The 72,089-nt window shown below is 40.0% G+C and overlaps 1 protein-coding gene across 1 annotated transcript; it reads right to left on the reverse strand.

Moving 5' to 3' along the window:
- Positions 1-34,530: 34,530 nt before the first annotated feature.
- On the reverse strand, positions 34,531-41,172 carry irx4a (iroquois homeobox 4a). Its single transcript, XM_080472223.1, has 5 exons — positions 40,738-41,172; positions 39,614-39,865; positions 38,566-38,672; positions 36,608-36,918; positions 34,531-35,868 (listed from the first exon to the last, which is right to left on the reverse strand). Exons 1-5 carry the CDS (start codon positions 40,780-40,782, stop codon positions 35,159-35,161), a joined length of 1,425 nt encoding a protein of 474 aa, XP_080328349.1. The 5' UTR covers positions 40,783-41,172; the 3' UTR covers positions 34,531-35,158.
- Positions 41,173-72,089: the final 30,917 nt, after the last annotated feature.

The raw sequence follows: 72,089 nt of genomic DNA on the forward strand, positions 1-72,089 counted from the left end.
CAGTACAATAAAGTACACAAGTACAACAAGCTCCCAATAACACTAATGTACATGTTGGCGTGGCCACATTGCACTGAAAAATATCAGTGATTCATCTTTTGTACTAGTAGTGGCCCAAATGTTTCAAAATAAATGCTAAAAGGTCTTAAAGTGGAGTTATGACCTTTACTTGTAGTGTTAAACAGAAGTGTGATTAAATACACTCAGAAGTATGATTATCTGCTTGTTTTAGTCCAAATACAGCACAAACAGCTTAGTAATTTGGCACAGGGTGAAAATAAAGGTCTTCTTCTGTTTGCCGAGTGAACACAAGGAGACACCTGTTCCTGCTCTCTGCTGACACTTTGCTTGAACTTTCCACACCTCCTCCCTCCTCCGCTGAGTGGACCTGTGGTATGCTTTCAGTGGGACATGGGGACATTTTGACTGAGCAGCATCTTTTATAATCCATATCCAGTTTCTCAATTTCCCACTGAATGCAGCTCTTGTGTGATCAGAGGCTCGTACACAGCTGAGGGTGCTACTGTTTCAAAGCAGTTGGAAATGATCTGTCATCGGGGGGCAGAGATGAAGATAATGGCTGGGTATTATGGGCTGTAATTGAAAGCTTTAGGAACATACATCATACACACTCAACACATGCACACGCCGGGTATGTTTAATTATGATACCTGAAGGCCGACAGCTGAACACATTTTCTGTTTCATTCAAATCAGAAAGGCAAATTGAAAAACTTAAGTTTGTAGCCATAAATAATTCTCCGGGTCGACCACCTGTCTCAGGTTGGCTGGCTGTGGATCTTCTGAAAAAGATAACTTGGTTTTAGTTTTGTAGGTGGACAGATGGTAGCAAGTAGGAAACTGTGTTACCTTATGTACCCAACCTGATTTACACTCTGTTTTTTATCTACCAGACTCCCGAGCAAACAGGCCAGAGAGGTTATGCTACAGGAAATGAAGTCCATATCATGTTACTATTTCTATTTGATAAAGCTGCTTGTAAAATATGCACGGCTGGACTCCGTGGGACTTGCTTTTATTGACTATTCATTTTTCCTTGCTTGTCATTGATGTATGTGGGCAAAAGAGTAAGTAATGCAGATGTAACCTATAGCATATATACTCCTATTTAAATATACATTGGGTGAGAAGTCGAGAAAAAAAAGAAAACTGCCCCAGTGATTTTTCCACCATCCTTATCTGCATTTGCAGGTTGCCCAGATCCATCAATGTTTATGAAGCTGAGGCCAGTGTAATTCTAGCACATTTATCCACCTAGAACACACACGTGCATGTAGACATGCACATGGACTCATACAAACACAAGCACACACACTTAGTGGAACATTTCCATTATATCATGAATACCTTCTGCCTGGTTCACATCAGTTTTAGTCAAGCTTTTCTTAAAACCCCACCAAGACAAAAATCTTGAATTATATTCAGCTGGAAAAATTTCCAAATATTTTATAGCAGATAAGGAGAAGATACGGCGGAGGGAGGCTCCTGGCTGGGCATCACGAGAAGATAACTAGGTTTTATTAATGACCTGACAGTGGAACGGGCTAAAGTAATTAGGCCCTTCCCTCTCTTCTCCTCGTCTGCCCTCCTTTCCTTCTTTTTCTCCCTCGGTAGATGGGCAAGCAAATTTTGGTGATAGTTTGATAACCAAAGGGACACCAGCATCCAGTGAACAATGTAAAAAAAAAAAAAAAAAAAGACCAGAATGAATGAGCACAGGAAAAAAGAGGGATGCCACTGATGTTATCAAAGTTCATTCGATTTACTGCAGGGAAAGCAAGGCGCCTATCGGTTACGCTCACCTGTGAATGGTTAATTGTCCAGCACATGCATATGGGCAAGTCATTAATAACATTTGACTAATGGTTTAGTGTCTCTCTCTCTCTCTCTCTCTGAGGGCTTTATTTTCAGCCTAACAAACATAAATCTTTTGGATGTTTTTTTAAAATAAGAACACAAGACTATGTGAGGGATTTCTCCGAGTACTCGACTTTGTGAATCTAATTTTCCCATAAATGTGAATGTGAGTGTGTGATTGGCCTGTGGTGAACTAGTGGCCTAGTGGCTCCATCCATCCATCCATCCATCCATCCATCCATCCATCCATCCATCCATGGAGCCGATCCCAGCTAACTATGGTTGAGAGCAGGTACACTCTGAACAGGTCACCAATCTGTCACAGAGCAAACTCACAGTGACAGATAGCCACATGCACTCACAATCACACATAAGGGAAATGTAGGGTCAACAATTCACAAACATGCAAACTGTACACAGAAAGGCCTGTCCGGTATTTGAACCCAGACCTTCTCACTGTGAGGAGAGAGAGCACTAACCGCTGTTCCACCGTGCAGAAGGCTCCAGCTACCCATCACCCTAAATTATATGAAGTGATAAAGAAGGTGGATGGATGGAAGTAAGTGGAATATCTCTCTTGGCTCTCTGGTGTATACTGTAGTAAAAACAAATGCCTGTGGCTCCATATTTTATTTACACTTCATCCTTTGTGAATTAGGGGTATTTTCTGTGGAGCCTGAAAGGTATCGGTGGGTAGACTTTATAACCTTTGGACAGAGATGAAAAGTTGGGTTTTGCAAAATACCTGCATCCGCACCACTCTAAAACCTATGCCCTCTTCTGTAAGTGTGCATGACAGGCACTCCCGACAAAATCACTGAGCAAAAGAAAATATCGTAAAACACGTGGGCTACAATGTGATACATTGCCCTCCCGCAGTTGCTGAATACATTTTCATCTGAGCTAATAAATATGGCATACGATAAAAATCACCAGACGAAGAATACGTCATATAATTATCTCCTCAAGACACACTCCCGGAAAGCAGCTATCCCTTTTAAAGCCTCATTTGTCTTTTGATCCATTAGCAGAAACATCTGCAGTATCTGTCTATCTCTCACAGCAGCTGTGGGACGGAGGGGAAAGAGTCTGCGATACATTAAGACTGCCAGTTGGTCTGTTAAGTGTTTAAATGTGATGCTATCCATCCCCTGGGTGCTCAGCCATGCCCTGAGACTCACTGTGTGTGTGTGTGTGTGTGTGTGTGTGTGTGTGTGTGTGTGTGTGTGTGTGTGTGTGTGTGTGTGTGTGTGTGTGTGTGTGTGTGTGTGTGTGTGTGTGTGTGTGTGTGTGTGTGTGCGTGTGAAAAGGATCTAAAATCAGGATGTACAACTGTTTGCCGAATATCGTGTGTGTGGGCCCGTCAGTGACTAAATATGCAAACGTACTGGTGTGTGTGAGTTTACCCAAACTTGTCTTGAACCAGTACATATGTATGTAACTTTGTATGGTGTGTGAATTTGTGTGTGTGTGTGTGTGTGTGTGTGTATGTGTGTGTGATTGAGAGTGAGCAAGAGGAAGAGGGACAAGGCAATCAGCCAGAGCCACAACAGAAAGAAACAGTGAGTGAGTTCAGATAGATCCGATGTCCACTTATCGCAGATCAGGATAAGAAGATTATCTCAAAATCAAAGGTTGCCACTATCTGAACTGGGATAAGTGGGACGGACAGGCACTCTCTCCCCCCAAGTCTGTTACAGCCTTCAGCTTAATTTGTGTCTGGATAATTTCCTCTTCATCCTTTGCTCCTGTCTTACGTTTCCTCTCACTTCCTTCTCTTTTCATCCTCTCTCTATTCTGACACTTTTCAACAATAATCACATTCAGAAACCTGAACACTTTTGAGGTGAATGAAACATTTCTTCCCTATAGGAGCTTTGTGAAGGCATCAGGTTAAAGATGGTCCGTCTGTGATCTTTGGGGAAGAAATTAAGACTGTATCACTCTGAATAGTATAAATCTTTGGAGTGGACTTTTTCTTTACAATTCTTAAGAAATAATCATGATAAAATAGATTTAGTGGAGGTTAAACTCAACAGTTATTTACAGAATAACAGATATTTTAGAACATAATGTGTTAAAAATGAAAAAAAAAATAAAGTTTTAAGCTTTTACCATAAGTGTAACTCTTGCAGTGGTTGCGAACTATATAAACATATGAGATATTTAAATTAAAAGATGAAGCAGCACAAGAAGTACTTTTTAATACTCAAAAATCAATCACAATGACGCCATATGAAAAACACCAGGAAGTCCATCATTTCAACAAACAGTGCTACTTTGTGCAGTTTGAGAGTTGTGATTCCAGCTTTATGAGGGAAAGTTGATATAAAGGATTTAAAATGGTTGCAGATAATAATATAACCCATTTAATATGGACAAAAACAGCATTATGTTGAGGTATCGCCTATTATAAATTAGACATCAGCTACAACAATAGCTACAACTACCTGGCAACCCCCTGTTAACAGTCAACATTTTGATTCTCTTTTTTAACACTTGTCTAAAACTAGCCAGTGAGATGCTTCAGCAGAACACAATCAGCACAAACGTCCATATCTATGTTCCTGTAATTAAGTCACTGTGTGACGATGTGTAAAATAAATAGTCAACACAATCAAGCAAAAGCAACATTTCTTCCTTGTGCATGCTCGCGTGCTGTAAGCGTAAAATCCATGAAGCCATAATTGCCTCAATTTGCAGTCTTGTGCTTGGAACACGACAGACTAGATGTTCCTCAGCCAGTACAATGATGGACCTGTGATTTAAGATGTAGTACAGCAGTTAGGCTGGTGTGTATGTGTTAGACAGACAAGATGTTCTACAGCCTTTACAATGACAGATCTGCAGTCGGAGCTTCACAACTTGTGTGCGCGCGTGTGTGTGTGTGTGTGTGTGTGTGTGTGTGTGTGTGTGTGTGTGTGTGTGTGTGTGTTTCTGAGTATGATGGATCAGCCCTGGGTTGACATGATGTCCAACAGAAGTGTAGTACAAGCTCCAAGAAGCCATGTTGCTTCTGGTCTACATGCTCTGTGCATTTGCTCGACTAACAAGGTTTTTCTCTTGTGGTAAGCAAATGGCATATTGCCTTTTTTCTCCTGCCCCAATTCCTCTACTGGGTACTTCTCTTTTTAATTTTAAGGCTGACGATGGTTTTAATGTATGATTTTTAATTTGCCTTCTGACAATTTTGTGTGTAAATTATTATCTAACTTGCATACAGTTGTAAATTTACTAATCAACATGAAAATGACCGTTATATACCTATGTTTCCTGATTTCTTTATTAGCACTAATCCTGTTTGTGCATGCAAATTTCTGTTAAAAGACTGTATGGACAATATATGTAGTGTGTGTGGGATTATGTTTTAAACTAATCTGAGAGGAATTTGCTGAGATGAAGCAGGTTATGCTCCCTGTGCTGACCTATGACAGCTGCCTGCCAACTCAAATCAAATCCCCATGGAAAAGCTCACTCTCACTACTTTCTCAATTTACTTGGACGGCGGGGTCCCCGCAGAACATAACTACAGTGCAAACAACATACACACACTCCAACACACACGCTTACGCGCACACAAAAGGCCATTATAAAATGCCAATTTATATTTCATATGTCCCTGTTTGAATCTGTTTGCGCTACACAGCTACAAATGGAGGTGACGTGGTTAAAGTATTTATGCTATGCAACCCAACAGTCTATCTATTAGTAATACGGGCGAGTGAAGGGAAACATATTCTTTGTCTTATACCCCATTTGTTGTCAGGATGAATTCACTCATTCAGCAAGATGCCATACGGGATATCAAGTGGGGGGTGGGGGTGGGGGGGGGGCGCTCTCTGGCTCTGTATGTGTGTGTGTTTGTGGATTTTCTATGTGCGAGCGTTGGAAATGTGGAGGGATGCAAAGACTATGCTGTGTTCACATGCTTTCAACATATGTTTTACAGAGGCCCCTTGTAAGACCTTTTCACGTCCTCCCATTCAGTCCTTCATCTTAGCAGTGGAGTCCAAACAGGGTCACAGTGGCAACAGGAAAGCAAAGAAGCACAGATGTCTTTGTTTGCTTCACCTTCCTCCAGCTCATCCTGGGGGATCCAACTTGCTTACAAGCCAACTGAGAGATCTAATCTCTCCAGCGGGTCCGGGGCCAACGGTGGAGTCTCGTCCAAGTTGACTGTGTCTGGAAGACCTTCAACAGTGGGTGCTCAGCGGGCATCCTAATCAGGTGCCTGAACAACCTCGACTGGCTCCTCTCAGTGAGGAGAAGTAACTGTACTTTTATTTCCTCTGGAAGAGCCACATTTTTTCAAGATATGATGAGACTTATTTTTATGTATTCATATTGAGGATTGAATAACATCAAACATCAAACATATAAAATGGATGCAAACAGTTACAACCCCAGTTCCAAAAGGTTGGGACGAGGTGTAAATGATAAAAAAAAAAATCTAAAATATAATAAAATAAACAAAAAAACTAACAAAACAGGATTTAATGATATGCAATTCTTATGTCTAAAAACATATATGCTTTTAAATATAAGTTAAATATGAAGTCAAATATAAAAATAGAGAAAACATATATGTTAAGTTTATATTAAAAGTTTTCTATATTTACACACACACACACACACACACACACACACACACACACACACACACACACACACACACACACACACACACACACACACACACACACACACACACACACACACACAGAAATCGACATATGGAAGATGCAAGTCAATGATTTACATTTTTACAAAAGTTTCATGCAAAAAGCCAATAAAATATACAATAATTTTAACTTTTTTCAACTTTTAAAATCAGATTTGCGGAGGGCTGCACAAACCTCTCAATAAATGACTTTTTGCCTTTTATGTCGTTTAACGTCTTTGGGCCTATATCTAAATACAGAAGTATATATGAGTTAATAACCATACACCAAATTCATACGGCTGTCTCTATGTAAATGTTCATTATTTATGCATGCATTTTGGTGTGTTAATCATTGTACTTTAAAAAAACAAAACAATGGTGGCATAAATAACATGTTTGCAGTGGAGCTTTTGTGACCTGGGAGGCAAAGACTAAACATCAGCAATCAAGTCACATCAAGGCCTACAAATGAATTAAATTGAACATATTTTGGTACTATTGTCAAAATCATAAGGGAACTCTCTCAACAGGAATGACAAAGCACAACAAATATCTTTGAGTAATTGTCAAATGATAACATCCCCACGAATAGCTTTTAGGTGTGATGCAGATCAACTCTGTTCTTTGAGTTTTACCCAAGGTATCCTGGTAACATCAGATCTATTTGTTGAATCACAAACTAACATAACCGCAGTGGTGGTAGTAGTCAGGCTAACATCATGTAAACAAGGAGAACTGGATGCCAGATTAGACTAAATGACAGTTAAAGCCAAGCAGTGCTGGTAGCGATATGCCAACTAGTAGACAGGAAAACAAAAGACAAGATGCTTACAATAGTGTGACAATGAACCGTGCCAGAGAGAAAGGTAAGAATTAATAGCTACAAAATGAAATCTTGCTGAGGATGCATGTTTACCTCTGGTTAAATGCATATTAAATGACTTGGTATAACTTCTCAATAAATACAAATAATATTCCAAAGTCAGGCTGAGGGGCACAAGGACACAGTGTATTCAAAACACACTGGAACATAAGTTAAGAGCCTTTCAGAATTTATAGAACATGGAACTGACATTATTTTGCATGTACGCAAAGACGGGAATTTGCATGAGGTATGAATTACTCATGAGTGCACAACACAAGTTTTTCAGTACTTCAGGCACCAATCAAAATTAATTATTTCTATTGTTAATTTTTTATTGTCTCAACACACGACTGAGAAAGTGCATTAGTCACTTAGCATCCATTAAATTTTTCATGACAAGCTGCTTGGGAGAACAAAATATAGTCACCAAAGAGAAAACAACAAAATGGAACCACGTGACGCGGCCGCATACGGATGTCACACAAAGGGAAGCAAATGTAGCCCTTGTCACAGACGAGTCCAACATTTTATTTGAGGTTTTGGGATTCAAACCGATCTCAGTTCATAAAGATTTATTTTACTGGACAGCAAGACGGGTGTACAAAAACTGTAAGCAATGTATTTCAGATTTGAGCTCAGTTGTTTTTAGTTGTTTTTTTTTACATATATCAAGGTAAAAATGTACAAGGACAAAAAAGTGAAGACAAAAATATTTTGTAATTCTGTCAGATTTTTTTTCAACTTTTTATAATTTGTTTAACTTTTTTGGCCTTGGGGAGGAGGACGTAGTACAAAACACATTAAGATAGTTTAAATGACATGGATGAGTTAAAGACTGCAGATTAAAAAAATAAAATAAATAAATCAAGAAGAAACAAACAAGAAATCGGAAAAAAAAGTTGGAAAAAAAATCACAAAAAGGACAGACGAGGGCATAAAAGTTAAGGGACTGACACAGTTTGATGATGATGCATGTATATTTTTCACTTGGTGTACAACAGTGAAGCCAGAAATCCTACAAGATCCTAAAAGATCAAAGAGCAAGGCATCACAACCATTTTTATTGATCAGAGTAATTAACTAAATCTAAAAACATGGATGACGATTTGCCCCAAAACTTTCTCCTGGAATATATCTCTGAATTTTCTTATTTCAGAAGAATGTGCACATCCCTCTTCTGTTGAATCATCACTTCATCACATCAAATGATCCTCTCATCAGGCATTAAGAGTGAAAATCATGCTGTTAAAGCTCACATGATGCACTTATTTAGTTTCACACTAAGTAGCAAAGTTTGCTGATGTTGATTTTAATAGATGATGGCATCTATATATATATATACATATATATATATATATATATATATATATATATATATATATATATATATGTATATATATAAAAAACACATAATCGGAGACGCGGATTTAAAGCTTGGAAATTGGAAATCTCGTGGGGAAATCCTTATTTATTGGCCTGTAACTGATTTACAGATTAATCAATTCGAAAAACATGTAAATAAAATCAACAGGCATGCTGGCAACATAAACATGAAAATGCTTCTTTTTTAAAAAATCTTTATGGCAAATAAATAAAGCGAGGAAATGTTGGCCGAAAAATTACATTTGGTTGTAAAGAAAAAGTTCCAGCTTGCAGATTTCCAGAAATTCAATTTCAATAATGCCACACAAAAGAAAGCAAAATATACAATGTTTTTATTTGTTGACAAATTTGGCTGCCAAAATAAAGTTTTTTTTAAAAAAAAACTGGAAGACACATGAAATGTGATACGGTGTTGTAGTGGTTAGCACTCTGTCCTCAGAGAGAATATCCTCCGTTCGAGGGCTTGGAGTTTGCATGTTCTCTTTCTGCGTGAATAGATTCATGCACAGGGAGAGTCCGAAACATGTATTTAAGATTAATGTTTGTGTGTTTGTCCTGTGATGTATGTCCATACTCAGATGGAATTTGTTCCCTTGGTGGTTGACGCAGTATGAATGTTGAATGACTTCCTCCTTTCATTATGCCATTATTACTGCAACCAGTTGAGGTTGTAACCGGAGCAACTTATCCATGATTACTATCAGCATTACCACCTTTTTATTTCACTATTGCATATAAAATATTAATTTATCGCAAAGTGTATATTTCCTCCCAGTTTTTTTTCCTTCAGCGGTCTCATGAGGCCTGTGGCTATATAGCCTAAAGCCTTTTTCGATTTTATTAGACCTTTCTTAATCTTTTCCACAACATTACCATGCTAACAATGTGTGACAGGCCCCATGCATATTAAAGACGTTCATTTTAGTGTCAAACCATGACGCTGATTTGTCTGAAAATATGCTCAATTAGCGATCAGTCCTTTACCTCCGTGCAATTAGAATTCTTTATGGAGGCTGGTGGAGGCGGGGGGCGGGAGGGGGGTTAAGTTTTAACAGTTTGGTACCAGAGGAAGCGGAGGTTTTTAATCTGATCAATAATACAGGCATTAATGAGGCACAACCTACCCCCAGCTGGGAAGATTTCATCCAAAATTCATTAATTCCCTGTTTTATTAATCTGGAACCACAAGCTGAGATGTTCAAAGCTGCAGGACAGCCAGGACCTGTGGTGTAGGGAAAGAGGGCAAATAAGTGAGAGGGGAAGACAGAGGACTTATGTATGCATGTTTGGCAACACTTCATCAGGACCCCCAACCATCACTATATCCAAAGTTATTGGGAAAGTCACTTCACTCGGGCGAACTGCAAAGGACCACTTCGCCTTTGACTGTGTTTGCCATACAGGGTGGCAATGACGCATGTGTTTACTATTTAATGTGTCTGTCAGCAGAGTATAAGAACATATAGTGTTGCTTTAAAATATCTAAATATAAATATCAGTGGTAAATATGACCTATTTCCTTTTCGTGAGTTGTGTATATTTATTTTTATTTATTTATTTTTATTTTTACTTTTATTGTTTTGCCTTCATGTGCAGAGGAAAACAACTCACCCATGCACACATGGACATACCCACAGCTTTGATGTATATTTCCATTCGTTTATTGGGCCCGGGCGCCGGATGCTGGGAAGGTCGCGGGACGTCATGTTTTTAAACTGACAGGGTTTTTTAAGGTACTTGTCAGTCTGGGACGACTGAGCAGAAAAGCTGCTACCCTGCAATCCACGCTGTGTGGAAAGAGAGAGGGGGGGGGGGGGGGGGGGGGGGGGGGTAGAGGAGGAGATAGGAAAGGCACACCGGAGGAGAAAGAATACGGTAAACCAAGGCGGGGAAGATGGAGAGAAGAGGAACAGGAAAAAAATAAGTATCACTGGGAAGTGAGAGGAAGGAGGCAAAGAAAGGTGCCATTGAATAAAAGAGCAACGTTATTGAAAAAGAAGGTGGACGTGATGCAGTGTTGCAAGCGGAATAAAAGAAAAGGTTTTAAAGTGACATTACAGATGCACATAGCCTGCAAAACAGGTGAATACTTGATGCAACACTTATAAATTAGGTGTGTTATTCAGTAAACTGAACAATTAACCAAAGTTATCTTCTCTGAACAGAAATCATGATCTTAACACGCATTTTTATAAACGGTAAAATGACATCTTTGTTTACAGAGCGGAAAAGCATTATAAATCTGTTTATTTGAATCTGGCAAGGTTATGCTTTACCGTGCTCTCTGCACAGCTCTTCTTAAAGTACATCCTCTCCTGAGCTCCTGGACCTCCCATGGCTGCTCTTGCCTCTATTTGCATTCATTTTCATGATTGCTCCATGCCTGTCTCTCTACCCCTCCGCATCACCCTCCTATTACCTGCCTGTCCACTTGGTTTTGCGTCAGTCTACAGACAGAATTCACCCATATTCGCCTCCTTTTCAAAACCACGGGCATGGTTGAGGGGAGCTGTAGTTGAAATCGTTCAAGTGTGCTCATTCACTTTTTTTAGGAGCTTGTCATTTCACAATTCTACCTTTTTCAACGCTGCTGTCGGATAGACGAGGATTAATAGGCATCACCTCAGTGCTCTTCAAATCAGATTTTTTTTCTCTCTCTGCCTTTGAAATTATTAATAAAAATTCAATTTTTCTGCTGAATATATGTATTTTAAAACACCCTCTTCCTAACTGACAGCACATCTGTGACGTGCAACAATCAACGCAATGAAAGATGTTTTCTAAGATCTGCACAGGTGAGATACACACAAAAAGGCGTTTTTTTTTTTTTTTTTTTTCATTTACATCAATATAACCTTAAACTTAATGACATTAAACAGTTCAACCAGTGGCCTTATAGCATCAAAGACAGAAAATCATCTCAAACGTATTCAATCAAATTGTTGTTGGTGATGCTCCTGAAGACTGAAACGTGTTATATTTACCACAAGATGAGAGTTGTTAGCAGTATAGTGTCATATTTAATCTTAATAAGAAGGCTCTATAGTCAGGCTACAGATCCTGATGTAAAACTCTGTGTAAATAATGAGATAATGTGATATACAAAGTTCATTTGTACTCAATACTAAAATTCATGATCTTAAAATATTGGAACCCACAATGAAGTACATTTAAAAAAAATAAAATAAAATAAAATAAAACAGAAGTTTCTGTTTGTTTCACTTCTTTTAACACTATTCCTTCAAGAATACAAGATTGCTTGTCTCCTCTATACGACTCTTAATACATAAAAGGTTAAGCATTTCCACAGCCAGGGTTATTTCCCCAACCCCAGTCTTTCAAAGACAACATTTAAATTTTTCAAACCCTCATGTCCTTACCAATTTAACTCCAGCTGATCATTCTACAAAAGCACATGGTGTGATGAAAAATGCATCGTGGCCAACATTATAATGCCTGGGATGGAGAATCAGATAGAAAACATATTATGAGAATAACTTACAAACCTGTGGTCTCAAATAACATGTTTCAGTATCAACTGAGTCAAAAGACATGTCTTGGTCGTTTCAAATATTTTCTTCAAACAAACGGTATTTATTCACATCATATCTGCTTTATTCACTTTAGGGTTGCAGAGAGCTGGAACCAGTGATGGTGGGTGAACAGCAGGGTAAACATTCAAAATATCACCACTCCATCAGAGAATTTAGAGTCACCAACTAACCTTGCAGGCTTGTGTTTGGGTTGTGCCGGGGATACTGGTGCTCATGCAGAAAATCTTAGTTTGATTGCGCCTCACTCCTCCACCATGGCCTGAACTGTTTTGAAACCCAGCGACCAAATGGCCTGACTGTGTGGGGTTTGCATGTTCTCTCTTTGCTATAGCAAGGGGTTTTCCTCAAACAGTCCAAAAACCAAAGCCTGTTGGTGTGATTGTGAGTCTGTGTTATTGCCCGTCTGTCCAGGGGATTCATCGCCTTCATCCACAGCCAGCGAGAGAGCTAGACTCTGATCAAGCAGAATAGAAGATGGATAGAAGTCAGTTGAATCGAGTAAGTGAGTCATTGTTTTATATTCATTTGGAGGAATGACACATCCTGTTGAAGGGGCCATCTAATGAAGAAGTAGAACAAAATTTGTAAATATATATTATCAAATTGTTAGTTGTTCATTTTGAGGTATATCTTAAATTCCCATTAAAATAAAACAATTTTGACCAGCTCTGTGATTTGTTGCGCTCATGTGGCTTTATCCTGTGTGTGCTCACCATTGACTTTCATGAACTGCTTGAGGAATAACTCAATATCTCTGAATCGCTTTCTATCAGACACTTATACATACAAAGGTATACACACCCACACACACACACACACACACACACACACACACACACACACACACACACACACACACACACCCACACACACACGGTGGTACCTATGTATCTCTGTCTCTTTTGCTCACTCTGTCTCTTCTTATCTCCGGCCTTTCTAACAAATAACAGGACAACAAGCAGAAAAGTCTGCTGGACATACAAACATATGCACGCACACGCCTCCTCCCAGCCACCCCTGCCGCAGCATCTATGCACCACAAACAAGCGTGCGGTTGTTATCGCTCTTTGCCATGCTTGCTGAGGGAAGTTTAAGCTGATTCGGTGACAACCCAAACTGAGCCACCCCGGCATTTCCTTACAGCAAGGCCCCTAATCTGCTAGACTAGGGGAGAGACAGAGAGTGGTCTGCTCTCTAATTCAACAGAGAAGCGAGGCTTGAAACAGCACAATTAAAAAGATACTGTTGTGTTTACACTTGCTGGCCTGTGTAACTGCTGAATGGGGGACATAAACAGCTTAGCTGCAGCCAGTGTAAGTGGCCTGCGTAGGCCTCCTCCTGCTCAATGCGAGAGGAGCTACAGTATTCTATCACACCGCATTTGACAGGAATTTGAAATCTGCTGCTTTATGCGCTGCCCACAATAAACCTTGTGTTGTTTGAAAAGCCGGCATTAGACAGCAGAAAACTGGCATCGCCGAAGGGAAATAATTTGATCTTGTCTAATCTGGCTGAGGGGGGAAATATTGTAATCCCTTCCGCGCTCGGTGACTGCATATGTGCATGTGCTCTGCTGTGTGTTTGCGCAACTTTGACTATGTATGCTTATGTGGGATTGTGCATTTCCATTTGTTTCCTTCCAACATAGAGGTTTCTGAAAGCATAATTCTGTTATTTGGTCCTTTGTGTGGAAATGTTGATATTGCCTTTTTTGTTGTTTAGGTTCCCATAGGTGTTTCTCACATAGAGACTGATTTGGAGCTTGAAATCCATTGTGTAGATACACACATCTTCTGCTCAGCCCGTGCGGGCAGTTCGGGGCGTCAGTGCAGAAGCTTCGGCTTTCATGAGGAGTGCAGATGTAAATCCTCACATTCTCTGCGATATGACTTTGGCATCCTGTTGTCTCTATCTTTGATCACCTATCTTCTGGGAAGCGATGAGCTCCGAGAGCCAGAAATCTCAAACAACAGGCACATTAGGCCACTTGTATTTCTACCCGCCCAGAAACAATGGACCTGTGTCAGGGCGATTGTTTCCCCAAGTGACTCGCAGGGTAGGCTTTGAAAAACAAAAACTTTCTGTTGCATACAAGCTTTCCTCATCTTCCGGCACAATTGTTTCTCTTTGATAACAGGCTTGAACAAAACCCAGCGCTAATCTCACATGCTTTCATTCATTACATTTCTGGATGATAAAAATGGACAATTTTCTTCTGTTGTTCAACCAACCTCTTTGTTTGTTGGCAACAAAATGTGTTTATGTTACATTTACTGTTGTGTATTAGAGAAAACGCCGCTGCATAGCCATTAATAGGTAAAAGGTATTGTGAGAAAGGGGCCTTTGCTCACTTTGTCCTTGTTGCTGGAGGGATCAGGGTAATGATGGGTAGGGCACGCTCACCCAGGGCCAGGAGACAATGCACACAGTAGATTGTCTTGTGTATGACGACAAACTAAGAGGCTCATTATTATCTGCAGAGTGATAAACCACATGGATGGCCCAGATATATTGCTTTTACATCTGCTGCATGCTTTGGGCTCAATCTGAACACATTGGACTGAAAAGGACCTTTGACTGAAAATTAGATTAGTAGTCACAAGCAAAATATAACCATCTTGTGCAGCTTGAGTTAATTTAATACTGTTAAATCAGAATTTTCCTGCTACATACCTTTGTCGGATTGTTTATAATCAGTCAGAAGTTTAAAGCACATATAAGTTTTCCTCAATTCAATTTTAAAAGCTGTGAAACAGGGCCTTTATGGTGATTTGCACTCTTGCATCACAGCAGTAGGAACATTTTTCTGAGGAGTTTGCATGTTCTTCATATGTGTGGATGCTGCCATTTTTTTCTGGGCACGTCAGTTCTCGCTTATTAGTTGAACTGGTGTATTTGAATTGAAAGTTGATGTGAATGAGCGTGTGTTGTTGCCTGTACAAGGTTTGATTGCCTTGGATGGATGGAGAAAGCCCTAAATATGTATATATTTTCGAAAGCAAAAATCTCCAAGAGTGAAATATATTTGCTCTTCTGGCTATCCAACTAATCCTGCTTCTCGAAATTCCCCCCTGCTGATCCGAAGAGTTGTGTGACTTATTTACCTGTCCGGCCTCTCTATGTACAGCGTTGTCAACAAGATGTTCGCACTCAAAGGGGGAAAATAACTGCAAATATAAACATGCTGAGGTACATCTTGAGCTGGAACAAACCTGCTTTTCTGACAGCTTGACAGTCACCTGAGGGTGAAACAGATTCCGAAATCACTGTCCAACCAGCTACACATTGTCTTGCTTTCCCTGACTTAAACACACACACACACACACACACACACACACACACACACACACACACACACACACACACACACACACACACACACACACACACACACACACACACACACACACACACACACACACACACACACACACACACACACACACACACACACACACACACACACACACACACACACACACACACAAACTGACACACACTCATGCCCACACAGCTGTCCGCAGAGGGGCCAAGCAGGAAAAGAGGCCGTCTCTGGCTGGGCAGCTGTACGGTCAAGCAGAAATACCTCGATGTTTCCCCTCCAGCAAACTGGTAGTATCAGTGGTGACAGACAGTCTGACAGTCGGTCTCTCTCTGTTCCTCACACACACACACACACACAGGCACATGCACACACACACACACACACACACACACACACACACACACAGAAGCACTATGATTGACACAGAGATGGACAAACAAGACTGACAGACAAAGAGACAGCTTTTGTACATTGAATGCAGGAGGAGGTAAAGACACAGACAGAGTGATGCCCATTCCCCTTTGACACATTAAACCCTTCATTTTGTCTGTTAAGGCACATATTTTGACGAAGAACTGCCTGCCCTTTCCAACTTTAAAAGTGACTTTTTGCATCAAGAATTCTCTTAACATAAAAACATCTAAGTTTTTTTTCTTTAATATAATAGATTTAAACGTGACACAGCATTTCAATAAAGCAGGTGACAATTTTGACATCAGCCTGTAAGCTCATGTTTGATTTACATTCAAGTTGTGCAATTTCAATTTCAGGCTGAAGTTCGGTTTTCTAACCACAGAGGTCGCTGTTGCTTTATATACTAACTAACATGTTGCCTCCTTGTAAACCCTTGTTCATCTCGTTAAAGGTATCTAAGGTATTTGGGTTTCACATTGTGGCTTTTACAAACATGAATGAGAGAGCGAACTGTGAGGCAGCTTATAAACTTAAAGAGTAACCTCAAACTAACCCCAAGCACTTAATAATGAGTCTGTGTGGTTAGAAATGCAACAAAGAGCACACCTCAAGCTTTTAAGTGGCCATTACCATCTTTACCAAATAATCGCCAAGCAACTCTTGGTTTATGTAGTGGTTACACATCTCTTCCAGAAACTTACAATTTGAGACGAAACAGTCTAAAAATAGTGATTTATAGTATCAAATGCAAGGCTTCACGTCTATTTATGCTTTTCCTAAAGCCTGTTCCCTGTACCTTTTAACCACAGTTATGTGTCTAATACTAATTCAACAAGCCTAAAACCCACATACAACCAATATAACTGCCACTGTGACTGTCAAACCACATTTTTCCTCAAAAAAGAGGAAGTGGGGCCAGATTTTTGGACTCTACATCAAAGCCAGGCTTAATCAGTGCTGTGAGATTCCAAATTATGCCAAAGATGAGAAATACACACACACACACACACACACACACACACACACACACAAACATATATACATCCATGTGTGCATGTCAGGTCAAATATCTGACCTGATGGCATGCTGTTTGTGACACACACGCAGACCCACACCTATCTGCACAATAAAAATCTAATAAATGTATCACCGGCAACTTTCCTTCTTGTCTTCATGAGGACGAGTACGTTCTCTTAAACGGGTTTCCTTCCTTACAACTGTATTCAATAGAAATACACTGGCACACACATGAAAGCTCACTCACCACTGAGTTCCCCAAACTTAAACATCAATACGGAAGTAACCGGTCTGTGCCTGTGAGCCGGGCCCAACCTGGACATGCTGTGTAAAAGTATACAAAGTGTGCAAGTGTCCATGGGACATGCTAAGCAAGTTCAACACACATCTATACACGGTGACAACCATGCCCAACATTTAACACATGAACTGCAGGTGCCAAATATTCAGGCTCGGCTGGCTTGTTCTGGGGGTTTGCGCTGCCACACACACACACACACACACACACACACACACACACACACACACACACACACACACACACACACACACACACACACACACACACACACACACACACACACACACACACACACACACACACACACACACACACACACACACACACAAGCGCACACACTTTTGGATACACTTGTGCACACAGTGTCTCAAAGAGGAACTCACCAGAGACTTTGTGGCTTGGCATTTGGCCCATCAACATTCTATTTCCCCGCTGCCTCTCTCTCCTGAAGTCTCATTTCCATCACCTGACAAACACAAAGGCAGGATCCTCCCTGCCCACTGAATCTGTCGAAATAATAAAATAAATCTCCGCTGTGGTGTACATCAGTTAATTATCTGTTTCACTGAGTGGCAGAATGTCTCTTCCTTACTTTCTACCTGCATGTTTCCTCTATTTCCCCACTCACTCACTCACACACACACGGAGGCAGGGGGATGGCAGAATGCCACTGTGGCTTTCACAGTGAACTTGTTTAGTCGAAATAACGAGCCGGAGGATTATGAAAGGCTGTAATTAGGTGTTGCTGAACAATTGTGCAACAGAATGAGTGACTGCATGGCATACTCCTGACTTACCTTGTTAAAAAGTCCTTAGGGTGACTTGGCATGTCATTCAGGCTGTAATGCCTTACACCTAGCAGTGGAGTTTTAAGTCATTTTGGCATGTAATTATCAAAGGAACACTTTGTGATAGATGGCAGAGTCAACGACAGAAAGATCAAGGGAGCGTCAGGAAGAGGAGAGAGTGAGACACTCAGTCCAAACCTCATCATAATTAGAGGATTTCTCTGACTTTGATCCAACGGATAAGAGTTTTCTCATGAATCTATTTTAAAGTTGATGTATTAGACCTATACCTGAGACACATCTGTGCTTCTGTCAAACAAGTAATTCTAATTAGCTGTCAAAGGGAAAACTGAAAGCTAACCTTCAGCGATAACAAATGACAGAGAGCCGGTGTCAGAGTGTGAGTGAAAGAAACACAAATAAAGCTTCCAACAGTGGCAATCCTTTTCTCTGCTAGAGTGCCCAGCAGCCTATTTAAGCTCTGTTAAACAAAGTTCAACGGCAAAAAGTGCAACAGAATTAATGAACAGTGACCACAGTTTTCTTTCTGTTGAAGCTTAATAATGACTCATGTTTTTCCATAAATATAGTTCTATATACCTTTATTCAAAGAGCAGGCTTGGTCAAGAAATAGCTCAGAAATATAAAATGAAGTGGTGCCTGAAAGTAGAACATGTTTGAGTAATGTTTGAGTGTGACTCTGAAGAAAGTTATTCAAAGGGCAATTATCACACATTGGTGACAGGACAATAAGTCAGCACTCATTCAAATATGTGCTCAACATTGACTTCTGCTGTCAAGCAAATTGGCTTCTACAAAAACATTACGCATTTTCATAGAAAGAAAGAAAGAAAGAAAGAAGAACACACACACACACACGTAAAATAAACACATGCCACCGATGTAAACAATACACAAAAAATAAAAAAAATTTAGAAAAGTGTATTTGGTAGATAGTTTCTTTTCAATATTTCATGACAATAAACCTTATATCATTGGCAAACCTTCTTATTCCTCTTGCATTTGTGGGATGAGTAGCAGAGGTGAGTATGTGGGTTGTTCCTATGAAGAACTGGCCAGATCGCCTCCACAGCTCACCTTCCTTACAAATGTGTCACTATTTAAAAGGTAAATGAAAAGGTTTTGAGAAAAAACAAAACAGCTTTGCGATGGGGGAGTGGGAGCATGATTCTAGCAAGACTATTTGTCATTGCCTATGGAGAGCTGTCTGTGTATCTGAATCTGTCTGTCCAAAGGGACATTTGTCAATGTGTAAAACAATTTATCCGTGTGAAGCAGAATCTGTCAAAGTTGTCTCAAATTTGTCTGTCCGCAATTAGTTTTTAAAATGTGTAAAGATATCTGCTAATCTGTATTAAAATGTGTACAAGATTTGTGAATGCATACACAGATATTCACAGTTGAAAAGCATATGCATTTGACTACAAGTGCTGAAAATAAACACAAATCACCTCTTATGTCATGCAGCTTCACAATTGTCTCCCTTTTTTTTTTTTTTTTTTTTTTTTTAACAAATGATTTTTGTTCTATTTCTGCCCTGAGAGGATTCATATCTACAACATCAGGGTTTCTGTGCCCTGAGATCAGGCTCACAGGTTCATTCTTTCTGACTGCCATTGTGGGGCAGGGTGCAGACAAGTAAAATAAATGTTTAGCCAAGAGAAACAATCAGCAAATATCTTAAAATAAACTTTCTTTAATTCACTGTACCAGTGATAGCATATGTAAATGTGTGGCATGAGTGATAAGTAACGTGTCCCCATGTAAATTACACCACATTCACAAGTAATTATTATATACGCCAAAAGCAATGGTAACAAGCAGGTCTTTGGATAAACTTAACCCTTGTTATTCAGATGAGGAGTTTTGTGGGCACCTAGTGAAGTTGGGGCCCCAGGCACTTGCCTAGTTCACCTATAGCAAGAAATGGCTCTGCTTTACAGATGTCAATCCTCTCGTGGCAGAAGTGTAGGAAAAGTCATATGTAAAAACACAGCCAATTGTGAAGCTGCTCGACTCGTAACTGGTGATTTTTCTGTACATTATTCACAGATAGACCGGGCAAGGAGGGCATAGAGCATAGGGCAGAGAGGCAGCACAGGGACCAAAGGTTACCCTGGAGGAGCTGCAGAGTCCCACAGCAGAGGCTGGAGTGTCTGTCCATATGACCACAATAAGCCTCCACTCCGTAGAGCTGGGCTTCATGGAAGAGTGGCCAAAAGAAAGACTTTACTTTCAGCTGTGTTTGTAAACAGGCAGGCGGGAGACTCCCATAATTTATGAGGGAAGGTGCTCTGGTCAAATGAGACTGAAATTGAACTTTTCGACCATCAAGGAAAACACTGTCCGCCTCCAACACATCCCAAGAGCACCATCCTCACAGTGAGACACGGCGGTGGGAGCATCACGCTGTGGGGCCGTGGGGGCATTTCAGGGATTGGGAAACTGGTCTGAGTTGAGGCAAAGATAGATGGTGCTAAATACAGGAGTTTTCTTGAACAAAGCCTGTACCAGTCTGTACGTGATTTGAGAAGACATGACGGAGGTTCTCCTTCCAGCTGGACAATGACCCAAAGCATACTGCCAAAGCAACACTTGAGTGGTTTAACGGGAAACATAGTAATGTGTTGGAATGGTCAGACCTAAAAGCCAATTGATTGCTGTTCACATGTGCAAACCACCAAACCTAAAGGGGCGGAAGCAGTTTTCTCTTGAGGAATGGGCAAAATTCCCAGTGGCAAAATGTGGCAAGCTCAGGGAGGCTTATCAAAAATGACCTGCAGCTGTGATTGCTGCAAATTGCTGGCTCTACAAAGTATTATGTTAGGGGAACATTAACATTTTCTGTTATTTCATCCTCAAAAAAACAAAACAAACCAAAAAAACCCAAAAACATTTGTTTTAATTCAAGGTGTTGAGGCAACAAAACACAAAAGTGAGCTTGGTCTATATATATATATACATATATACATGTTGTATTTTGTCCAGTTGTCTAAATAGTCAACAAGAGCCTGAGTAAGGTTTGAAGGGTATTTTCATTCAAAGTCAATTCATACAAATTCCATCAAAACACACTGCCAGATTTTGCCTTGCTTGTCTGTCAAGCACACAATATGTCTCTTTGCTTGTAGATTCTTTGAACAATCTTTGGATGTGCCTATAGAAACCTCTGGATTAACATATACTGCACACAACAATCCCAAAAACATAATCAAAAGATTAAACTAGCTTAGACAAATATCAACATTGAGTAGAATACGCTGAAAGAGTATTGATCCATGTCTATTATGTGAGCCAATACAATCATGATCACTAATGGAAACGGTATGCATGTCAAAGCTCAGCGTAGGTAAATGCTGAAGGCACCTCAGTAGGAATGAACTCACAGGGTGCAGTTTGTTTAGTGAGATAATTGACGATGAATGGAAGAGTGTAAGATTTTCACCTCAGTCAGCTTCTGCATGTCGGTGCAATAATATGGCCAATTCCCTCTCATGTACAGAGCTATCATTGAACCACTGCCATGCAGAGGGAAGGGCATAATGATCCAGCTCAGAGGTGCTGGCCAAATCTGTTCTGTACATATGCAGAGCATTCCTGTTTCGAGGATGAGTAAATACAGGACAGAGGTTAGAGCAAACACAGAGACCTGGCCACTCTAATCTGTAACATTTTTACTAATGAACACAGAAGGGAGGAGGAAAATAACTGTTGGTTGGCTATAATCGAAACTAAACTCATATTTTATTGATAAATTTGTAAATCCAATTTCCTTTCAGTTTTTTTTTTTTGTTTTTTTTTTCACCTTAGATTTTGATAGAAAATTCTGTTTCAACGAAATAGCCATCAAATGTTTGGATTTATCTAGAATTAAGTACAACCAAGACATTTCTGGAAACAATCCTTCAACAATGCAGAAGGAATGCCAGGCCACATAAAATACAATACATTACGCGCTCGCAGAGAAGCGTGCCATGGGACAAACACTTTCCACTTTTCTTTTTTTTTTTTTTTTCCCTTCTTGATCCTAGTCATATTTATTTTATTAGGTGTATTCTCCATAGGCTTCATGGTGGAGAGATAGCCATGTGCTCAGACACTCGCTCACATACACACACGCGACAGGACCCCAGATCTCCACTGGTGCATGTAGTGATTCCATTTTTTTCCCCCTCTTCTTCTTCTTCTTCTTCTTCCAAGCGGGGAAGATAAGAGCCACCAGCAGCTCGACATAATTAGTATTGAAGAAGACACAAAGAGTAGCTCCTAATGACTACAAACATCTGGGTGGTTGACTTTTGTGTATGTAATTGAAAGGGGGTGAAAATCAATAGTATTCAATGAAAACTAATTGCAGGAAGGTTGAGTTGTGAGTGGTGAGGTGTCTGTTTGGAAGGCAAACCGCTTCACTTCTTCATTCGGTTTAAAAAAAACAAACAAAAAAAACAAAACAAACGCTGTGAGCGCAAATTTGTGTGAAACTGAGCATGAAAGATGGCTGAATAAAATACCCATAATTCTTCTATTATTTAGTGACTTTCAGGCAACATGGAGTGATGGGAAGTACACACACACACACACACACACACACACACACACACACACACACACACACACACACACACACACACACACACACACACACACACACACACACACACACACACACACACACACACACACACACACACACACACAAAAGAAAAGAAATGGGGGAAGAGAAAAGAACTGTTTTTAAAATTTTTGCAGTTGTTGTGAAAGGAGCAAGTGTTTTTAACTGAGTCGTCCTTTTAGAAATAAGATTTTAATGGTATTGTTAGCATTGGAATAGTACATGGAAAACAATCACCTATGAATAAAAATTGGAACGTATAGTCTCAAAATCATCTTACATTATTGAAATAGGATGTACAGTGAAATTAGAATGGGATTCACGATCATGTTGTGCAGACCGAGGTTCAGTTTATTATCCTTTATCGGTTGCTGGTTGGTATTAATGGCCATATCCCTGTATTATTGAGACAAATAGTGATGATCTGGTGCCGCTGAAAGCGTTCTGACCTACAAACCTATAAACCCTGCAAAATATCCCACATTTACTGAAGTGATTATTCCGATGCAGACTGAATAAACAGGATATCGATGGAGTCACCAGTCAAACACTCGGGCCATGAGAAGGGTAGATACGAGCTACAGGCACCTGCCAAGTTCACAGGACCGCATGTTTACACTGTGATTGAAGCCTGGAGTAACAAAGGGCAACCACTAACAAGCAAATTAACACATTTCCATCTTGGCGAGGGACGACGTGCGTCCTTTTCATCTGAGCCATGATAAGGGTGGATCATGCCTTTCTAAACTTTTATCATTTTATAAATCACAACTTCATTCACTTAGTGCAGATGTTTTCAGATGGACGTTTCATATACATCTTTCCAGAGACACCATATTGTCATTATGTGTTGTTCTGGCTCTGCCACTCTTCAAACATCACCTGTGGTCCTGTGCACACATACAGAGACACACAGAGATTATGGAGAGGCCACCGCAAAAAAACCCACGGCCAGCTCACACACACACACACACACACACACACACACACACACACACACACACACACACACACACACACACACAAAATGTCAGCTGGCCATGGTCGTTGGCAGTGGCCTTGCCATAATCTCTCTCTAATTATATACACAGCCAGGCTTACTGTTTCAGTGCAGGGACCTGAGAAAATACAACCTGCTAATCTTATTTGCACACAGCAGCAATAACCTGCTGGAAAGGGAGAGCAGGGGAGAGGAGGCAGGATGGAAATATCACAGACAAGACAGAAAAAAAAAGAAAGAAAATCTCAGACTTTGTATCATTATGCTGTATTTTGTCATTTTAATTAGCCTTTGTGTCATTTCTAGCATTTAATTATCAAACCAATAAAGGTAAAGCTTCAGGTTCCAACCTGCAGCAAACATGTGACTTGTACTGACAGTGTACTAATGTATTGTACCACTACATAAATGTAAGGGTGAAGGATATCTTGGTTGCAGTTCAGGAAATTAAGGAGGGACAATTTGGGAATTGGCTGTATGTATGTCTCCATTTTTACATAATATATTTCAAGGTTAGCAGGGAACCATAACTTAATGTGAGTTTATTTCTATAGTACTTATTGCAACATAGATGAATTCCCATAAATATTCATCCTGAAATATACTCAACTTACAGTTACTTATTTTTGAACAAGATTGTATTTCATTACTACAAATACGCCTCAAAAAAGATCACAGTTGTACATAAATACAGTGTCAATGACAATATTTTCATTTTGTCCACTGTATGGAGAATGGCTGGAGTCTTTGTTTCCACTTGAATACCCTGTGATGGAATATATTCCTCCAAAGGAGGTGCAATGCAGATGGGGTGTCACACACACACACACACACACACACACACACACACACACACACACACACACACACACACACACACACACACACACACACACACACACACACACACACACACACACACACACACACACACACACACACACACACACACACACACACACACACACACTTATACAGGCCCGCACAGCTACACACACTATGTAAATAATGTATGTGTCTTAAAGGGTTTCACCCCACCACAGCTGGCCCACTTCAATTAGAATGCTTTGCGCTCAGCTTTCTTCTCCTATCCTGTGTGTCCTCTCCTTCCCTGCATGTGTGCTTCACATCGTTTTCTATGATAAAATGTTGTATGTATTACAGTATATTTAGTTGTGATGCATACATTTAATGATCTCAATCTCAATCACTTCAAAATCCAAGTCCTCCATTAAGTATGGTGGATACATGCAAACGGTTAATGTAGTTTTTACTTTTTTCAAAATACAGTTATATTTAGGAGAGAGCAGTAACAGGTCCAAGAAGAGAAAGGACAGGTAATAAAGGCCAACAATAAACACATCTGCTGTTTTCAAGGGATGACACTAGACGTTAATTGTTCATATTAAAATTCTGAATCAACGACCTGAGTGACTTCCCCTCTGAACTTGTTTTGGTGATGATAGGTCAATTCAGCCCAGGACCAAATCCTCTACCAAATCAATAGCAGGACCACCAGTAACTAGCATGTTTCAGACATCACAATCGGATGTTTGGCAATCTTGAGAAACAAAACATATCTGGTGCACAGCAAGTTCAGAACAGTTAACAATTCAAGCAAATTAACTTTTAATGTGGGCCAAAGTGAAGCCTCACTTCCACTGCAGTCACAGTTTGTGTCACAACATGCTACTGAAATCTCCCTCCCTGAAATCTAAAGCTGAATTCAACTTTCTCTCTCTGTTCCTGTCTTTTTGTCTTCCTGATCACTTTAATTTAACGCCGGCCTCGTGTAACCTTTGTTACTCAACCATCCCACCCTCTTTGACTGCTCCCCTCCCTCATCACTTCCACTCTCCCTAAGTGGAGGCCTTGGCCCGGTCTAGTCTCCCCCAAACACATCTAATTACCCCAATGCCAAGCATTTCCCATCCATCACATAATCTTTTAGAGACAAGGTATTAGTGCTCCCCGTCCCGTCAGCCAATTACCTTCTGCCTTCTGCTTGAGTCACCTGCATTGCAAATGTGACCTTTACTTAGAGGGCTGATTGCATGTTTCCTAGAGTGTGTGTGAGAGAAAGCGAGGTTTTGAAATGTGCACGTATGTGTGTGTGATCTTCACAAAGGTGTGTTAAGAGAATGGAATTGTGTAAGTGAATGTCTGTGCACATGGATGCAGGAGTTCGTACATAAAAGGCTGCATATGCATGAGTTTAGGCATGGTCCGGGTTGGTGTAATGTGCAACATGCGCTATGTTTGTGTCTCTGTTTATGAATCCACTGTGTGTGCATGAGAGATGCCTGCAGGCCCTGTGTGTGTGTGTGTGTGTGTGTGTGTGTGTGTGTGTGTGTGTGCGTGCGTGCGTGTGTGCGTGCGTGCGTGTGTGTGCTTGTGTGTGTGGGAGCAAACCCTCTCAGACACCCATCTGACCCCCCTCTCACCCTCCTTCATGTGATGGGCTGTCGTGAATGTTAATGTTCTGTGATGGCTGTGGAGCAAATAAGTGTTTCTGACATAGTACAGGCTCCCATTACAGGAGCAGGCCAAATGGGCTTGCCAGGGCCTTAATGAGCAGGCAGATCACTCAGCCGCAGCCACTGTACCAGTCCCACACGCTGCTTATGCAGGGACAGACCTCAACACCCTTGACCAGACCAGACACAGTAAAAAAAAAAAAGAAGAAAAAAAAACTGACTTCCATATCTGTTGTCTGAAAACCTCCTCAGTTCAGTATTTTCTCTAAAACTGTGACCCTACTGAGAGGCCAGAAACGTTTTCAAAAATGAAACCAGTGCATCTTTGAATAAACAATATTTTATGGTGTTTAAAAAGTGGCTCTAAAATGAAAAAATCTGTCTTTATCTCTCATGTATTTTTTGATGAAATAAATAGTGATTTGATGTTATCAATCACTGCACATGTAATAAATCATAAGAAATAAGGAGCATTGTGTTTACTAACAGGTATTTCAACGGTTACAATTTCAATCAATCTTCTGGTTTACATGCTTTGGACGTAAAATGTAGTTGGTGACCTATAAGCAGAAATTGATGTATACTGATTTGATCAAATTTGTGGAAAAGAAAACATTTTTGGAACAATGAACATGCTGGGAGGAACTTTTATTCATTTTGATTTCCCAAAACAAAAATAATGCAAAAATAATCAGCCTTGTTGTATATTAGTCACACATTACTGTGGCTTATATGACTATAATTAATGCAAGATCTATCCCTAACACTGACAGTATAGAAAAGTATGAAATTCGAGGGTGTTTTTCAAGCATGTGAAGGTTTAAAAAAGAGATTGGATTTTGTTATATTCATGACATCAGTTAAAATACAAAACCGAATGCTGATCTGATCAAACAATGATCTCTGCCCATTACTACAGGCATTATATGTTCTACCAAATAAAACTAAATCATTCAAATTGTAGCGTACTTCTGGGTAGACACTGCATAAATCCAAAATGACTAAATCAATGACTTTTTGTGTATTATATTCTTGTACTTGCATTGTTACCAGAAGAAATTTGAGGGAAAGAATATATATATTTATTTCAGTTTGAGATATGTTTTGTTTTTTTTGTTCCAAGGTAAATTTGAAGTCTGTAAATGTCACCTGTCAAATATGGTGGAGAATGCTTGAAAAATAAGGCAAAACTAAAAGTGTTTTCCACTGTGAGGTCCCAGTTAGCCCGGCAGTCTGTGGACACTGTAAACTCAGTCCCAACCAGTCCAGTGCAGTTACAAGCTCGTGAACAAAGACACTGTCTTTCTCCTCTCCCTCTGGGTTGTCAAGAGGAACTACAGCTTGTAGGCTGACTCAAGCTGTTATTTCTGAGGAAGGTAGAAAACACACCGCTTGGCTGACTCATCACAATTTGGATGGAAAATGAATCCCCCTCCTTCCACCTGAGGAGATCAGTTAGAACGAGGAGCTAAAGTGAAGGGAGGAGAGAGAAGGGTGAAGATAGAGAAGCAAGGAGGCAGACATTAGGCTTGATTGAGACGCATGGCAGACGGAGAATCACGCGGCGCGTCAGAGCATATCCTTACAGTTGGCCGGGCTGTCTCTCAAAACTCTCCAAATAGTCTAAAGTCGACCTGTTGGAGTTACTGAGTCGTCACACTACAAGTTGTAGCCCAGGAGCAATGGGCCCGCAAAGGTGTCTCTTTTTTCCTCTCAGCGGGACTTGTTAGAGGAGCTATTTTGGAATCTATCCGCCTTCATTCTCGCTTCTGCAAAAGACCATGAGATGTACCACACACTTGATGAAATTTTGCTTCGTAGCAAAAAGTAAACCAGTGGAAATTGTTTGATTTTCAAAGTGCATGCAAATGCTTTCACAGCCCCAAGTGCATGAGTAACAACGTGCTCCTATGCACAGACACAAAGCTTCACTTGTTTCTGTGCCCAGTGCAAAACAACCTGCCCCGTCTTGGATGTGACCTCAGATCACTGATTTCTCAAAGGTGTACAATTACAATAAGCACGCACTTTATATGGGAGATACTGCCGGAGAACCAATATCCACTCCAGATATGTCTGCCTCACAAACGCGCGCAGAAACTGGAGCTTGAAGAGAATGAATGGGACATTCTAAATACTGTATGTCTTGAATGTAATTTAACAATAAAGTTACACATGTAACTACAAAACAAATGATGTTGAATTACACATACAATATTGACGATGTTCAATATTTATTTAACAGGTGGCAATTAAAGTACAAATATATAATTACTGCACTGAATAGAGTTTTCAAGTATATATTTACCTCTCCATATTAGCATGCAGATATTTGTAGTTTTTCCTCCGTACATTCTGAAATACTTGGTTCCAGCATGTGTGGAGGACACGTTGAAGGACAGCCTGGGAGAGAAGGCAACATGCTCAGCCAGTTTATAATTCCTGATAGTGAGAAAAACACCAGCACAGACATGGATTAACTTCTCCTCAACTTCTTGTGTTCTACAAGGGAAATGTATTGATTTAAATCAAGTACAAAAGGCAACTTTAATATGGGTTCTTGTAGAAGGCTTTTACTTTGTTCTGCATTAATTATTTACAAGTGTCTGACCTATTACGCTTATGATTTTCTGTCATAGTCTATTTACTGTTTAACTTTCCTCATTACATTCTTTTTACTGAAAACACAATATCATAGGACGTCTCTATATGGCTGCGACTTTTTATCATTGCAAATCATTGCAGCTTGAATTGTAGATGTGGCTCGTTTTAATGTCAACTGTCCTTCCTGCTGCAACTGGACTCCGACCTGTGTCAAACCTGATCGTGAAGCAGAGAGGGTCAACATTTTTAATAAGAAAAGCCCTTATAATGAAACTTAATTCTTTTCTGTGTTCCACCATTTAGAAAGTTATCTAATTTGTGAATAAAAACTATGATTTCATAATCAATTGTGATCAGCTGACGATGAAACTGGTCGTAACTTCACCACTGTGTGTGGTTACAAACGAAGAACGTGTTTCTCCCGTCGAGCACGGTGAGTACGCAAACCGGCTCAAAATAATCAACTTGTTTTCATCCTGCTGTTATTCACAATGAAGCAAGAATACTCGTGATATTTCAGCTCAGACTTGTGACATAGCCATGAAAGTATTTGAGATAAACTCAGAGTCACTGTGCCACAATGCACATTCAGGAATATACAGTAGTAAAGAATAAACTATCAGAAAACTTGAGATAGCACTGTCCGTGGCACCATTTATGTGCCATTACAATGTTTTAGCAGGTGTTTCATTCAATGAACTCCTGTTGGTTTGAAAAACCACTGGATCGCATAAGTTTAATACAAAAAGCACAACCAAGCTGCATACATTTTCTGTATCACCAAAAATGTAATTGCAACCAATGCAAGTTTATGTTTTCTTGTAAGTCTTAGGTAAAGCTTAGTCAGACCCCCCCCCCAAAAAAAAAAAAACATATCCCCATGCTTTCCACAGTTAAACATTGACCAGTCACTTTCAAAAACCTTTTGTTTCCTCAGAAACCTGCGTGCCTCATTTGTATGTTTTGTGAGACCTTCTGAACACAATGGCAAATGGAACCAAAGGTCAGTGTTAAGTCTCTCCTGGCTTTTGTTCTTTAAAACAACAATATTGTATTGATCTGTCCTGAATGATAAACACAAATGTTTTGGTAAAACACAGTCTCTTTTGACCTTTAGCAATTACTTCGACATGGCTTTAGCGGTACTGTAGATAGAAGAGGGGGGGGAAAAAAAGGTGCTCGGCTCATTTTCTTTTGTTTTTTTCTTGGTGGTGTGTAACTACATTGACATTGTATATGGGAGGATTTCAATGGTTTTTACAATTGCATCCCTATACAATGCAAATTGTAGTTTATAACACCTCTCTTTGGGATTTATTTACCATTTTTGCTCTGACTATGCCAAGTTTGGAAAGTTTTTGGGGATTTCATGACTCTTCAGTCTCTCTTCAAGGGTACAAATCAACATAAAAATGATTTCCTTTATATAAAGACTAGTGCTTTTGTATATATATATTTGTATATATTATTTCAAATTTATTTATTTTTCTGTCCATGTGTTTGTTAAACATAATTATGATAAGGTTTCGCTCATGTATTTGGCTTCTGTTTATTTATTTATCGGTGAAAAAAGAAAAAAAGAAAAAATAAATTTTCAGATTACATATATATTTGTTGCTTGCATTTTATCTGTTACAGTTGTGGTTTTCAAGTAATACACACACACATATATATATATATCATAGCATTCATTCTACATTAAATATATCTAATAATTAAAAGTGTTAGTTATAGTCTTCACCTTCTTCCTGGTGTCATTGGCTACAATCATGTCACAATTGACAACTGTGCATATTTTTTCGAATTGTGATGATTTATTTCAATGCTGAATCAAAATCAATTCAGATCCTTTTCTTTTAGATGTCCACAGCAATAATAATAATAAAAAAAAGATGTAGAAAATAATAAATGTAGATTAAACAAGTCTGCTTCTTGAACCCTGAGCTGTCTGGAAGCGAGCTTGACTGAGTCTCAGCTGTCTGACAGAGTTGAAGTGTGCCGTGATGTCTCATGATTAGATCCTCTTGACCTTTCCTTCGACCTCAGGAGAGGGTGAGATTACACTCCTGAACTTTTTGTGTGGAGAACAACTATTGATGCACATGGCAATAAAACCATTTGAGATGATAAGGGTTTTTTTTTTGTTTTTTTTTTATCCATTTTATTTTGAAGTAACGATCACTTAATGTGCTTTGATGCTAAATGATTTTGTTCAACTCGTAGCAGTAGTAATTATGCATTTGGGGAGACAGGACAGGAATGATGAAAAGCAATGGACCTCAGGCTTAAACCTCTTGACCTGCAGACAGACTGCGGGGAGGTGATGGCAGCAGGAGACTGATAAAGGCCAGTCACCGGGGCCTAAAGGCACATCCCGGACATGTCCTTCTGACAACAGGGCTCTGAGCACAGCCACAAATACATAAACACACAGTCACAGACAGGCCCTATCTCCAAGCAGTGGAGGAAGAATAACAGGAGCCACTTCAGATCTCAAAGCAGAGGGGTAAATATTCTACACCTCACCCTGGTGGCAGGAGAATGATGACAAGATAAATAACGCTTGGATTTTGATCTGTCATTTACCACAAAAGAGAGTAAACTGGATCCACCAAAACGTCTGTTGACTCGACAAAATCCCTGCTCTGTGCGTTTCTCTGTTTTACATCAATATCGTAATTTGCTAAGATCAACCATGGCAAGCAATCACGTCAACTGACATTTAGATGTCATTTCATCCAAATGAAAAGGAAAATGTGTTTTTGAAATATTTTGATTACACACCTACAGGCTGTGATGTTTTTGTGGCTTTCTGTGCACCATTTTCAAATAATGGTATGCTTTATTTTAATTGGAATAAAAGGCCGTTCCATTGATTCTCTAAAGGGTTGCAAAGGCCGGCCATAACAGTATGTGTGTGTGTGTGTGTGTGTGTGTGTGTGTGTGTGTGTGTGTGTGTGTGTGTGTGTGTGTGTGTGTGTGTGTGTGTGTGTGTGTGTGTGTGTGTGTGTGCGTGTGCGTGTGCGTGTGCGTGTGCGTGTGTGTGTGTGTGTGTGTGTGTGTGTGTGTGTGTGTGTGTGTGTGTGTGTGTGCGTGTGTGTGATCTCTCTACACTGCCCTCTGTGTGTGGTCATGCTTCACATTTTCATTTGAGCTTTGATCACATTACTGCTATTCTCACCATATTAATGTTAGTCAATGAATAGATTAAATATTCAATTAAGCTTGACGCGTGCATGTGTGGCAATGTGTTTGAGAGTGATTCTGTATTTGTGTGCGTGTGTGTGCGCGTGTGTGTGTGTGTGTGTGTGTGTGTGTGTGTGTGTGTGTGTGTGTGTGTGTGTGTGTGTGTGTGTGTGTGTGTGTGTGTGTGTGTGTGTGTGTGTGTGTGTGTGTGTGACAGACTTTTGAGTGTGTATGCTGATGTGTAATGATGTGTAAATATATTTATGGCTCAGGGTCACAGTGGTATTAACCTGACCGTGGCTTGCTTTCTCTCTGGGGAAGCTCCACCACTGCTGATTGTTCAGAGTTCTCTGTCAGCTTTTGCCGGCTTTCTACCACTATAAACAGAGGGCCTCTCTCTGTGTGTATGACAGGAACCTTGAATTTAAGAAAAAAAGATTAAAGAAAGAAGAGTGCCAAAGCAAGATCACCACTAACATTGGAGAAAAGAGTATATTGCAGCAATCATGTTGGACATTTTTTCATAAAGTGAGCTAAAGCCTAGTATTAATCCCTTGACTCACAAGAAGACTACATACTATGTTCAGATAAGTGCTGTTCTAACCAAGTGGGGAAAGGCATTGAGCTAAATGTCCCATCAGCCAGGCATATGCCAAAGGCCTACATCTTATTCAAGTTTTAAACCTCTAATTGGTAACGTTTAAAAGGCGTTTAAGAGTGCCCTTTCTTCTCCCTTTTCTCATTTCCCATTTAATGTGTTGTGTCAAAGTCTATTACCTCAGTTGGACGTTTCTGTCCCTTAAGTTGAAGAAAAGGAAATGGGAGGGGTGAGATGGAGAGAGAGGGAAGGAGAGAGAGACAGAGAGAGGTAGGATGGGGTTGAGGGGGAGAGAAAAAAAAAACAGAGAAGCCATCAGCTGAGGTTTGCCAGGTCGATAAAGCTTTTAGATTTGGAGATGTTTTCAGGGGGAGCCCATTTCCTGCGGCTAAGAGTTGTTAATGGAGCTTAAGGAATTATCTTATGACTCTCGGTTTGAGAGCAGTTTATTTCAGCCTGGACCTCCGCTCCTGTGTCGGAGTGGCTGAATATGCTGCTGTCAAACCCGCTTAATGAAAAGTAACGCGTCGCTGATTACAGTTTTATTTGGTCTCTATGTAAAAAGCCCCTGTTAATTTACCATCTCGCTCCCTCTGTGCGTTCGTATTTGCCATGGCTGAATGATTTAGTTAAAGCGTCTCTCTCTCTCTCTCTCTCTCTCTCTCTCTCTCTCTCTCTCTCTCTCTCTCTCTCTCTCTCTCTCTCTCTCTCTCTCTCGTCTCACTTTCTGTCGCTTCACCTCGAATAAAAAGCCACTTGGTTCAGAGGTCTAATAAAATCTGTCCTCATGCTAAATTAATTAAATGTTCCGGGCTATCTTATCTGCCTGGTCTTTTAAGTCTGCTCTAATTTTCTATCAATAGCTATGAAAAATTAATTGCGCAATTTTGCGTGCAGGCTAAACAAGACTGCAGCAAGATACGAGCGCACAGTCTGGCAATATTTGCGCCTTTTCCCGGTGTTGTTCTGCCCTTGTGTCCAGGTTGCGAAACTTGAGGTGACATGGGGAACGTTTTGCGGCCTAAGAAGAGCAAATAAAAACATACATCCCTGCGACATATAGAAAATCCATTTTGGCCGCAATAGCATTTTTCCTCTAAAGGAAGCGAGATCTCAATCGTTGGTTCTTTTTCCCATTAAAATTCATCACTGAAGCCCCCCCTCCCTCGCTCCTTTCTCCCCTCTCTCTCACAGGACAGAGTCCCCCGAGAGCTCCACTTTCGCCATTACTGTCAAGTACCCTTGACTCCTTTCTTTTTGCCCTTTTATCTACAACAACTAATTCGAGTTCCTTTGCCCTTTTCACTTTTAGACAACGTGAGTGGCTCTCTCTTAAAGCCCTTTCACTTTTTTCAGAGGAGACTCAGCATCCAGGATGTTTTCTACACCCCCCTCCCCCCCTCCTTCGCCCCCCGTCTCCCCCCTCCCGTCTCTAGGAAATTGAAGGGTTGTATGTCAAAAGGAAAACTCCTCACTTCAAATTATTTGGCGGGGCCTCCGTTTTGAACCCATTAATGGACGTATTGCGAATAACTTACCCTTTTGACAGCTGCGTCATGCGTAATGTTGAGATACTTCGATAATATTATCAGAGAGCAGAGAGGGGAAATCAATAGACTGACATGAAATATGACTGCAAACATCCCAATTACAGCCTGTTTAGAGAGAATTAATGAGGCAGATCTTAGATACTGATATTGTTCTGTCTCGGGGGTTGAGATGCCTCATTTTCCTGCTGTCACTAAATCAGAGTGAACGCTTTCTGAAAAAAAAAAAAAAAAAAACTAACTAAGAGATTGGGAGACGTTTGATTGCCTGACCCAAGAATCGACTAATAAACCTACTATAGTGAAAGTAGTATCTTTTAATACTGAAGAAAGGCCCTGTTTGATAGGCCCTGAAGAAGGCCACCAGTGTCACAGCTGTGGATTAATACGCGCAAGAGGGATAGTCCACATTTCAGCACCACAGACAGCTCCTCTCCCCACAAACCCGACAGCACAGCGCTTCAGAAACCGACTGCTTTTATTTTCAGTGAACAAAGTTGAAACGCTCTCCTCCACCTCCTCGGAGAGCAGTGCATCTGTGAGACTTATTTTTTCTTCTTTTATTAGTGATATTCAACTGCTGAAACCTAAATAATATTCAATTACACTGGCATGCGCATACTAAAGCACCCCCCCCCCCCCCCCCCCCAATCCTGTAAACCTTAGGCCTATGCATCCCACCCCAAGATGTAAAACTTTTAAGTTATACATTTCAATAAGTTTTGTGCGTGCGTTGAATCAAATAAGCCAAACTGACCCGAATGTTTCACTTCTGTAACTCCAATGTAACAGTATATATGGCTACAATTGCTTTAGAAACGAACATAATCAGGGGATCATGGGAGACGCGACAGGCTTTTTTTTTTTCACCCGACTTACAGTCACAAAAACAGTCTTTGTTTGCACTCAGGGTTGATTTGGTTTTGTTAGGAGCAGAAAAGCTTGTTGATAGTTTTTGGGAAGCTCATGACATTGTCTTTGGAGGAGTCTTGGTGCTGCTGCAAGGACGCCGCACTCCTCTCCGCCTCCAGGATTGCGCCTTTGGTGTTGGCGCTCCAAGAGACGGTGGTGTTGGTCAGAGCCTGGCTCAAAGTGCTGTGCCTGAACAGGGGGTCGTGGAAGACCCCGTCCACCCAGTTCCTCAGGGTCGTGACCGGCGAATCCTGTCTGGTGTCCAGGCCGGTGACGGGTGAGGTAGCTGCGGGGGATGGGGTGAGGGAGGAGGGGGGCGGCGGCTGGCACCGGAGCATACAGGAAGGGTACTCAGTCTGGTTCAGGGAGGTGGCAGTTTGGGCCAAAGACCAGATCCGGGGCTTGCCGTCTAATATTTGGTGCCCCTGTTGCTGATTATAACACGCCTTCGCGTGCTGTCTGCTGTCCGCCTGGAAGTCTTCCGGGCTCGTTTTGAGACAACTTTTGTTCAAGTCCTGCTCTCCTCCGAGAGAGACGGGGATGGAGATCTTCAGCGACGCGTCCTTGATGAGGTGCTCCGGGGGACAGTCGCTCGTCGTCGTCGACATGTGCGTGTTCATGTGGTATCGATGCTTCAGTTCGCACTCGGAGTTTTCTGACTCCAGCGTGTCAAAGTCATCCAGGTCGCTGAGCTGCAGGTCCTTATCCGGCCGGCTCCGAGTCTCTGCCGGAACGAGGAGGGACAGAAGGCACGAGACATGTCAATGAACATTATCATGGCTTACAACAGGAGATCTCACCTGATAAAGGCTAACGCACATACAGCAAGAAATAAAAGCATAATGACTGCTTTTAATACATTAAGAATGATCACAATTGGAGGGAATTCAGTATTTCAGACCTGTATCGCATACCTTCAATTTCAATAATTTGGCAAAGTAATGCTCCATTGCTTAAACATTATATCTGCCTGTATATTCCTGTATGATAGTAAGGCCACCATAAATAAACAATTTAAGTCTGATTGCTTAATTTATAATGTGATGTTTTTGCCAGGTTTTCATGTCTTCTGTGGTTTGTTAGAATTTTAAAAATGAAAAAAAAAGATCTCATTTTGTATTAAATTCATCTGGCAATATTTATGGCTGAATGAGCTTTAGACAAGAGGAATGGCCTGTTTAAAGATATGTATCCATAGACAGCCTGCGATAAAATGCAGTGTAACACAATATAAAAGGGAAAAAAAATCTGAACTTCCTATCAGAGTACTAGAACATGAATAAAAGTACTGTAAATTTCAGGCCATTTTAGTCCAGGAAATTCTTAATTTTCATTGTTTTGATACCTTGTGGCAGAACAAATGTATAGTCTAAAACATTGCATTACCTACAGTGCATGAAAACATTTAAAGCACCAGACAGTCGTTTTATTTCAACAATGAAACAAGACATGATGACACTAACCATCATCATTATTTTCACTTTTTATCTGCTCTTCCTGAGACCCATCTTCATCGTCATCATATCTCTTCTCCTCTGAGCCCTTGTTTCTGGGTGGCCATGTCATCTTGTTCTCCTTCTTGAGCCTCCTCCTGGCGTTGGCAAACCAGGTGGACACCTGTGTCAGGGTCATCTTGGTGATGATGGCCAGCATGATCTTCTCCCCTTTAGTCGGGTACGGGTTCTTCCTGTGTTCCTGCAGCCAGGCCTTCAGTGTGCTGGTGGTTTCACGAGTGGCGTTCTTTCGCCTTGTTCCCCCATCCATGGAACCGTATCTGTTAATGAGAGCAACATAAGCAAAATGGTAATGAGAGTAAATAGGATGAGTAAAGCTTGTTGCAAACTTTATGGCAGTTTATTTCCTGAAAAGCATGAAAGAGCCATCTGCTTCCTGCGTGACATGTTTCATAAATCTTAAAGCCACACTGCAGACCTCTTTCTCCATCTTCATAGAAAAAAAGCACACTTTAAAAGTGAAATACGGTCAGGTTATGCAACTCTAATTGCAAAGTGTATCGGGGAAAACATCACTACGTTACGGACTATTTCTTAGAAAACTGTTAAATATTTGTACTGCCTTCAAAAACAAGTGCATACAAGAGACACATGCGTTTTTTAACAAGTGTACAATCTGAAGAAAACAATGTTGTGCAGAACCTCCTTGAAACCTTTGTGATGATTCAAAAGTCTCAGCTATATCCAAAGTTGATTTGTCATTTTTGTCATTTGAAAATGTACAAATTAATATAGTAGTATTACTACAGCACCGAGTTTTCTACTGCACAGGCTTTTTTCTCTCACCTTTTTGAATGTATTACCAAATAAAATCATTTTAAACGCAGCTCATAACTCTTTCAGTCCTCTCCTGTCTTGCACAAATATCAACCATAAACCTACATTTAAAATGCATGGTGTTGATTTTCAGTCAGCAGTGAGCTGTAAAAGTCCTCTCAGGGGAGGCTTTTATGAGGCCTTTATTGCCCCGTATAGCTTAGAGTAGGTCAAGCACTGCTAGGGGAATCAAAAGGAGTAGAGCACTGCACCTTTGCTTCCCTTGTGTTGTTCCCTCCCAGATAAAATAGACTGTAAAATTGCTTTATTGAGTGTAATGATGAGCCCTCAGGTAAAAGACGAGTGCAGACAACATGGTATTGCTGTAGGCCTGCTTGTTTAGTTTAGTGCCATAACTTCTGTTAGGCCTTGTGCTGCATGTGCACTAAGACCCGATGACCCTTTTAATATGTAGGCTGACTGGTATAAAGGGTTAAGCTTTGAATTATGTCGTCTCTTGTTTAATTACTAAGTATTGCACCTGTTTCATTTAATACCTCACTGCGAAAGCAGGCATTTTAACACAGTTTCGATAGTGCCGCTTTCCTTTAAGTTCTATTTGAAGGAAACTGCAGAGTCAGGGAGAGTTATCGTTCACACCCTGTATTTTCAACATGTCACAGACTTAATTTGGATGTCATCTGATTATTGGGAAGACCTTTCAATATGGCAGGCATGCTCTTCACTACAGAGAAGGGGCCTTGTGTTTTGATGAAAGGGGCACAGGTCTTCTGAGGCAATTCACCTCATCAGAGAAGAAATGTGTCATGAGATGAAGGTGATCACCTAGTGTTGCTAGACGTGATGAGAACTGCCTTGACCTCTTGGGAATTATTGATTTAATGCCAGAAAACTGACCCTTCCCTGCAACTCAATACATAAAGAGTTACCTTTTCCCAAAATTTTAGTCACATTTTTGGTTTATTGTCTAGAGCAAGTAGCATGAGTATCCCAGCACTTCAGTTTTTGACTTTTTCCCTCACTTTAACACCTCAGTGTACCAACGACGTTCTCCTAGAATGACCTGATTGTTTACATTAATATTCAAACTTATTGGCATTATAAAATCAATCACCATCGGATATACATACCTGTCATACTGGTACTGTCCCAGGGTAGGATCATAAGGGTAGTAGGCTGTTGCCTGGGTTATTCCTGCATGCGCAGATGCTGAAGCATCTTTAGTATCGAATGTACCCTGCAAACACACGTTAACACAATATGTTATAAAAGTGATATGAGTTTAAAAAAAATGCTTTGTTTAACATATTTTGTAATTCATCTGTTTTATGTTAAAGTCATTTAAAATCAGCAGACACTGGTAGTATTTTAAAGTTGCAACAATTGTACGAAAAGTCAGATGTCAAACAAATAATCAGGAGTCCAATGCAATGCAGAAAAAAAACGTTATTTGAGTAATAACACAGTATTCAGTGATGTATATTTAACTAACAAACTCAAGATGAGAACCTTTGAAGCTATTATGGGTTTTTTTAGAAGACATTGAAACAATGTTGGGGTCAAATTCATCTGAAAAGTGATATTTACTCAAATGACTTTGAGATCAAGTAGATTATGATACAGCTATCCATTTTAAAACTGTATTGTCCATCCCTACATATTTTACAGTCATTGTTGGTATTCAGTTACATTTAAAATAAAACACACATGGAAGAAATACAATATATATATATTTGTTTTAACTCCAGGCCCATGTATAACAAACATGTCATGACATTGTGTTGAAAGCTGTTTGAGAATTCAGATAGAAACAAGTTCTAATGCTTTAAATAATTACTGAATTGACAACGTCTGCATATTTGTAAAATGCGGCTTACTTACTTTGCAGAAATAATACCGAAATCACACAATGTATTTTTCTTTTAATAAAACTGCTAAATCTCCAAATTGAGTGACACTCGAGAAATTATGTTTGATCTACTAATAACCGTTTTTATTCCAGGGAACTAAACAAGTAAATCGTGCAATAATAATAAAAAAAGAGATTTGGCATTTAGCTGTGTGGATGATCAAATAAATAAATACATAAATAAAAGAAGAAAGGTGTCGCTCCTTCTTTTCTCAGCACCCTGCGGCTCCATAAATCAATGCCAAGTGGGATCAGATGTGGAAGCTTACCAGCGAGTAGAAAGCGGAGGCGTCCGTGCCGTATGTAACGTAATTCCCATAGCCTTGACCGCCGGTGTAGGGGCTCCCGTACACGCCCAGCGCGGCGGCGGAGCTCAGCTCGTGCCTGGCCGTGGCCAGCAGCCGGCTCTCGTACACGGGGCAGTACACCGGTGTCTGTCCGGACGGGGCTACTCCGGAGTCGGCTATGGATCTGCCGGTGGACTCGCAGCAAGTGGTCAGAGAGTTGGTTGTCATCAGGAACTGTGAGAAAACCAAGCGTGGAAACCATCAGGTCTACAAAACATAATAAGTAACGCTTCATTCAAACATAAGATGACAAACATGAGCGCGCAACCTGATGTCAGCAATAGTTTAAAACTTATTTTTAAGTTAAAGCTCAAGATATATTTATGTCATGCACCATTTTAAAAAGGTAAATAAGTTTTCATGAAAAAAAAAAACCCATTGCTCTTAACAATTTCAGAAGACTATTGCGGGGTGTCACAGTTAAAACGCCAGAAATAAAACAATCAAAAAGTTAAAAGTTGCGTTTGCTGGTGGAATTATTGTTACGCTGTATGTGCGCGTAAAACGTGTCCAAAACGATCCGTCTGTTTGCCATGATCTAAAAGAAAACACACGCCTCACAAACAGGGGACATGTTTTCTTCACGTCGCACGGCGATACTCAAAGTAATGCCCAAATGATTTTTTATGGCTCAAAGCCAAAAACAAAACAGCAGCTGGGTTATAGCGCAAAACCACCACGGCGCGTGCCGAACAAGTTGCCATGTGTGTCCCAGAGCAGATAAACATATGGTTGACATTACAGACCGGCTATTATCTTACAGAAATCAGTGAACGAGAGGTCGGGGGTCTCGGTGGTTTCTTGTTACACACACTCCTTTTTTTTTTTTCTTTTTTTTGTAAATCCTATTCTTCCCTCGGTGCACAAACACAGGTATCACTGTCTGCAACGCAAAACCTTTCCGATACCAGAAAGGGCGTTTAAAGTCCCCCAGAATCTTGGCTAAAGTGCGTAAAAGGATCAGGCGTAAAATCGATGTGGCGATCAATCGCGACAATATCAAAATGAAAGCATGCGATCGGGCAAACGTAGTTGGTTGAACTTACTTGTGGTGCAGACGAGTAGGGATATCCAAATTGTGGATATGACATGGTAGAGAGGTCCCCCAATATCCAGAAATAAAGCGAGACTGAAGGTCTCCACTCTCACGCAGGCTGCGGCTCTGTTTGACTGTACCAATTGATTGGTAAGCACAGGCTCCTAGGATGCTTATAGGGCGAAGCAGAGTAGCATGTTTAATTTGTGTAAAATGCCCCCCACTCAACGCTTTTCAAGAGAGGGAAAAAAAAACTGGTTAAAAAAAATAAATCAAATCTGTTCTTTAAATAACAAAAGTCTATCTAGATTAAATGCATCAACTCAAGTGACACAGACTCTTTTTTTTTTCTAGAATAATCACTTTGTTGTCAGATACATATTTTTGCCTTATAAAAAAGTAGTATAAAAGACGTCAGCAGCAGAGGCAGGTTGTTTTAAACGGCGGCGACTCTGACGTCAGAAGTTTCCCACTCTAAAAATGACCAGACTGTAACTTTAATATGCATTTTCTTTCTCAGGATGACGACAGAAAACACAACAATCCAGTGTTGCACTGGAAACTGTATATTTAAAAAGAAAAGAAAGGAAAAAAAACCAAAAAAAACACGAATAACGTCCTGGAGATAAATTTGCGCTCCCAATCAATCAATTAGGTCAATCAGTGTCTCCAATATGCAAACGTATGTATCTGTTTAAATGCGTTAGGCCTAATTAGGCACATTCTTATCCACTCATTCCTCCACACTGATGAGGATCACATAGGGAAGTAATTGATTTCAAATTAATTAGGAGAGAGTGTTTTTAACTGAGTCGGAGGAAATTAATTTCAGCCGGCCAGAAGATTAGTCAAACAACTGAATGAAGCAATTATATTTATTAGTTCGAGGAATGATAATTCACGTTTGTTTCTCTCGTGAAAACCCAGTTTGTTTTTAATTAAGTCTATCTATCTATCTATCTATCTATCTATCTATCTATCTATCTATCTATCTATCTATCTGTCAGCATGTACCCCTCCCTGTTTCACTTGTGTTTTGATCCAGCGGTACCCCCCAGGAGCCGAAAGCCCCCCAAAAACCAGGCGCGCCACCGTGCCGGTGCGCCGGTGCGCGATGCCTGCCTTGCTTGGAGAATCCCGGGTTGAGACATGTGGATAGCCCCAGGGGTCACTCCTCAAATTAATGATGATGTACTCCTCCTCCTCCTTCTCCTCCATCCCTCCCTCCTCCTCTTTCTCTCCTCTCCAGCTGGATCTCTGCCTGCCGGTGACAGGTCGATTGAGAGTGATTGATGACTATCTGGGGGACCGGGGCCAACATAATAATATGATACCGGCACCTTGCAATAATTGCTCGCTTTCATTTACAGATGAAACAAGTAATAAAGAGCTATACCGACGGACAAACTCGGGCGTCGGTTAAGTAACTTTTGGTGCGCATTCGAGCCCCGTTTTCTGCTTGATTTTGTGAAGAAGTTGGGGTCCTGTGGGAGGGCGGGCTCCATAAAACGCCTGTTCTCCCATTCATTTTGACAAATTGAATTATAGGGGGGTTTAGTACCTCCAAGCAAATGGCCGCATTAACGCTGTGAACAAGGGGGGTCAAAAGGGATCAGCCAGCCCTTTTTAATTTGCATTAACTCTAATGCCACCTTAACATTAACAACCCATCTGAACTGCTAGAGCTCACTCACTCACTCACTCACTCACTCACTCACTCACTCACTCACTCACTCACTTCATTTTGTCTTATTATTTCGACATTTTTTTTTAATTGATTGGGGTTAATATAACTTGCAGTGCATTAAGGTACACGGTGGGACACAATTTATCTTCACACCAAAAGTGTTGACATGTGGATTTTGGGGATGCTGGAAGGGCACCTGCTCAATGCAAACACACACAAACAAGTACACACGAGTGGCACTACCTAAGCTTCTAACTTTGTTTTCTTTTGTTTATATATATATATATCAGGTGAGCAGTGGGGAAATCTGATGGACACATTCACTGAACTATACAGCCCAGTCTGCCTCCCCCCTCCCTCAGTGTATACCTTTTCATTATCCACTGCGTTACCCAGTGTTATCGGGCGCCTATAATAAAATATTTAGGCGCACTAGTGTATGCTTTTAGATGGAAAATGAAGGCGACGGCAGGAGTTCCTGCTTGTTTAGCGTTTAAAGATTAAAAGAGGAGCTTCTGTTTTTTTTTCTTGGACAGATGTGGGTAAAATGGGATGCTGTGCATTTCAAGTGGAGCAAGTGAGGGATAAGATGCTGTACCATCTCAGGCTGAAGGATCTTTGTAAATGGACTGATTGGAGTTACATTTTCTAGTTACATTAAATGTGATAATCAGCATTACACTTCTATCACTTAATTGTATTCTAAATCAGGGTTTTTTTCTTCTAAAGTGTGGCTGAATGAGCCAACCCTTATTCCAATCCCCTCGGTCCTCAACTTCACAATGTAAGATGATGATTGTTGTTGGAAGGCCATTAAAAACGTAACTCTTGCATTGCAACTTAGATGTTTCTAATTTGAAATATGTGGTGTAATTGATAAATAGTTTGTTATTGTCATGACTATCACACTCATGGTTTTGCAAAAAGGTTATTTGACTCTATACATTTACAATATGGTCATTCCTAAATACTTTCTGCTTTTAAACATTTCTGCTTATCTCCTTCTCTAATTGGAAAAGGCATCCTCATGAACCCCAGATTTAACCTGCTGCCGTCCCTTCCTGAAGCTCTCAATGCCACACTGTAAAAACCACTGATCTAGATTAATGAGCGCTTTTTAGATGGTTTTACTGTAAAGATTAGGATAGATAGGCGTGTTCAGTAGTAATTCAGTGTGGAAGCATCCATCATGTTCAATGAGCAACATCAATCAACTCCTTCACTCAAATTAGACTATAGATCACAATATTACAACTCAGCTTTGCATTCATTATAGAAACCCCGAAGATCTGGGGCTTTTAAAGTCTCCATGTTTTCCCTGAGACATCAGCCTCAAACTCCTGTAATCTGAACCATCGCGGAGTCGCACTTCGGAGTGAGCCTGCTGCTAATTTGCATCGCCTTTCCAACTAAACTCATATTACAAAGTTCCCCCCTGAAACATTGTAATCATGGAGGTGTCACTTTCCTGATAATCTGTCGTTGATTAATGAGCCACATGGAGGGGAGAGTGTGAGTGGTTTGTGCGGGAGTGTTTGTGCGAAAGAACGACATGGAGAGAGGGAGAGAGAGAGACAGAGAAAAAGGAGGATCGGGTGAAGAGAGGACAGTGAAATACCTCTTTCTCCTTAAATCTCCCCCTGGCTGAGTTTAACCCTTTGCGAGCCAGAACAAAGGTCAGTGTCAGTCTGGAATGACAGTGATGGGTGATGCAAAGCGTCTGATAGGTTTTGTTTTTCGTGTTGAACAACATTGCTTCTAAGGCTGCTAAGAGAATAACACAGTGGCTGACAGTGGTTGTAGATGTGATAGATGATGTTAAATGTGTACCAGAGACATTCTGAGGAAAACAATATCTCAAATCACAAAGCAGATTAAAGAATAATAAGGATGATGTGCAGAAGTTTTTTTCAGTTTAGCACTAAACAATTGAAGTGACCGAACAATTGAACAACTAGTGTAGTCATCACTTTAACAACCAAGGTAGTATTAAACTAGTTTGAGTGATATTTATTTAAATGTTGTAGCTCTGACGATTGAGATTATAGCTTTTAGATAAGAAAGGGGATGCTAGTATACTCTACTGTCATTCTATGACAGTCAGTTATTAATGGATGTAGGCAACATCAGCTTGTGACTTTTTGCCATATTTGAGCTTTAAATAATTATTTATTCAATAGCAGCATTTAAAAAAGCTTAAAATAAGTACCAATAAAGAACATTTCTGTATGGAGTTGGATTTTCACACAGACATGGTTTTAGAACTGTCCTTTTATGTTTTGCAGTGCTTTTCCTGAGACATATTTGTGCAAAGTTGAACAAACATCCGATCGAAACATTTTGATTTCAGGGGCATAATGTGTGAATTATTTTCGTAAAATGCAAGTTGAGTGAGCACCAAGACAGGAAACTTGCATCAATCGCATTTCGTTCAGTGGTGGTTCTTATGTTAACCTCTGCCGTGTTCGAACTCCCCAATGTGGGTTAGCATCAGGTGAAGCACTTCACTTTATAAGCTCTACTCTTCTCTTCTCTTCTCTTCTCTTCTCTTCTCTTCTCTTCTCTTCTCTTCTCTTCTCTTCTCTTCTCTTCTCTTCTCCTCTCTTCTTCTAAACGTAATCTCCAGTCAAAATAACACATCGAAAATGACTATAAATCTCTACTGCAAAACCACAAGGTAACAGGTGTGACAATCACAGGCTCTATATAAAGACTTGTTCACTATCCCTTTCATTATATTAACAAATACAGTTTATTACTATGGATAATTACAATATTGTTGAATGTGAAATGTGTCCAGGATGGTAATCAACATGTAAATTAGTACTTGTTATGAGACAAAGCATGCTTGACTTTCATTTTTGATGAGTTGGCAGCCCTGTTTTACTTACATGGTATACATTGAAATCCTGCTTTGACCAAAAGTAAAGATCTGACAGTCTTCACAGTTTTTTGGTTTTTTTTGCTCTTGTTCCGATCCCCTATGTCCCAACTTTATACAATGCTGTTCTCTTCTATTTGTCATTGCATGGGGACAATGCTCCAGTGCTCTGATGTCTTATGGTCGACTCTCTCCAGCACCGATTTTGAGCCAACAATGTAGAATCTCAAGCTGACCTCAATAGTTGCAGACAGCTGCACAGACCAACTCTCTCAGTGACATGGAGCCCCAAGCAACTCCCGGGCTTGCCAATAGCAACAATGTTTCTGTTTCAAATAATGTCCAAGCAAGCACACACACACACACACACACACACACACACACACACACACACACACACACACACACACACACACATGCGCACGCTCACAGAATGCTTAACCAGCACAACATTAGCCGATCTTCTGTATCGCCAAGTCCTGGAGTCCAAATGGGATATTGATCACCAACCATCTTCTCAAAGTATTCCTTATTTCTGCTCTTGGACAACACAATGATCTCCCCAAACACAATTTTCCTCTTTTGGCCCTAAAGCCCTAATGATTTTTGCATGAGTTATAGGCAGTAAGGTTGGCTCCCTCAGGCACTACGAATATAAAATGGTGAGTTTAGTTGTTGTTACTGAAGATGCCTTGTTGGATTGTGCATGGTGGTCAAGTTTTTGTTTATGGGATAAGAAGTTTAGGGGCATTTTGGAGCTGCTTTCTTTTTAAACACAGTCAGTCAAGTCTACCTGTTTCTGAAAGGAGATGGTGCAGGTGGATATAGTACCATTTGAATGTAATTAAGAAAAATTGCAATCATAAACTAAGACAATATATCTAAGTAACAGGTCCAACAGTATGTATATTATTATGTATTTGACTTTTCACCTCAAGCAGGCTTCCTACCATCCTTTTTATTCTCTATAGACCCTAGCAGCTGTTAATGGTATCTTTTTTTGGTGAAAAGCCTGGACATCGTTCATTCAGCAAATATGTGAGTTTACAGTTATTACCTTCACCAACGAACGTTAGGTGGGGAAGGTAATGCTTTTGTCTGTATGTCTGTATGTCTGCATGTCTGTCTGTATGTATGTAGCCTATGTGTTTTACCAACTTTTCCCGAAAACTGTAGACCCAAATTGCGTGAAATCTTTAGAGATAATTTGTCATCATCCAAGGACCAGTTGATTATATTTTGGGATTGAACAGCTCCTGGACAGGTAATATATTTACTCTGCTGTGGACATACTGGAGCTCCGCGGTGCGCTGTCAGTCAGGGTTGCAGCGTGGCAGCTGCTGCAGCAAGGAAGCTGCAGTGCTAACTTTGCTCCGAAGCTCTCGGCTAATATCTCGGTTCAGCAAGTATCCAGAAACTTGATCGATGTGATCGCATTGGCTTGGGTAGTGGTTTATCTGTGTGCCCCCATTCAATATTTCGCACAGCAATGTTGCTACCTGACAGGCTAGTTAGTATGGATATGAGCTAATGGCTAACATACTAGCCATGGTAACTCGGTTCCACAAACAAATGTGGTGAGTGCCTGTCACCGAGTGCCTGTTCTAGCTCGTCTGAGTTTCATTTGATGACTGATAATTTAACCCTTAAATATCAGACTACAATTTTTCGACACTTTCTTTATCCAATCTGTGGTTGAAATTAAATTGCAAAGGATATGAGTTAACTATCCCTATGTAGATGAGAAGAGGGTATATCCCAACATCCCTTCAGCAAATGTTTTCAATGAATTTATCACATTTTGACCAACTTAGGTTGTCAGACATGTTTCTGTAACAATGCACTTTTCTTTAACTTGTGGCCACTTTGCATGGTTGTAAAGGCAATAAGTACTTATAACATTGTGACGCTATGGTCAGCAATTTAACTTGTTATAAAATATTATGAGAACAGAGTTTATATTGTCATTTCTTTGACCAAGTGACACATCTCTGAGTATGTTACACAACGTCCCAAAGTAACACTCAGTCAAGATGCAGTTCAGAAGAATCCTACATACTGCATTAAATACATTAGCAAGGTGAACATCTAAATGAATTATGCAAATTATGCAACATTAGCACCACAAAATGACAAGCATGTCCATTATCCAACCCGAAAAAAGTGCCAAGAAATGATGGTGAAATCCATTAAAAATTGCACTTTTAGTTTTAAACAATGACATGATAATATGTTTGAGGTGAGTTTTAGCCATCTCTCTCTCTCTTTCTCTCCCTCTCTCTCTCTCTCTCTCTCTCTCCCTCAGTCTCGCTCCTATCTCTCTTGGTGTTACTCTTCTTCAGCCCCTCTAAGAGGTTTAACATGTCAAAGTTCTCTCGGCTCATCCATAATTGAACACCACAACGGGAGCATCTTCACTGCACTTAGTTAACTAGCTATCTGCAGGTGTTCCCTTAGCAACTGGCCAGGGACTGAAACACTGAAATACGGTACACAGACTCCCAGTCCCCCAAAATGTGAACCCAACGTGTCTTGTAAATCCTGGTGTTGGCCCCTTGTTCACTGGCTGTTCACTTGGACTCAGAACGTATGTCTGCCCATTACAGAGCTCTGGATATGGGTGAAAACAATCAACTGTCTTGTACCATTGACATATGTGCCTGCTCCTCTGAGGCCTTCCCTGTGATTTAAATGAGGGAAAGCTATTCAGTTTTGACATAAACGGAAGGGAAACATTGGTACTTTTGTCATTGATTCCATTTTATTCATTCTATTCTATTTCACCAATACATATTGTTTAAATGTTTTTTTTTTTTTATTACATGGCCAAATATGAACATCCTCTCTTATATATGTGAATATTTTGCATCGTTAACGGTGCTTTTTCAGAATACTTAATTCCATAGTTCTCTACTCCGTGTCTTCATGTGCAGCAAACTTGGATGCAAAAGACAGCAAAGGTTATTTCACCTTGATGGCATATCCAACTTTTTAATGCCACACTTTATATTTGTATTCAGGCAAGATAAATGTATATATTGTATGATCTTATGTACGTGCTCATAATAAACTCTTCTTCCTTCCCCTGCTTCTCTCAGAGAGAAGACTGGCAACATGCATGTCAGTCAGACAATGAGACTTGTAAATCTGTGTGTATGTGTGTGTGTGCGTGCGTGCGTGCGTGCGTGCGTGCGTGCGTGCACTCGCATATGTCACCAACAGCAGACCATCATGTCAGACACTGGAGCCGCTCTGGTCAAAGTGTGATGTGCACCACTCACACAGACGTGTGCACGCAAACGTGCACACTCTCAGGGGCCAGGTGGCTGCTTTCTCTGTCGTGACAGATCCCAGACCAGAAAAACTGCTGTGACTTCCTCGACTCCTCAGACACCTGCGACCACTGCCGGTGCCGCCAAGCCAGCTGCAACCATGTGCAGCCACCAGGAAAATAATTTCACCATATTATTTCCCGAAAAATAAAAGGAATATTGTGTTTAATATACATTTACATACTCTTGAACAAGCCAAGAGAGTTGTTTATGCTGTTCACATGAATATAACTTCGTTATTAAGTGTAGTTGTCACATATGCTTCACAAGTAGTAAAAATAATCAAAATCAGATTTAATCTCACCACCAAGTGTCCAACTGTCATGAACTCGAGAGAATGGCTTCAAATACAACCTTCAAAACAATGAAAGTAGTGCCAGTACACTTGTCACAACATGCTTATAACCTCTGAGTCTGTCTCTGCTCTGTTGCTCCTTGAAAAAAAATGGAATTTCTCTGCTCTTGTCCTTCTTTTCTTCCCCTCCTTCAGAAATAACCACAGCGGGAATCACCACAAATGACCTCCTTTCATTTCCCTTCCACCTCTTTTCCATTTGTTGCTGCTTGCGATGCACATGGATATTATAAAGTCATGATCCTCTTTCAATATTCACCTACATAATAGAACTGGTACATTGGGCGTAGCTGCGTTAAGGGGCAGAGGATGTGTTATAGGCAGTGATTATCTTCCTGAAGACAACGCAACCGAGGCAGGCACTTACAATTATTTATTCATAATGCATCCACTAAAACACAAATGCACTTTATTGTCTCATTCTGCATCTTATTTTACCCATAAACCAGAAAATGGGCTGGGTTTCTAATGAAAGAGCCATGTTAATATCAAGGCGGATAAGATCTGGCATGTGCAGATGGGAGCACAATGTGGAAACCCAATCACAAGTTCCTTCAATCACTCAAAAGCAGAACAAGGGGGAATGGATGCATTTGAATATTTTCCTCTACCTGGACATATTAAAACTATACAATTTTAATACCTATTTAACATGCAGCTGCTTTTTGTGCCTCTCATTCTTGCAGCGCTTCATAAAAAGGAGGCAGGTAATGTTGGAGTAACTGTGGCAGCTATGGGCAGGACATGGTTTTTCAAGCAGTCACGTCTGGAGTTTTTTTCCTGGCTTTAATCGCTGCATTAAGATCTCACTCGCTGAGTGGACTGTTCTCTCCCTGCAAGCTAAACTTAGCTTGTTTCAGTTGTTTTCATTGTTGTGTTCCAGAAAATGGGTCATATAAAGTACTTTGGGCTTCATTGTTCAATAATGTAGTTTGCTTTACTTTAGAAAAATTTGACTAGATATATCAGGAAGGGGTTTATTTCAGTTCTGCAAAACAATAGATAAATCTGTGAAGGAAAATATGATTGCCTCTAATTCAAAAGTCTCAAAAAATAATTGAACATCGTGACATATTCATTGGTGCCATATATACATGTTAAGAAGCTTTGGGTTAAAATCTACAACAAAAAAGCATTTTTTATAGACCCATGCTTTGTTTACCACTCAATGACGCATTAAACTTATCTTTCGCTGCATTTCAGAGAAGACTTGTAATAAGCAGTCATGCTTTGAGTTTACCATCAAGTCCAATCTTGCATAAAAAAAAAAAAGAAGAAAAAAAGAAAGCCAAACGCAAGAGATTGTTAAATGACAGCAAAAAATACCTCCACTTGTATTGATTGTGATGTTTGGCAATTTCAATTTAAATAATATGACTCGTAGAAATAAGTATTTAGAAATAAAAATAAAAACTATTCAACCACAAAACCCCTCCCCACATATTTTAATACGACATTCTTGACAGAAATTGCTTATTATTGATACTGAAAGTTAAAATTCATTGTTTCAGGAGGGGTATAAAATTAGGTATAGTGCATACATTGTGAAAGCTGCCAGATATAATTTATACTGTAACATTACATAGTTATATTGTAATTTTATATTTCTTTTATATATGATTATTGTTCCAGAGTATGAAGACTATTGCATTACGTATTTTGCATGCAGTGACACACAAACTATACATACAACTAACCTGGGAAAAGCATGTTGATACTGAATACTACAGAAATACTATTATCATTCTCTACACAAAGTGAAGTATTTTTGCACAAGTTAAAAAAGAATCTCAATTTTGGAAATAAACTTTTCAGATCACAATCATGCACTCTATGTAAACAATGAAAGCATGTCAATCAGAAAAACTGTAGAAGTAAAATAATGTGTCAATCTTTTTAAATCAGTCGTTACTTTCATGAACACTTCTGCTGATCCACATGCTGTCCAAGTACTGTGAATCAGAAGCATTGAGGCCGATATGATCTATTTTAAAGTTACAATAACGTCACTTTGTGAATTCTACTCGCTAGATCCATTAGGAGATCATTTCTGTAGTTGGTGAACTCGCCGTGTTGCACTGAACATCGCTCGCATTGTCCAGCAGTTAAACCCATGTGATTAAAAATCATACTTCTAGGCCCTCGAGGGGCAAAAGTGCTTCATATAACCTAATTAACCCTCTAGAACATCCCATTATTTGTTCCCCTGTGTGTCAGGGTCACTTTGAAAAAGAAAGTAAAGGAGAAAATGAGCGGTGATATGAATATTATGAAGGAGTGGGGAGAAGAGGGAAGTCATTCCACCCATTCACGTTCCTTTATTTTCCACTCCACCGATCACATTTGAATATTTTGAAAGGAGTGCCTATGTTTGCCTTATCATGCATTATTCTGAGGCATTACCTGGGCCTTAACACCGCAATAAAGATGGCAAGGAAGTCTCTCTCCCTTTTTCACAGAGATGCACAACAATAATAATATTCATACACGGCTCGCCTCTATAAGAGGGTTCTTTCGTTTAACTTTATAATCCTGTTAAAGATGAGCATGTTAGGAGCAGAGATTTATCCAGTATGATTGATACAGAAGCAGTGTTGTGAATATGTTGATACAACGGCAACTTCTCAAAGCAGTCAGGAGACTCAACAATGATAATAATAATAATAATAATAATAATAATAATAATAATAATAATAATAATAATAATAATAATAATAATAATAATAATAATAATAATAATATATAAGATGTTTATGAAATCACTTCATTTATTTCAGATGACTATTTTACCCAGCTTGATTTGTGATGAAAACATAACTGATCAATGTTTGGGGGACAGGAAATGGAAGGTGGGGTTTAAAGATATAAAGTAAACACATGCTTTATTTATTTATTTATTTATTTATTTATTTATTTATTTATTTATTTATTTATTTATTACAACACAGTTGTAGCGAAATATGATTGTATTAACTGTAATGAAATGAAATGCCATCATAAATGTTACAGATGCGTCGGTCGCAGAGATTTACTGGAGCTTTTACATTCAAACTGGCCATTGTTACTCATTGCTTTTCAGTCATCTGATGAAAACTATAACTAAAATGTGCTACTTGGTTTAAGGTCAACAGTCTGGTGTAAGTTTAGAGTTAATTGATTAAGTGTGAGAGTTGACAGCTCTACTTGACTTAAAATTGAAGGAGACCCAGTTTTAAGGTCTGGCCTGCTATTAAATTAGTTTCGTTTAGCTTCGTAGCAGAAAGACAAATTGAATGGAACCAAAATGGGAGGATGCATAAGCAAGAGGGGCTGGAGGGGCTGGAGAGAGGGTACTGTATATCCCTCCAGTCTTGAAGCAAATGGCACCATTCAAAACATCAAAAAAGCTTCATTAGACACTGGAAATCCACCAGTTTGTCAGCGACCTTCCCAAGTTCACTTGTTCTTTCAAAAAATAATATGTAGTGGTAATCTGCAAATATGTTACATATAATAGCAAGCAGAAGGAACAGTTTATCTGTGTTCCATTAATTAAATAATTGACTTTTTTCCAACAATGATGGACGGATCCCCTCCTTGTCTCACATTGCCAGCTCTATGTGCACGGCACCAAGCACCTCCCCATGCAGTTACAAAAAAAAGTATGACATTTCTTCCCTTATCATTAGCTTCCTTCATTAGTATACGGGGTCCTCGGCATGTGTTTTTGCCAAAATGATAAAAAAGAACATTCTTGTTCACCCCGGTCTACCGAGCAACATGACACCTGAGCTGTGGTACGGCACTGTTTCATTCTACAGATAAACAGACACTTAAAGAGTGGTACAGACCTGCCAGTCAAAGTCTTCTAAAGTAGCCATGTGGACATTCACATATTTGCATGTTGAAGAAGTGACACTATTTTTTTTTTTCATGTTTTTGGCTCCTCTAATGCTTTTTTCTGTTCTTTTTGCCCCAGTGCCCACAGACAAATATTATGTGTTGGCCTTTTGGCCTTTATCACAAAAGAAAAGTTCCAGCTGATCAGAAAGAAAAAAAACTAAACAAAAAAAACTGCATTTTTGGTGAAGATAGTTGAAGGGAATGAGAAGGGTCTCATGGCCTGGTGATGAGGATTTGTGGCTCAGGGCTTTACACCTTTCCTATACAGCTTCCCCCTTTACCAAATAATAAAAAACTGCCTGTGTGACATTAGTCTTTGAACAAGTATAGTGCCCTGAAACCATGAATAGAAATGCATTCCCTACTTCCTCCCTGACCCTGAGCCCTATAGCCCATGGCCATTACTGTCACACACATCGAGGGTCAACTCTCAAACCACCTCATTGAAACCCTTTCTACCTTTCAGAGAGGTGGTGTGGGGCACTGAGGACAGACAGAAATGCCGACGGAAAAACAGAAAGACACGTCTCTGTGCTGGAAGAGCTGTGCTTTTTGTCCTCGGCGTAGCTTCCGGTCTTGATGCTTTTTGTTTTGCCTCTGGACCTGTTTCTACTCCCCTCTCTCCATCGTCCTCCCTCGATATTTCTCACTCTTGCTCCATCGTTCTCCCTCGTCCCCCTATTACTCTACCTCCATCTGTGCTTCTCTGCCTCCCTCGCTCTCCCTCTTTATCCACTTTTCCTTCCGAAGGCTAAGGATTCCTGCAGCCCCTCTGAGAGAAGTGTGTGAAAATGCACAATGCTGGTCCCCTGGCGTGCCCACCCCCAGCACAGAGTGTGAGAAGAGGGCCCTGCATTTGATGCCTGACTGACCAAATCTTCTGCCAGATAGCCGGGCCTTTCTATTCCCAGTGGCGCAGCGAGAGCGCGGACAGAAGTGGTGCGGAAGGAGAGGGGAAGGCACAGTAATTGTATCAAGGCCTGTAGAGATTCCCCCATCACCACCAGTAACCCCTCCCCACCAACCCCTCTCCTCTCCCTGCTCCCCGCATTCTACACTCACCCTCCTAAACCGCTCCTGAACCGCTTCTCAGTTAAAAGGAAAAGTGTCCCTGGGCAGCAAGGAGCAACTTCTCTCCAGAATAACCAAAAAACAGTGTGCACTCATATATGAATAACGTTCAATTTATCACATGAAAGCCCATTTATTGAATACAACACCTTGCACTGTCCCCAATTCCATCTATTTTTCAACACTCTGGTGGGAAAAAAAGAAATAAAAGCAGAGTTTAATTCCCAAAGTCACATTTGTATTGTACTCTGCCAAGGAAATCCATTTGGTAAACACAGATTTTGTTATAAAATTGTCATTACAATGGCAACCCTTACATATTTGCTGCTGAGAGGAAGATGTTTACACTACTTGCAGTTCAGGCTGTCTGTGCTCTGCCTCTGAGAGATGGTATCACAGTGCTGCTCATTTTAACATTACTTGAAGATTTCCATTGGCCAATTCTAAGTTATTCTATTCAAGCATATTCATCTGCCGGTGACACAGATAAATGAGCATCATAACAAAGTACCAGGCCCCCAAAAAATAACCTTCTATAATTAACATAAATAACACAAAAAAAAAAAAACTATGCGGGAACAGAACAATTGATCCACGTCGGTAACATGCTCTTCCTTCAAGGAGGCTGTTATTGTAACGCTAAATATTTCATCATATGTCTGAGAGAGAAGTTCAGGGGGGATGCCCTCCACTAGAATAGCTTGTCAAATCTGCTCCTAGATTAAACATAATATTTCATAGTTTGTAAAAAAAGAAAAAGACATTGAGAGAAACAGATTTTCTTCGTTAATCACGACTGTGCTATGGCTCTTCCTCCAGACTTATATAATTGAGAGTAGCATTGTAACCACCCGTTATGGGAATTTAAATAATTTAAAGCCAAATGATGGTGCACAGGTTGTACAACAAATTACTCTCCGTCACTACTGGAAATTTAGTCTTGTTAAAAATGATTTTTTTCCTTTCTACTGTCACCTGTATAACTGTTGTTGTTTTTCTTTCCCAACAATTTGAGGCTACATAGCAAAATTCAATTGAATTGAGATTGAATATAATCCTGATAAAAGTTAGTTAGTATTGATGAGCCAAATACCTCCTGATTTAGTCGTGATATAAAGACCAATGAAGTAAAAGGGCCAAAAGCTAAATACTGGATAGACGCTATTCTTATTTTCAAAGGCTCAATCTTATACAGAGGCAGAACATTGTCATCTGGTAAAGACACTTGCAAAAGAATGAATATAAGGCCTTTTTATTCTTTTGCATTTTTTAAATCAAAATTCGAAAAAGTGTGGTTGAACTATAGCAGAGTACATTTGTGGTTTTTCCTGAAAATAAATGTAAAAAAAAAAAAGGAATATACCGCCATCAGCTTGAAATGTAGTGGCGGAGAATAGAAAAGCACCACTCACTGCCAAAATCAGCTCAGGGGACAATACCGGATTAGGAGACTAAAGTCTTTATAATGTCACTCATGGGTTCAAATGATCCCCAAACAGGAAGCTCTCTCTGGTGCAACATGGCGCAGCAAACAATAAACTCTTAATAACAGCTCAGACTAATGTACATATTCGGCTCAGTTGAGTGGATGCGTCCTGACATGAGAACTGGCTGGAGGATAGTCATCACTCTTGGACGAAGATGTTTCAGAAGGCAGCTGAGCGGGAGTTGCGGAGAACTCCCCATCCATTTGAAGGGGCCATGCACAGCCCTGCACATTTTCTGCATCCCTTCCAATTCATTACCCCTTTGCCCACATGTATTATTCTGCCCGCTACGCATTCGCGCGTGTCTCCAGGGGGAAATTTATTGGTTGAAGCATTTTGACTCCATTTACCTTTTAAAAGCTACCGTTTAAAGCTCGATATGCTCGCGCGCAACTCCGTTCCTCGATAGCATGGGATCCATGAGAGTGCCTTCCTACTGCTTTGATGAGCAGTGCAACTGTGTCCACTTCCACAGTGGAAATATTGTTTAAGCGTTTAGTTAGCTAAGGTGTTTGCGTGACGAGTTTTCCGCAATTTATATTCAATATAGGAATTGATATATTGTCAGTGGATGTTTTTTGATAGAAAACAAAAAACAATTTACTAAAATGTAACGCAAAACATATTTACTGTTTTTTTTTCTTCCAATATATCACACTGAGAAAAAAGTCAAACTAAAGCAAATCTTCACATTCTACAGCGTCTGGTAGGCTAAATGAGCGGGTGATGTTACGATATATAGGACAGGCTTTTCCTCAGTCACTTCCTCCAATCTGTATGGGAGCTGGCCAACACTATGCATATTTCAAACAGATTTAAGGAGTGTCCTGTGGGTCCTTTAAGAGCCCATCATATTTATGAGGACAGCGTATTATCGCCATCAGGAGAGTGTCACAGAGGCTCAGAGAGAATATAACTTTAATTGTTGTCGGCGTTTGGAGAACACTCTTTAACAGATACGGCCCTCCCTCAGACTGCAATGAGGGGTGGAAAGACATCTAATCTCGAAACCCAACAGGAACAATGTCCCTTCATTTCACCCTTTTTTGTTTTTACCGGCTTATCCTTTCATGTACAAATATTACTTTCATTTTGTACTGAATACTATTAATGATACGTGACTTGTTATACTAATCCACAAATTGCGTGAGAGTACATTGAATTGATTTTACAGATTCTACTTTTACTATTACAAATGTTTAAGAAAATGAATTAGTTTGGGTCACTGTTTAACAAAACAAACATGTCCGTATGCTTTATAATAAGGACTTCATTTGTGACTTCCCAGCCCCTCGGATATAAACGTCCCAATAGAGTACGGTTGTACATTGCTAGTTAGAGCAGACCACAGAGTTCATCCACTTCAAAAGTTTAGCCGCCCTTATGTGGGACCCCAAGTGGTCTTACAAGCGTTCACATTCTTGTATACATTTATTCTCATACACACTGACTCAAACACGCCTGCAAACACAAACTACACAAGAGGAGAAGAAAGCCAGGGCCACAGCAGCTCAGTGGAAGACAGACACATAAATCTTGGTGCCCAGAGGACAGGTGCTGTAACCGGGGAGGGAGAAGCTTAAGGGCCCCCACGCAGCAGCTTTGATTCACTCTAATTGTCACCGTACAGGAGGAAAGAGCAGAGTTATCTCTCTACAGAGACCACCCCCTGATCAGGACTGTTGGAAAGTTTCAATTCAAACTCATTTATCGGGGTTAAGTTGCGAACCGACCAGGGAAAACCAGGTGCGGCATCAACAAATGCATGAAAGATCTATAGTGCTGTTATTTTCCCTTTAGGGATTACAGTATCTTTAATTCAGCTTATTAACAGTGCACTATAATAAATGTGTGTCAGCGTAACACAGAGGTCACATTGGAGTATATAAAAGGGCATACAGGAACAAAGCGCGGCCAATAAAGAAGTCCCAAGCTGTGTTTCTTTGCTACATATATTTTTTCATGAAGGTGCCGAGCTAGACCAGTAACAAACGATCTAAGTATCATAATAGCATCAACTGAGGAGTCTGCCTAAATTTAAAGGTTGGGGTTAAGTCAGCAATGTCAAACAAATTTTAGTTTAGGGGCCACATACAGCCCAATGTCATCTTGAGTGGGCTGGACCTTTGTTGTGGTGCTGAGTATAATAATAAATAAAATAATAATCAAAATGTCTTGCAAATATTAGTACAATTTCAACATGAAGCCAATTTTAATGAAACTCTCTGATGTAAAATACAATAAAATGTCCAACAAACTTCTCTCATAATTATGCATATTTTTACAAACTCACCCTGACAGCATGGCTTTGAGGCCGATTGTAGTTTGCTCATGAGGTAGCTTTTATGACAGCATGACAAATACCTCAGCTCAGGTCTCAGTGTTGTGCTTTGTCCGATACTCTTAAGAATTTTATTCATTTAATTTTTTTTTTATGTTTTTGTGGCATTTTTACCATTTGCCTGGTGGTTTGGTGGCCAGATGGAAGCCTCTTGCAGGACAGTTTTGGCCAAGGGGCCTTATTTTTGACTCCCCTTGGTTAGTGACCAGTTAATTGTAGTATGTTTCACGCAAACCTTTATATCTGTATACTTGACTGCTTGTAATTTATTAAAATTTCCATCCATCCATCCATCCATCCATCCATCCATCCATCCATCCATCCATCCATCCATCCATCCATCCATCCATCCATCCTTCCTCTCAACCACTGGGCACTGGAGCCGATCGCTAACTAAGGGTGAAGGAAGGTAAACGCTACAGATCACCAGTCCATCACACTGAAAAACACACGCACGCACGCATGCACACATTTTGTGTCACCAATTATTCTCACAAGCATGTTTTTGGATTGCAGGAGGAAACCTGAGCACCAAGGTAAAACCGACAAGATACATTATGAATCAGATTTTGCCAAAAACTTAACAGAAACAGCTTAAAAAGTAAAATAAGACATTATTTTAGGAAGACAAGTGCGTGCAAGTATGCCTGTGTTTGTGTAAGAAGTATACATACGCATCTGGCACTCATGTTAACACCTAAATTCATCTTTGGTATTTGTGATGAGTTAAATCCTCAAGATCTATAACATGATTGACAAGCAGGAATGTTGGTGAACAATGCTGCAATAGTCCAAACAGGCCCTGATTGCATCAGTCACACCTGGCTACTGCCTTGGGCTTACCAGCCTGTAATTTCATGGCTCAAAAGTACAATGCCTCATTCTGTCAACATTCACTCCTGATGCGGGCTCGCTTATGGCATTCGGTCTGACGTGCGTCCAACTGGTATTTTGGGTAGTGTGGGAATGTAATATTTAGAGAATTTTATTTTTGCATGACTTTTTAAAAATCTTTTCTCCATCAGGTTCGATGACAGAAAGAAAGTTGGAGGCAAAAAAAGAAATATGTGTCATGAGAGATAAGGCCTCGGATTGTTGACAGCTGTGGATCACAGGGCTTTGTGGTGGTTTGGGGCATTTATGCTGCATACGTACATGACTTAAACTTTTCATCACAGTTGATCGTATGGTTTCGCATGCACTATCCACAAATGACAAATCACCCACAAGGACTCTCCAAGAACACGCTGCTTCATGCATCATAAACAATAGCTGCCTGCATAATTGTTAAGCGAACCACTTCACGGACTGTCCCGTCCCACTATCTGTGTCCGAAAAATAATTAACAATAAGATACGCCTCCGTTTGTTCAATCATTCAGTTAATGGTTTTCAGATAATCAATATGCATATAGTTGTACATTTAAATTAGGATCAATATACATTGCTTAAGTAATACTTTATGCTAACAAGACATGTCAATAGGTAATTTAGGAGTAGTGTTTAAGTATCTAGATGAGTTCAGTAGAAGGGCCTGAGAGTGGTAATGCTTGAGGAATTTATATGAGGCAGCAATAAAGATGGTTCATAACTCATAACCCAGGAAACGGACATGCAGACAATTAGGCTCCTTTAGCTAAACTGTGTGATTTAATATGCCTTGAAGATTATTTCAAACTACACAGCTTTGCAATACAAATGTTAATATTCAAGGTTATAATGACAACAGCGGCGATGGTTTAAATCTTTCATTCACTACTGAATTTACTCCCATGGGGTTTTAATCAGGCACTCTAATGGAAAAAACACAGAGCAACTGTTTAATTGTATTTAAAGCAAGAGAGCCCCTTGAATGTCGTGTTGAACTTTACAATCCACCACCGACAAAGTGCCAGGGGCAACGGTGGCAGGAGTTCAAAGGTTAGGCAAAGTGTGATGCTTTATTACTGGCGGGGAAGTAATTTTCTATCAGTCGATTTCAAATGATCACGGGACCCCAGAGGGCATAGATGCTTTATTATCTTTTCATTCAAACCAATCTGAGAATGCAGGTAACGGAGGAAATAGATGTTTGATTTTTTATGTAGTTTATGGATTATTTTAATTCAACTCACACAATGGTGAAGGAACTATTAATGTCAACATACGATTTGAGTGTTTTGTCTAAATCATTCAAGGGAAAATGTGAAGGGATTTTCTCAAAAATAAAAAAAATTGATAAATGAATCTTTCACGAGGGGCTAAAACAGAGAGGTGGGTGCAGAGGAAATAACGTGTGCGCATGGAGGTACTCATTCATGAATATGTGTATCCTTGAGTGTTTCCCTGTCTTGACAATGGAGCCCTCTTTAGATTTGCCGGCTGATGGCGTGTCACACTGAAATAGATCCCCCTCAGCACTGACACCAGGAGTCAGACTGTTTGATGGTTCCCAACTTGGGTCGCCTCTCCTTGATTGACGGTTGGTAGATTGCTTGCCGACCAAACACGAGTGTGAGGGAGACACGGCCTAGTCAATATCCCTCGGCCTCCTGATGTGTTTTAATGCCTTTGCTTGCATAGAGAGGCAAGAGAACACCTTCAAACACACAAACATGCACACAGCAACACACACATATTGCTTTTATCGAAGTTAACTTTCTGCTTTCATGATGTTAGTTGCACTTCGTTTGAGCTGCTTTTCATTTTGGTACATGCATTTTGAATGCATGTAAATGGTTTAATAATAACTGTAAACACACTTATAAATTATATTAGTGTTTATTAGTAGTCTGTTTTTACTATTTTGATTTAGGTTTTTCATAATACCTCATGTCGACATAGCAGTATACAGTCCTGTAATAGTGGGGGTCTGGATCTGTGCGTGCGTGCACACACACACACACACACACACACACACACACACACACACACACACACACACACACACACACACACACACACACACACACACACACACACACACACACACAGAGTCTGGTGAACTCAGGCCATCATCAAATCACGGAGAGCATTGTTACATTTGAACAGCAGAGGCAGCGGGCCGGAAAGACCCTGTGTAAGTCTGAGAGAGGATGTGTGTGTGTGTGTGTGTGTGTGTGTGTGTGTGTGTGTGTGTGTGTGTGTGTGTGTGTGTGTGTGTGTGTGTGTGTGTGTGTGTGTGTGTGTGTGTGGCTGTGGGTGGGTGGAGGAGCGGGGTGGAGTGTATGATGGTAGGAAAGGGAGAGAAGTGAGAGGGAAGAAAAAGGCCAGATAGGGAGAGAGGGAAAAGAAAGAAATGGCCACCAGACGCAGAGGAGGGTAAAAGAGAAGAAGAAAAAGAAACATGTGGCAAAAAAAAAACTAAAGTAAAGACAAGAATGCTACAGAGGACCAGAGCAGAGAGAATAGATGAACAAGTTAAGAAGTGAGGAGATGGAAAAGAGAAGTGGAAGATGGGAGTGGGGGTGTGTGTAAGGGAAGGTGGGGGGTTATGGAGAGGCAAGGAGGCACTCTGGGGAAGATAGAGGAAAAGGGTTGAAAAGGTGGGAGTAGAGGAGAAGTGTGGAAAGGAGAGGGTGAAGTCATGGGGGGATAGCTCCTGTTGCCCATGCACACTGCTGCTGCAGGTCAGCGATGAATCCCTCCTGTTTTGCTTTCTGGATGCACACTCTGGTGCTTCAGTTTCCAACCCCTTTATGTTTCTTTCAGGAGGATTGTCCTCCATTCCTGTATGGATAAAGGGGATTGTAGGGGTGCAGAGAGGGGGGAAAAAAAACATGTAAGTGTGTATATTTATTTGAAGATGGATTGTCAGTGTTTAAATGGAAGGGGGAAAGAAAGAAGTGAAAGAGAAAGAGAGAAAGAAAAGGTCATTCTGTTGGTAGTGACCAGAGGGGGTATTTTGTGCAGGGAAATTGCGGTGTATTGCTTTTGTGACAGAGGAAATGTAAACTGGCCGTGTGGGTGTGTGACCTCTCAGAGAGGGAAGAAAAGGGGACTAAATGGACACAAAACACCCCCTGGGAAGGTTCTCAATTCCTGTAATGTAATCAAAACTGTTACCTGTATGAACTGGCTGATCGTTCCTTTATGTGCCTGTGAGCCCGTCATTGAAGAACATTTCCGAATATGATGATGGCGGCACTTGTGCGGAGGTTTGAAAGTCATGTCAGTCACTTAGAAAGTCACGTCCGAGAAGATATTCAACTATGAAATGTTAGTTATATTTCTCAAGAAAAAGGAAAACATCTGATGCTGAAATCTATGGTGGATCAAAAAAATCTGTTAAAATTTCAATAAAAAACACTAATTAAAACAAAATTATTACATTATTTTTTTATCATCTGTTTTTTCTTTTTCGTTGTTGTTAAAATGTCTCATACACTGATGTTGCAGATAGTACTAATCCTTGAGGTCAGAAGCTTGTGGAAAGAGTCTAAGAGCTGCCACCTCCTGGTTATTTAAAATATTGCAACACTGCTGCTTAAACTCGGAGTGCATGGCAGACTGTATCATGGGGTTGTAGTAAAGAAACCTGGTATTAAAATATAGACAGAAGCAACTATAAATGTCACAGACGTAAAGCTCAAATATGTGAAAATCCCACATGTCGGTATCGTGAGAGTATATTAATTGTACTGAAAACTGTTAAGATGTTCTGTTTGAATGAATGCTGAAATGAAACTAGTCCGATTTAATATTGGCGTCAATTTCCTGCCACATAATTACTTGTCCAACAAATTATTGGAGAGACAAATACGAGATAAATCGCATATGAGGAAAATCTCCTCTTTGTACTACACGAGGTGCATTTGACTGATGTGAATGTAACATTCTCCTGTGCAGCAGCCCATTAACGCAGAACTAAACACTCTATAATGCTACATCAAAGCCTTAACAGTTGACTGGGCCCAGTCACACCTTATCAATGCAGCGACATTTAAACACGGCGGTGGACATCACATCTGCACCATGCAAAACTAAATGTGATTTAATACCACTTAAACATTGGATGCAACACACACGCTTGCACTTCCATTTACAGCTACACACACACACACACACACACACAATCCCGTGCATGGCTTTCCTCCCTTGGATCCTAATTTTTTTAATGGAAAGTTTAGCATGATGCAGATGTGTCTGTATTGAAGAAAGAGCATCTGACTCTTTTCCATTACTGTTGATTAGTTAACCTTTAAGACGCCGGAGACTGGTGTTTAATAGGTCGCGTGTTCCCTTCTCATTCCAGTGTCAGGAAATCAATAGAGTGATAGAAGAGAGAGGAGAGTCAGTTCAGAAATAATCTTCCACTCCTCTCTGATTATGTGCGTGTATGTTTTAGTAGTAGTAGTGTGCGTGCGTGCATGTGTGTGTGTGTGTGTGTGTGTGTGTAGGGTTTTCTCTTCTCTTCTTGATTTAAAGTGCAGCCAATAAGTATTTAGACCTTCACACACACTATTTTCTCAGTTCTGTCACATTAGGTTTGACATAAAATCATTTAGTGAGTGTGAAACATTGGATTTAAGCCGAATTTTGAAAAGTGATATTACAGCTTTATATGCAGAACATCTTTTTGTTTTTATTATTATCACTATAATTTCTATTCAACAATTATTTGACCAGGAAATCTTATGAGTTAAAATGTCTATTTTGAGGGAGACTTTGCCAAGAAGCACATTGGTACAGTTAAAAGAAGTTAAGATAAATAAATATTTACATACATACCCCCCCCAAAAATTTTTTTTATTTAAAATTAAATGCAGTTCCAGAATAGAAATATTATTTTTCTAATGAATTAGGTTTTGATTTTCCCCTGAAAAGTCAGATGTAAGATGCTCAAGTAATTTTGTAGATGACCAAGTTCTAATTTGTATCAATTTCTGGCCGGAAAGATGAGATGACAGAGGTATTGGGGTCATTTGCACAAAATGTAAATAAACGCAGGTTGGTACGGTTGTCTCCGAGCCTCGGTGAAGGTCATGAGAGTCAGCAACAAAGATCACACAGGAGGTTTCTGAAGGCAGAGTTGGTGATAAAACAGAAAAGCACCGTGAAAACCGGTGGAGAGCTGAGGAAGCTACATTATGTAAACGGTCCTAATCCGGCAAATTCAGAAAAAACTGTTTGTACAAATGATCTTTTATCATGTCTGTCTTCAAACAGTTTGTTTCTTTAAAGAAAAAAAAGAAAAAGAAAAAAAAAGCAGGGAAACATTCTCCTGCACCTGAAAAGTGGAGAAATATACAATATGAAACGAGATTGCTATAGTGACTTAGTGTTAAGCACGAGGGCATACGTCTTCAAATTCATTCATTCATTCATTCATTCATTCATTCATTCATTCATTCATTCATTCATTATTACAGTATTTAAATATTCAAAAGAAGGACCCTCATGTTTGCACTTTTTCACTGATTGTATAATCAGTCAATGATTTAAACAAATAATGCTCAGTTGATTTCAGTTTTTTCATGACTTCGTTTGAAATAAAGGAATTTCATAAGCTTTTGAAATGGACACATTTTCTCTGGAGTCAGTGCTCTATCACGTCGCGCAATCAAGACCATGTGAGGTTGAAGTAGTCGCTCTGCTATATTGTGAACTCTTTGTATTGTTTGTTAGGTTTTACCAGACTTTATTAATCCCGGTGTTGGTGGAAGAAAAGCCTTCTGACCTCAACTGGAGAAAAAATCAGAGTGTCCTGAGGACACTGTCCTCTTGTAAATATCTGGATTGCTGATTAACATACTTTACTCTACTGGTGCAGTTTAAAGAGGTCAAGTCAAGTACAAACAGTCTTTGTTGGTTTTAAAATTCCCAGGTTTGATTTACTAAATCCAAGATGTTTTCATTTAAGGTTTAGTTTTAAGAGTCTGATTCTTGTTTAAAGGTCCTCTGGACATTTTAAAGAACAGACCTGAATCAAAAGCCATTGTGTTGATTGACCTGTTGAAAGAGTCCTTGTCAGAATCAGAATTAAATTCTTTAATCCCTTGGGGAACATTTTTAAGGTCTAAATAATCCAAGTGGAGTGTATATAGTCAAGATGTCGTTATGAGTCCATAGTGAGTGCAGTTGTGGTTCAAATAGTCCACTTTATATGTCAAGTGTCGGAATATATTGAAGAGTCTGTGTCTTCTTGAAAGGCTGGTTCTGTTTCAAAATGCTGGTCTTTTCTCTCCTTAAGGATCTTAAGGGGTTAATGTGATTTCCAGATCAAAGTTCTCCTCTTCAATGGCTTTTGGAGGAGACGTTTTATTGAATTTGGAGGCTGAAGTCATTGGTCACCATCACGGTCAATAACAACAGAAGTCACCACACGGCTGCACATTGATTCTACTTTGGGCGATAAAATAGTCAGCTGTTTTGCACAGTATTGGATGATACTCATTGAAGGGTTTTTTTTCATGTGAAATTGTCCAGTCAGCAGCTGGTTACACTGATTTTGAGTTTTGTAAGGGTCATTTTTGTTGTTTGAATAAAGAGGTCTTTGCTTGGTTCATTATGTGACCACCACAGTGGAACATGTAGTGTTTGGTTCAACTTTCCTGATAACAGTTGAGGGTGAGGGGCCTTTTCCACTAAGTCATAGTGTGATTCAAACCAGCCAACATCAGGTCAAAAGCTCACTTTCCAAAACTCTCTTATAAATGTAATATTTTTTGACAATGGTGGTGAGATGCTGTAGTGCCCTCTATTGGCCGGATGCCCCTGACTCCAACAGGGGTGTTAAACCTTTTTTAGTTGAGGTGTCCATAGTCGTCTGTAACATTAAAATAGCACAATAATCAATAATTAATAGCAACTTTAAATTATTCTATTTGTTTTAGTGAAAAAAAAACTACCATGAAATCAATAATTATTGTTTCAGAAACTTGAAGAAGTTTAAGGGACATTAAGTGCAAGCTTTTAGCATACAACAACAAAAACACAAAATAACAGTCCAGTTCTTCATGCCTCATTTGTCAAATCTGATGAACGATGTGATATTTGACGCTCTCACATCATTGATGTATCAGCCTGGCACTTCATGTTGTGTTATGTTGTTCTATAAACATATATGCAGTGATTAAATGAAGAAAAACGTGTTCTATACAGTATATCGAAAACATTATAGTTGTCTTTGTAATTTTATTCTTTCCAAGGTCATCCCAGACCAGTTTGGGCCTGTAGGCTGGATGTTTTACACCCCTGTTTTAAAGTCACAACAGAAACTACCAGAACGGCAGCGGGAGACTCTCTTGGACGACGACTTCATATACAACCATAGTGAAGACATGGTGCGGTGGAAGGGGGACTTGTCTTTTGGTGTTAAAATTGATTTTCTCTTCAAATAGAATTGTGTGGCTTCTCTTCTTTCCCCATCGACAGCGTTACTATTTCATTTGTTCAGGATCGGTTCACCGGGACGCTCCTGACATGTCCCGCAGATACTGCTTGAAATATACTGACAACACACACGCACACACACACACGCACACACACACACACACGCACACACACACACACACACACACACACACACACACACACACACACACACACACACACACACACACCAGCCAAGTGAGAAGAGTGTGTAAAGAAATAAGCCTGGCCCAAATGCTATTAATCCTAAAATAAGACTTTCCAAAGCAAACAAAAATTATGCAAAATATGCATGTAGTTGACAGACAGAAGCAGGCAAAGCGAGAGCACATTATATGCAGACATTAAAGAAGGAGTTCACTCGAATAATGGCCAGTGTGGTTGATTAAAATATCCTGGTTTGCATGATTTACTTTTATGACAGAGCTGAAAATGTAAGTATGTGAGGGTGACTCATCTGAACCCAGGATCATTAAGAAAAACACTCTTAATTTTGGTAAATATTCAATTTTAAATAGCATTCAGTACAAAAAAAATTCCACAAATGATTACATGAATATTTGTATAAACCTCGGGTGACGTTATATGGTTGAGGAGAGAGGATGCTACAGAGAAAGACATAGAGGTTAAGATGACTAGATGACTTCTGGCAGCTTTTAACAGGCCAGTAGAAATTTAAACTGTCTGGCTGACATCTGGTGTCTCCGGTGGGATCACATCATCATAATCAATGATGGAAGCCAAAAGAGGCTCTCTCTCCCATCTTTGCCCCATCACAACCCTGTTTCAGTAATCATGCCGTGCATTGCAGTTATGTTTTCACTGGATCCGAACAAGTGCATTTTAATGTCTATTAACCTCACGATTCCTGCCTTTATTGGGTTGCCTTGATGTCTTAACACTTTTAGAAATGTCACACCTTGGAGGACACTATTATAGCATTACCTTCCTCTTGTTTTAACCCTGAGTCTCAATTCAGTCTCCATCTCTGTCTGACTGCCTGTTGGTCTTTGCAGACCACCCACAGCAACAGCTCACCCTGCATCTCTGCCTGATTACTTGTTACATATCCTCTCCTCTCCTATTCTCACCTCCCACCAAGTCACCCTTCGCCTCGCCTCTAAAAATTTTACTCTGTGTATCGCTCCATTCCCGCTCAAGCATTGCTTCTCAGTATCTCCCCTCGCGGAGACCCCCCACACCAGGAGCAGATTGCTGTGCTATCATCCTCCTCTCCTCCTCAATCCCCTGGTCACTCTTTAGGTTTCAAACTCCATTTGGCTGATCTATAGGCCTCCCCTTGGCAAATGACTCTGAAGTGGTTTGGACAGTTGTAGACAGCTTGTTGGAAGGCCAGCTGTCACATATCCCACTTATTTATTCATCCTACATTGATTAATGGAGAGGAGGGTCATGGGTCAACCTCTTATTACAGAAGAGGCTTGACCCGAAAACAAATAAATTCTGATGCTGTGGGGTTTTTTTTTGTTGTTGTCTCATACTTGACTTTTTAGGTTTCAGACTGTCAATAATTTGTGATCAATAGTTAAAGGGACAAAAGGATCATGTGTTTCTGCAACAGCTGGACAAGTCTTTAGGTTAGATATTCAATGAACAGCTATTTGAGAATGTAAACCAGCGTAATGATGCGTGGCAATTCACATACTGAAGAAACCACTTGAACAGGATTGTCTCGCTTTTGCTCCGTATGTTCTAACAGCGTCTCCACTTGGTTTAATGCTGGTAAAATTAACATACTGCTGGTGGGTGCATGATCGATCCTGACCAACTGCTCACCATGTCTCCAAAACACTAACATAACCATCAGCATATTACATTATTATACATATTCATATTCAATTACATTTAGGAAACTTTGGTCTGTGCAAGGAATTTGTTATATATTGTTTAGTGAAGTTGCAGTCAAATTTGTTATAGTTTTTCTATTCTGTCTAAAAGGAGGCAGGACATACAATTTTGGAATTAAAAAAAAAAAAAAATCGCTTGAACTCCATAAATCATAACTTCTTAACAATGTATATTTTTCTCTGTCTTTCCCAAAAAGTAGACAGATGATAATCAGCCGTTGCAATAATATATTATTTTGAGAATATCTGAAGAAAACATTGAAAACCCAAGCAAAAATGAACATGGTCTACAAGACCAAAAGAACACATTTTACTACTTATGTGATAAAAGTTCAGGTAAAAAATATACATTTGAAAAAGAAAAAGTGATCAAGCAAAGAAAAATACAGTGTGAATGAAAGAAGATGTATACTTAACAGTTTTATTGGTGATAGTTGAGCATGAAGACATTATTACTTCTCTTTTGTTTTAGTTGTTTTTGTTTTGAAAAACATCAGGTTTGGACAGAAGATGAAGGGCTGCAAAATAAAGGGTGATAATCCATGCTTTCCTATTTTGTTCTGGAGTCCAGCCCTTTGCATAGAGGAAAGTCTTTTAGCCGTGACATGCTACACCGTGTCCGACCATCTACCTGCGGACATGAACTGCAGAGACAGTGTAAACATTTTTATTTGGGCTGATAATGTGCAACCTGTCAACAGGGAAAAACTGAGGGTGGGAGGGGTTGGGGGGGGGGGGGGGGGGTCCACAACCTGTGTGACCTGACGCTCAGCATCTCACTTTGCTGATTGGCAGTAATGCTATTTAATCAAATGTCAAACAGCACAGGTTTATGATATGTGAGCCAACCTTTCGGCGCTTCAAGTGAATGGAATTTGTGTGCACGTGAAAACAAACACGCCACAACACCGGCGCATACGCCCACTGAGCGGTCAGAGCTCTTGAGTCAATAATTTTGATATCAGAAAGACTATTCTATCCGCGTGCGCGCGTTTGTGTGTGTGTGTGTTAAAGCGGAGGGTAAAAAGTCATCACTTCACATCTTGTTTATGTGCTTGTCATTTATGTGCTGTCTGAGGTATATATCACAGGAAACATTCTCACATTTCAAAAACTCCCCTGCCATTTCAGAAATAATTGGCCAGTTCTTTGTGCTGAGCCCACTTCACGTCCTCTAGACTTTTTCTTTCTTTTTTTTTTCCGTTCACATACAGCCAAGCTGCCAAATCTCTCTCTCTCTGTCTCTCTGCCGCTCTCTCTCTCTCTCTCTCTCTTTCTCTGGCGTTCCTTTACTGCTGACAATGTGTCAACATGTCCATGTCAGCAACAATAACAATAAAACTGCTCAGTGTGAATGATTGAGATCTCACTTTGGTCTGGTGTCATACAAGATACATTACAATGAAATACAATTGGGGACACAGTCAAGTCCTGAAGCATTGTGCAATGCAATGTATTGTGTAGAGTTTATGCGTGGTTATTACACTTGAAATTAGGGTATTATAATAAATCTTTGAAATGAGATGTGTATCACATTTAACAATTTCATGGGTTGTTTCTTTCAGGAAAATAGCAACCTTCAGCTTTACAGCACTCGCATCAAATGTGTTTTTGTCCCTGTGCCTGCCTTCCTGTGCGTTTGTGCTGATTACAGTGAAAGTCGCTGAATTTCTGACGTCTATTCTCATGTTGAATCAAGTCAAATTCACAGGCCGAGAACTGCTGAACTAAGGACAAATCAGAACAAGCTCAATGACTTTGTTTTGATTTTCTCCCCAGGCTCTCTTCTTTCATTATCTCCTCATTTGTTCCTGTCCCCAAAGTGGCTCACCCACTTTCAATTCCAGGAGCTGTCATCGGAAAACAGTGTGAGCGAGAGAAAGACAGAAGCAACAAAGTGTGTTAAGTAACTCTGGCTTTTATTTCCAAAAGAAAACTAGCAGTTGGAGGAAAGTCATATCTCACCAAAAACAACTCAAGACATACATGAGACACTGCTCCACCAGAGGAATTGATTACAATTGACTCTTTTCTATTCTTTATGATGCGATCGGGCCAATTTTGTTGGTAACATGACCTCTACCAAGTGTGCAGGTATTGGAAGAAGTCCAGTGATGCTGCTTCTACAGTCTCTTTACACATTAACAGTAATGTTTGTTTATTAATACACATTCTGAGGGACTGTTCATCCTTGTGGCACAGCTTTCTTGTGCATTTTGTTGGCTTTAGTTTGGCTTGAATGGCCTAAACACTTGATATCATACTGGGCAGGTTAATTCACACACCTGCCCAGCTTATGCAAAAAAGAAATATATATGTGTGTGTGTATGTGTGTGCAATAAAATACAAGGCAAGACAGCAGACAACGCAATTCAAAGTGTTCTACATTAATAAACTTGTACAGTTGGATATGAGAACAGGGAATACAAACTAGAAGAGATTAAACATACACAAAGTACAAGAGTTAAAATCCAGTGCAACACAAAATAAACTCTCCCTTTTCTGAAACGTCTTCATTACTTCAGCCTGGTTCAGAAAAAGGAATAAAAAGTCATTTAAAAGGTACAAATTCACTAACAGCTTTCATAAATTGTGTAAAGACATCAAAACTGCATCAGGAATTCCTTAATTGAAAAAATCAATTATGCTGTGTTTTAAAGATGCAGTGTTTTGAAGCCTGTCACCTCTTCTGTTTGGTCTACTTAGAAGTCTCTGGCCCATTCTGGCCTTGGACTTCAATCAAACCTTAATCAAACTTCAATCAAACAGCATACGAGATAGTTTTGAAGCAAACCGGTCTTGATTATAAAATTAATTATGTCGAGGTTGTTTGGCGTGTGACACTGTGTGGAGCAGTGTTCATACTTGCACAAAGGCATTGCAGGAACGCAGCGGATGCGCCAGGGTTCATTCTGATCAACTCAAACTGCAAATGTATGAACGGCTGCAGAAACTTCTGCTGGCAAAAGCAATGAAAAACAGATCAGAGTTAATTAATTAGCTCACGCATGATGTAAAGAGTTGTTTGCTCTCAATTTAAATGGGCATTTTATCATTTTAATGATTGGTAAGAAAGAACTATTATTATTGTTTTTATTTATTGCAAGGTATCTGATAGATTATGCCATTTATCAAGACGGTTCTGCAGTTACTTGTGTGTGAAATGAGCTGTCCCTGGATGAACCTCCCCATTCCATTCCTAATACAAGAACTTCAGCACATGAGCACATGCTGAATAGTACCGGACGAAGAGCTGGTACTCGTCTAATAATTGAACAGGACCTTCACCCAGGAATTATTCCATGACTCATCCTCTCTTCAGTCATGCAATCCTGCCTTTAGGGTATGGAAAAAGCATGATGAAAAAGAGAGAAGCGGTGAGGCGAAGTGCCCCATATCACAGCAAAAGAGCAGCCGGGGAGCTGTGGGATTGCTATGGAGAGCCGTGGATGAATCTTATCTATGCAGAGTTTATGAGGAGGTGGATTTGAATTTCCTTGACATTTACCTGGAGAGCTTTTCTCGATGTCTTTCCACGTAGCCCATATTTATCTGTGTCTGCTGTTGGCACTTTACCCTACTGGTGCAGCTGTTGCCATTTATTGCGTATCACATGAGATAACCAAAGTTTGCGTTTGTTCTATCAGCCCTGGTCCACATGTCAAGAATCACTCAACTTGCTACATGATAAACTCTCCAGTGGCAAGAGGATCCAGTGGAGGTCAGTAGTATTCTCCTTGAACTGGAATGCAGCCTAACTGAACAAATAGATCAGAGGATTGTTGTATTGTTGTATTCTATAGCAGAAACACGGAGTTACGTGGCTGCACAACCCAGAGTACACGTCCTGTACCTTCTGCTTTGTGTTACAGAGTTAAATTTCCTATAGTTAATATGAGAATGTTATGAAACTGTAACATTTTGTTTTTCGTTTGTTTAACTTTAAAGTAACTCGTTATGGTAATGCCACTACTTTTGGCAGTAACCCAAAAGAGACTGATCACCAATATTGAAATAATCATGCAGTTTTTTATTACTGCTGTTTCTAAAACAACATCTCAGGTGTTTTGCTTCTGCTTCTTTTCATTGTTTGTGGTTCATAGAGCA

This window comes from Lipophrys pholis (genome assembly GCF_963383615.2).
Source record: "Lipophrys pholis genome assembly, chromosome: 9".
Taxonomy (NCBI): domain Eukaryota; kingdom Metazoa; phylum Chordata; class Actinopteri; order Blenniiformes; family Blenniidae; genus Lipophrys; species Lipophrys pholis.

Excerpts from the sequence above, each read along its gene's own strand:
- irx4a (XM_080472223.1), bottom strand. The coding sequence starts at position 40,782 with ATGTCATATCCACAATTTGGATATCCCTACTCGTCTGCACCACAA. Across the intron at positions 36,919-38,565 it reads GGACAGTACCAGTATGACAG|ATACGGTTCCATGGATGGGG; the intron begins GTATGTATATCC and ends TCTCATTAACAG. Across the intron at positions 35,869-36,607 it reads AAGTGAAAATAATGATGATG|AGACTCGGAGCCGGCCGGAT; the intron begins GTTAGTGTCATC and ends TCGTTCCGGCAG.